This window comes from Callorhinchus milii, unplaced genomic scaffold (assembly GCF_018977255.1).
Source record: "Callorhinchus milii isolate IMCB2004 unplaced genomic scaffold, IMCB_Cmil_1.0 Scaffold7, whole genome shotgun sequence".
Classification (NCBI taxonomy): domain Eukaryota; kingdom Metazoa; phylum Chordata; class Chondrichthyes; order Chimaeriformes; family Callorhinchidae; genus Callorhinchus; species Callorhinchus milii.
The window spans coordinates 24383095-24455183 of NW_024704748.1; the positions used below are offsets into that span (position 1 = coordinate 24383095).

General features: G+C 38.6%; 2 protein-coding genes across 2 annotated transcripts in view; one reads left to right on the forward strand and one right to left on the reverse strand.

Annotated features, from left to right (window-relative positions):
* The first annotated feature begins 10962 nt into the window (after window positions 1-10962).
* Window positions 10963-53748, forward strand: cpxm2 (carboxypeptidase X (M14 family), member 2). Its single transcript, XM_007903937.2, has 14 exons — window positions 10963-11273; window positions 12123-12224; window positions 24351-24460; window positions 27633-27772; window positions 37635-37719; window positions 38497-38647; window positions 39787-39875; window positions 41296-41419; window positions 42175-42371; window positions 43071-43250; window positions 44438-44735; window positions 46309-46448; window positions 50736-50835; window positions 52183-53748. Exons 1-14 carry the CDS (start codon window positions 11012-11014, stop codon window positions 52434-52436), a joined length of 2232 nt encoding a protein of 743 aa, XP_007902128.1. The 5' UTR covers window positions 10963-11011; the 3' UTR covers window positions 52437-53748.
* Window positions 53749-69777: 16029 nt separating this feature from the next.
* The window catches only part of gpr26 (G protein-coupled receptor 26), a 9794-nt gene continuing 7482 nt past the window's right edge, over window positions 69778-72089 (reverse strand). The window contains exon 3 of the mRNA XM_007903974.1: window positions 69778-70009. Coding sequence (XP_007902165.1) covers window positions 69778-70009 — 232 coding nt within the window. The remainder of the gene's footprint in view (window positions 70010-72089) is intronic.

Here is a 72089-nt window from a genome sequence, read left to right on the forward strand (position 1 = left end):
GTCCGCTGTGATGGATCAGTTGTTTTAAACTGTACACTGACTACCTCTGTATTTTTTTTGAATATTATTGATTGCTTAACAAGGTCAAATACTGCAAAAGGAAAATGAGCAGTCCTGCATTACTCCCCCATAAATGTATTTCCAGTGCCGATTCCCCCCTCATTATTCTCCTGTGGAGTTCAAAGGCTGGAGTGAGAGGTTGCAGAAAGCAGTTTATGACACAATTTGACCCCAAAAAACTGTTGCCTCGTGAATCTACATTTACAAGAAGTGCCTGAGGGATAGGACAGTGTTTCAGACTTCCTTATAAATATTACTCCATAGCTCAAGCAAGATACCCTCATGTGCTTCACTTTCTTGCCTTTATTATTGTTTCGAGCAGGACTGGCAGAATGTTCAGCCGTGTATATAATTTGTGTTGCAGACCTGGACTTTGTGAACCCGATTTAGTAACAACATGACTGGGGAGGAGACTCTTGGAAATTCGCCAGCTCCTTCTACGCCTCATTATTATCTCTCTCACTGCAAGGCAATCTTGGTTGATTCTGCTTTCAATCAGACCAATGTTCTGCTGAGCAGGTCTGGAAGAATTCACTCTGCACCCATTCCATGTTGCTCAGAGTTTGAGTTGTGAATCAAAGAACATTAACAAGTAGTGTCAGTTTAGTTTAGAAACAACAGTGAACCAGGAGCGGAGCAAAACTTTACAATTCTTATTGGAAGAGATGATGAGGTCCAAGGTTCTGCTGGTGAGCATTCAATGCAGAAAGTGTTCATTCAAGATGAACACTTAATCTTAGGGGATTTTTTCTCTAATCAGCTCCACAGTATCTGCTGGTTACGGAGATTGGCAGTCCAATAATAATGAGGCATGATTAGCAGCAGTTAGTATCTTAACAAGTCGGAAATGAATCCAATAACTCTCCAGAATTAGGTAAACAGAGTTCAGCCCTCCAGGGGAGAGAGTGGGCATTCCATTCCAGACACAGAGGATTTTCCACATGTAGGTGACGCATGGTGATGGGTTTCTGTGTGTCAGACACACGGCTGACCAAAAAAATCTAAGAGGAAAGCTTGCTCTCTACATTTAGTAGTTACAATCAGAGCAGCTTAAAAAAAACCTTATACAGTTTTGCAATAATTGTTGCTCACGGAAAGTACGTGAGTAATTTTGTGGCATTGTAAAGTGTTAAAATGCTGTATTTGGAGTTTTTAATCTATTGTTTAGTTGAAGTCAACACTTGGGGTTAAAACACTACCTTGCTCAATATTGCCAACCACCATTCCTTCCCACATGTAAAAGAAAGGAGAAAAGCGTACATTAGGAGTGGAAATGTTAACAAGTGTTATGGAGACGACTGCCCCAATAAGTGGAATGTTTAAATGTAGCCAGAAAATCTCAATTGAAAAATAAGAAACGCGATAATCAACGTTACAGAACGTTAGCTAATTTTTGTTAGTTCAGTTCCTATCATTTAGATTAGGTCTGATTCTCATTCCGAGCACATACTTAATACATTTTGAAGCATAAGTGGTCAATGGTTTCTGTAGCATTGTCACACGCTAGTAGTTCTAACAAATAGTGAGTACGTTTTAAACTGACATCCTTTGGTCACACTTCCCTGATTTCTTGAGTTGGCTAAATTGCACAGAGTTGTCAGTTTTTTGCAATGTTAAGAGATAATGCTCCCACAGGAATCAAACCACATGACTGCCAAATACATTTTGTAAATCCCTTGTTGGTACGGAGTTAGACACATGGTTAATGGCAGATCCTCAAAGACAGACATAATCCATGGAGCCAACTGTACTCCCTTGTTAAGCTTTTTCTGAACTGTGTCCAAAGAATATTCTGAACTATTTTCCCTTCGACTGTTATTCAATAATTTATGTTCAGTGCTTTTTCCCTCAACAAAACTATTTGCAACTTAAAATGTTAAAAGGATTCCAGGACATCACAGTACGTTCTCTAAAGCACTTTGAGATGTGTTGAAGACGAGATAAGGCATTATATCAAATGCAATGACTTATTATTTTTACTATTGAATGGAATAAATAACGTTTCTGTTCCTTGGAATAAATGTATAACCCATACTTCTGGACTATGTTGAATGAATGTGAGCCAATTTGTACCACAATTTAAAAAGAGTTAAACAGATAAGGTGATCTGTACATTAAGGTAGCCATGAACCAAATGGACTTTTTACTATGATTAATTTCTACAACAACTTGCATTTTATTGTGCCCTTCATGCAGGATAGTGTCTCAAAGTGGTGTAATTTCGGTTTGTAGACCAAGCAGTAGCTGTGATTTAAACCCAGGTAGAAACAAGTACTTTTAAGCCAGTAATATTGTGGCAGATGGTTGCCTTTATATCTTAAGTTACATTATTTTGAAATACAGTAGTGGCTATAAAGAAAAGAAAATATTGCCATTAATCCTGGAGATTCAAACACTAATGCAGTTCCTGGTGACTAGACAGGAAAAATACTCCAGAGAAGAGATTGTAAGGCAGGATTTCCTCCTCTGAAAGTTAGCCTACTTTGTTGTGTGGTGGATGTTTTTGGTGGGTGTTTAATGCTGAGTGTTCTTGTTCCTATGTCATTTAAAGTTGAAATTCAACACACTGTCATTTACTTGAATGTTGAGGATAGAAGGATCTTGAAATTGTCCCAATTCTATGAACCCTCGCCATTCCTGTGACTTTATCTATGTTTAATTAACAATCTGGAACCGGTTGCTGGAAAGTGTGGTTGAGGCCAGGACTGGATTCATTTAAAAAGCAGCTTAGTGCTGTGATGGGAGGAGAATGGGGGGGTGTTTTGGAGGGATGGAATCAGATGAGGTGAAGGGCCTTCTTCAATCAAACTAATCTTGTGATCATGTGATGTTCCATATTCGTAAATCTGAGAATGCAGCACTTAGTCTCTGAATGTAAGGATTTGGAAGGAAGATTTACATGCTACTTTGTAATTTGGAAGCTTAATATGAGTACTTTCTATCCGCTTATTAGTTTACTGGCAGGACATGTAACTTTTCTTGTAACAATGCTAGTCACCATCATTATTGTCTGATGTAGGGAGCTTTCAAGATTATGCCAATTGCATTTTTTCCGTATGTGCAAAATATGGTTGTAGTTTCAAAAATTAAAGAAAAACAATACATCTGAAGAGGAATATTACAACAATTGTGTTTCTGTTCAAAATTCATCATCCATGAAAATCTCAGGCCTAGGGAAAACTGATGAAATGGGATTAACATTTGGATGAGTGGATTCCAGCATATCTGAATCCAACGGCATGTTCCTGCTGATGTGGATCATAAACTTGAATCCAGAGCTACAAATTTCTTGGGTTTTATTTTGTCTTCTTATTAAAAAAGAAGAAAAAATTCCAGTAGAAACTTGGCATTGTCATAATACATTACTGTTGGCTTTCACATACTGTACTTAAATATACAATGTATAGCTATAGATTCTGGCATGAAACACGGATTGGAATAATTGGGTTTCATAGGAATGCGATTCTTTTCTATGGTCATTTTGATAAACATTTGTAGAACAAATATCTCTACGTTATAAATTTATAATATGTGGCGGTAAAATCCAATTTTCAAACGAGCAAAATGGCTGTTTGTATTTTTAAGAACGTTTAAAGGACTTTCTTTCTATTTGTACAGTAAAACTATCAACTGTGCCTATGGTCAGAATAGAATGCAAATAGAAATTCTAAACTCAACTCTCAATTCAACAATATCTAGGAATGTTGGCAAGGATACGGTACGGAAGAAACTTTCCTTGAAATATTTTGAGTGTGTCCAATCCCCACCTCTTATTGAGGCGAAGCGGTTAAATGTATCAAAAACATTACTGGTATCAAGATGTTTTAATGGTTCAACATATGGCATTTTGAGACTAACATTTTACTTCTTATGGGACAGAGGAAAATGAGAAGACTTCTCTTACCACAGAGAAGTTGTGCTTGACCAGAGAACTTCTGAATCCTTGCCATTTGTGGTGTGGCTCAGTACCCTATGCAACATAATACTAATGGAAACACACAAGTATTCACAACAATGGGCACAGAATCAATTTGAGCACATTTGATGATCGTTTCTGGATTTCTCTGTGGGTGCATTTTTAGACTACATTACAGCAGCTGGGAAATTGATGGCGGAGTCCCCAGAGAAACAGGTGTTAAATTTGAATAGAGCAATTATTATGATACAAATAGAGTATACAAGTAAGCTGGGCATTCCAGTGTCTATTAACATGCAGATTATTGTTTTTCCATAAACTTCTGTGTTGCATATTTGTTTTTATCATATTGTATACATAAATATGTAGCTTATCCTAAAATTGTTTATCTCACACAAACAAATAGACACAAACAACTGAAACGTGATTTAATTTATCATAATGGTCTTTTGTTGGTTTAAAAAACTATAATAATGTAATAACAATAATATTAATAATAAACTACAATAATATCATAGAATCATAGAAGCGTACAGCACAAAAAGAGGCCATTCGGCCCATCGAGTCTGTCCCGGCTCTTTGAATAGAGCAATGTAATGTCACTCCCACTCCCAGCCCTTTCCCCATAACCCTGCAAACCAGTCCTCCTCAAATACCCGTCCACCGTGTTTTTAAAAGTAGTTATCGAATCGGCCTTGACCGCCCTTTCAGGCAGTGAATTCCAGATTCGACAACTCGCTGCGTGAAAAAATTTCTTCTCACCTCCCCTCTGCTTCTTTTAGAGACTATTTTAAATCTGTGACCTCGAGTCACCGACACACCCACCAGTGGAAAGTTTTTTTCATTTTCATTGTAGTAAGCAGTGATCGGAAATCCCAATGTTTCTCATAGAATTTTTCAAAGAACCAAAAAGATTTTTTTTAAATGCCAAATTTCCCTTTCTGATAATTTGGTTTTACAATTTTAAAACTCATCACATAGTTATTTATGTGTGTTCCAGGAGTGGGGCTGTGTCAATTCCACCAAATAGATTGCTGCAATAAAATGTAAATTGCTTGTAAAATGAAAACCAGTGGTGCAGAAATACAGAAATGGAATTGAGTATAGCATATTTTTAAATTGGCATTGATTTTCCTACACACTCAAAAGTCCTAGAAAATAATTAATACTAAAGGGTCAGCATATGATATGGGTTGAATTTGTCCTTGTGTTGGATAAGAGCTCTCTCAGTGGTATGAATGGCCTTCAGTCCACCCATACATAGACTGATTTTGCAAGGCAATAATGCTTTAAGTTTTTGGAGTGTAAGTAATAATAAAAATATGTAATCTTTGCATTTCATACAGCTCCTTTCACAGAGGGATGGCATCTCAAAAATGCTTCACAGAATTTACTGTAAATTGTAGTGGCCATGTATTTTATAGGTGAATTTCTACAATATAGAAAATCTTATTTTACATTTTATTTGCCTTTTTTAAAAAAAATTGTTGGTTAAAATGAAATGCCTTAGTTAAATGTTTTTGATTAGCTGGGTGAAGCACATGAAAACCCATCACCATGCTTGGAGTCTCCAAACCTAGTTATCTAGTTCCATATATGGTTTCCTGGTGATGTCAATTCAGAATAACATACTCAGAATACTTTCTCACAGTTCTGTAATACACAGTTGACTCACTAACAAATGTTCGCCAGTATGCTGTGCTTCTCTTGGTCTCTATGATCTTCATATAATTACACACTAATGATTGGTAAATTGTTTTAAATATCATCCAATTCTGCCTCTAAGTCGTAATATATATCTAACTGGTACGACCTCAACCAGTCAAGGACAGAGCCGTGAAGGTTGAGGTGAGAGGAGAGGCGGTGGATGAGGATAGAGTGGTCGACGGTGTTGAAGGCAGCAGAGAGGTCAAGGAGGACGAGGAGTCAGAGGGAGCCCTGGTTGCAGATGGGCAGAAAATCATTTGTCACTTTGACCAGCGCTTTGGGACATCCTCCCAATGTCAAAGGCGCTCTATAAATGTAATTTTGTTGTTGTTGTTGTTTCTGAGCTGTGGGCGACTTTCTACCCCACATCTGTGCCATGATCCACTCTGCCTTCCCCTACCTACCGAAACGTTGTCCGGCTCTGCCACTGTCTCATACCGCAGGCTGCCGAAACCCTCATACAAACATTCAATACCTCGAGGCTTGACTATGCAAACTCCTTGCTTCTTGGCCTCCCCAACTCCTCCCTTCATAGGCTTCAAATCATCCAGAACTCTGCAGCCCGTGTCCTCTCTCGCACCGTGACCCTATCAGCCCCATCCTCGCCCAACTCCACTGGCTTCCCATCACACAGAGGATACAGTTCAAAGCCCTCCATGAAGTCGCTTCCCCCTACCTCTGCGATCTCTTAACCCCCTACCACCCTGTTCGCTCCCTACACTCAGCGGGCTAAGGCCTGCTTCACGTCCCCCGCCTCACTCGCCCCACTATTGGTGGGTGGGCCTTCAACCACTCTGCCCCCACCCTCTGGAACTCCATCCCACAGTCCCTTCACCTCGCCCCCCCCCCCCCACCCCTTACCTGCTTCAAGACCCATCTGAATACCCTCCTCTTCGACCGTGCTTTCTATCACCCTGATGCCCCCCCCTGCCCTCCCGCCTCCCTGATCCCGACCCCAAGCTCGGGTCCGAAACTCTGTCCAGTGCCTTGGGACGTCCTCCCGACGCGAAAGGCGCTTTACAAATGTAATGCTGTTGTTGTTGTGGTTAACTACAGTACTGGTTGCCTTCTGGTGAGATTTAGAAGAAAAAAAAATCCATAACAGCTGACTTTAAGTATTTTATTCCATTCAGCTGATATCTTCCAGATTTCAAGCCCAGATTGCTACATTTTAGAGTTCTTATTGACAGACAGCAGCTGCTTTGCCAACTGAGAGGCATTCTAACAGCAAATAAGGAATGTCACCAAAGCAAACACAACAAACTTTTAGTCAATCTGATCAATTAAATGCCTGCATGCAAGGCAATAACAAGGTAATTTGCTAAGTATTGAACTCTCTAAACGTTCACCTCGGGTTCGATGTCTGCTGTGAGCAGCTTCTGTGCAGTCACAATCCTTATTTAAGAGCTGGAAGGAAGCCAGATACAATCCGATAGTATAAATGCTGTACCCCTTTGGTCAATAAAGGAACATTGGATGTTTGCTTTGTCTATTTTAGTATCTTGATGAAACCATCGGCCTTTCAGACAAGGACTGACTTCTTGGGTTTGATGAACATGTTCTCCCTCATTCTGTCCTCCAGAGCTCCTTTAATTAAAAGGTCAATTCCTTCAGCAATATCCTTCTCTTCGGTTGTTCCTCAGCAAAGGAATGAACCAATTATTTGTCAAAGAAATCTGTTGAAGGGTGTGTGGATTAAGTAGTGTATTTCTTTTGTATTCCATCCCAGTCCTGGTCATTCTATGAAGCACTTTGAGACATCTCGAAGACCTGATAAGGCACAAGGAATAATATTATTATTTCCATGAATTCTGATAATCTCACTTCCATGCTACCCAGTCAAAATAAAACAGACATCACTGAAAGGGCATGTGTATTTTCGCCCATAAAATAGTCAATCCACTTTACAATATATTCTATGAACCACCTTGAGACGTCACAACAACATGATAAGGCGCTATATCAAATGCAAGGATTATTATTATGAAACACCTTTCAAGACCAGGGGGAAATTATAATTACTTACGAATCCAGAATGTTCATTTAAGTTGAGTTTCATCTGCTGAGACGGATTAAATTTTAATTTAGTTTTACACCCCCAACAGCAGAGAATGCTAAGGTGCTGAAAACATACAATTACATCAACAAAATTAAACTTCCTGTCAAAGTAAAGGTATTTGTAATAAATATGCAGAAGATATCAATATTTTGAGCTGGATTTAGAGGCTGTACTCTTTAATTAAAATGTAAATTAGCTGAACTTTTTAGCATATCAAATGTTTTTTGAAATGAATATAATTTGACTCAAAATGAACATCTGTACCATGAAAAGCATACGTAGGTTTTCTGATTCACATGTTAATTAGTTAATAGTAACTATTAACCAATTAATAATTAATTGTTTTACGACAGGGCGAAATGTTGGGCAAGTTCCATTACTCCATACTCCTCTGTTTACCTAGCAGTACATAGGAACCCAGTTGTTAGTCGATTGGCGGATCGCTTTTCCGGGGGTAATAATTCCTTCAAAAAAACAAATTAATAATAGTAAATTGGTCAGTTCAATCCACGACTGTTTGTGGTACTCTGCTGTGTGTATTTGGCTGCCGCTTTTTGCCCACAAAGTATACAGTCAATTCACTTCACAGTATATTACAGACCTTTCTTTTCGACCGTGCCTTTGGTCACCTTCTCCCCCTCTCCCTGACTCGGTCCCAGGATCTGTTACTGTAAAGCGCTCTGAGACGCCGTCCGGCGTGGAGGACGCTATATAAATCCAAGTTGTTGTTGTTGTATATTCTGTTAAGCACTTTGAGACGTCTCGAAGACGCAATAAGGCGCTATATCAAATGCAAGTATTATTAGTTTTATAATACTCTCATCTCCGTAGTCTACCTCATTGGTGACCTGCTGCTCCTGCAATACACAGTAGCACTTTTCCTGGAGTGCGTTGTATTCAACACAAAGAGCTTAACACTTCTGATGTTATCCTGCTGATGACTCCTAGATGGTACACCAACAAGAACAACGCGCATTTACACAGCGCTCTTCATGTAGAATAACATCTTGGAACGCTTTATGTAAGCTGGGATGGTTTATGAGTCATGGATGACTGAGAGCTATGAAAATTAATATTGATATATGATTACAATGTATTTCTAATTGATATTAATTAAGTTTTTTTAAGGAATTTGCCTGCCAATGTTATTTGTTTCTCATGAAGAAACAAATGTTTTTCATCCGGCCCACTTTTCCAACATGAAACGTTTGCTTTACCTAAATTACCTCATCATCTGTGAATCTCTTTATTAATTCCCAGTGAATTTTATGACTTTCCATTAATCATTGCAACTAGAGTCTATAATTTATCTTCCTGTCACTTGGTTCATCCAGTAACTGACATATACTGCTCCGCCTAAAACTTTTCAAAGTGGTTCTCATGTACTTTCATGATTGTTGGTGCAGTTTTACCACCTCTATTGGCATTCTTACAGTTCAGTTATTCAGAATGGAAATATGAATCCAGGCAAGGAACTAAAGTTAACCAATCTACAGGATTTCCAGGTTCCTATAAAACAAACAAAATGACCGCAAAGAATCCTTGTATCCATTTGTTTCTCCTTTTGTGCATGTTATATTTCTCAGGCTCCCGACTAAAGGGCTAATGTGATAAGATTGAGGGAATATAGTTGTGAGGATGGGCTAGAAAAATTTGGAAATATTTTTGCTGGGACAAAATAAAGTTAGGAGAGGTTCCCATGGAGTTCTTCAACATTTTGGAGGGTTTTGAGAGTATAAATGGTTAATAGGGAGGTTAAAATAAATATTTGTGTCCAGAAAGTTATTAGAACCAACAAATATTGAAGCAGAAAACATAGATTTAAAAGGATAATCAATAAACAATAAGATGGATATGGGAGAGAATTTCAGATTAGAATAGTTCTTGTGCTGGTGTAGGCTCTGTAGACTAAATCATTTCCTTCTGTGCTGTCAGTTCTATGATTTGCTTGTATCCACTTTGAAATAATAATAATCCTTGCATTTGATATCGCGCCTTATCACATCTTTGATATAAGCGCTTCATAGAATATGCTGTGAAGGGAATTGACTGTACATTTTGTGGGCAAAGTGTATATTTTGGGCTGAGGAGATGCTCAATGTTATTGGTTTTAGAAACTGTGGCATTCACCTCCTCATTGACTCTTTAAAAAGTGCCAAATTAGGCATCAGATCACGTATAAAACATGGTTGATTGTTTAGGAGATTCATCACAGTAAGAAATAATTCTGTCTGACAGTGATGGTGTGAAAGATTAATGGCCCAGCCACATTGGCTCTGTTCAAACCTGCCCCAACATCTGAAACTTGTCTGGAAGGGAGAAGGTGTGTTTCAGATCGTTTCAAGACCATTCACAAATGGGCACTCGGCCCCTCTTGCAAACTTGTCTCTGCAATCGTTTGGAGTTTTACCGATTGAACAATCACGCTTTCTTTTTAAACCGTCTTCTGTAGAAAACGCCCCGAAGGGAGGTTGCTTTAAGAGTCTGCAGCTGGAGATTAAATCTTTGCTACTAATTTGGAAGACTCAACGCACAGGAATGCTGAAAGCGAGGAATAAAATAAAGTTTTATTGTGTTTTCTCCCCCTTCCACTCCTGCGTTTGATCCGTCTCGGGAGCCAAGCTGGCAGTCAATTCAAAAATGGTGCCTCTCCTATGAGCATTAGTCAGTGTTTTGAAACATACAAACACACACAGAAGCATCTATTGCAATTGTTTTATTAGAAGTCTGAGATTGGAGCTGGGCTCACACTGCCAAACCCAACAAAGTTCCAGTGTTTCCTAAGGAGATATGGTTCTGATTACTTTGCATTTATGGAAATGAAGCATTGCCTCTGCATTTGGCCAAAAACTCCAGCAAGCAAAGCAATAAGATCCTGGAGTCTAAATCACCTGCCAACATCCTGCAATGTTTCTCTCTCTCTCTCTCTCTCTCTGTGTGTGTGTGTGTGTGTGACTGACGCAAATGGAATCACATGGACCTCCTGATGTTTGGTAGAGTGTAAAGTTTGGGCAAAAATTCTGAAAGAAAATCACTGGCTGCCAACACGACAGCTGAACGCTGTTAATTTACGAGTGTTGTAAGATCAAACTGCCTTGTGTGTGTGTGTGTGTGTGTGTGTTTCTTTTTTTTAAAAACAAAACAAAAAAGAAATATATATTCTGGTGAGAGTCAGAGAGGGGAGGAGGGGAGGAGAGAGAGAGAGAGAGAGAGGGGGGTGTGTGTGTGTGTGGGGTGGGATCTGAACCTGGATATTTTTATTTTAAACTATGTTTCCTCTAAACAGTGGCTCTGGCTTTGTGGTTCTGGGGCTGTACGTGTGGGGGTTAGTGCTTTTGTCGGGTGGTGTTTGTGGGGACAACCTGGAGGACGAGGAGCATTATCTGCAGGAGATGATGGGCAGAGAGCACCAGCGCTCCACCACACAGCCCGAGGAGCGACTCTCAGCCACTGCGGTGGGAGAGGGGCACAGGGAGAGGAAAGCCAAGAAGGTGTTCCAGGCAAAGAAGGACACATCGGTGGGAAAGACAAGTAAGCATTCAAATTAAAATACCAACTGCTGCTGCTGCTCTGCTGCATTTTGCATCTGCTCTTCTTTTGAGTTGTCTTCTCGAGCACTATGTGCTGCTGCAGTGCAGAGTTTGTTCCCCCCTCTCCCACCCACCCCCCACAGCTTTTATTGCAAAAAAAAAAGGGGGAGTATAAAAGCATTAGATTAAACATTGCTTTTGGTGGTGGTGGTGGTGGTGGAGGGGATTATTTTGGACCTACTTTACACCCCCCCACCCACCACCCACTCACCCACCCACCCATCCCCTAAGAGAACACAGCAGAAATATATTATAGTAATAATAATAATCTAATAATAATAATAACAACATATTGGATTCGTATCACGCTGAAAAGAAGCAAAGCGGGAACTTGAAAGTTTCGCAACAGCCTGGAGGTGTTCAGGAGTTATTCTGGAAGAAAGCAAGCGAGTGGTTTCCACCTTTATAGACTCATGCGTTCTCCAGCGGTGGTTGATAAATAAAATATACAGTCACTCCGCTTTGCAGTATATTATTTGAAGCGCTTTGAGACCTCCCGACGACATGATAAGGCGCTATACCAAATTCAAGGATTATTATTGTTATTATTTGACCATTCGGAGACCAAAAAAAAGTGGAAAGTAACCTAAATGCACTTTTAACACAAAGCAAATATATATTGTTGTTTTGTTACAGAATACCTATCATGTGCAATATAAAGTTACATTTGTATACTGCCTTTCATGTTGGGACGACATCCCAAGGTGCTGCCCAACTACCTTTTAAAGTTGTAAACCGCGCTGAAACTGGTCAGGCGAGGCTGCCTATGTCTTGTCTTTTTTTCTTCCAGTTAAAAATGGAAACAAAAAAACAGAGAAAGGGAAAAAGTCTAACGGAAAAACGTCAAATGGAAGTCAAGAAAAGAACAAAGTGACTGAAGAAATGATCGAAAGTAAGTAATACAGAGAACTGAATTATAAATCATCAAGTTGTTTGCCTTACTTGCTAAAATTGAATCTCCCTGGATTAATATTCTCACATGCATTACAGTCTGAGACTTAGTACAAATGTATAACACACATTTTGTAAAAATTGGTGTTGATTCAATTTGTCCCCGGAGAGCCAGAGAGAACGTATGAATCCACCCTTTCCACCATTAGTGGATCTGTGTTGAGGTTTAATGGTACGTGGAGAATCCACCACTAGTGAGTAGGGGATATCATCGTTCGTTTGTCATTCAAGCTCAAGGGTTATGCGGGCAGCATCATTTAATAGTTTACGTTTCAGTCACACCTTGAAAAAACAAAAGTCAAACTTGGGTAAGACTTGTATGGCGACATTATCAATAAGGCTGTGATAACTGAATAAATCCCGGTATTATTCCTGCAACAATCTGTCTATTCAACTTAATGTCGAAGATAGGAACAATCCACTCATGAATATTGTGCTGCGTCAAAAGGATTTACTAAACACTGGACTCCAGCACTGTCAGTTATTCCTGGTTTCTGGAATAGAATACTACAACAAACTCATGTTGAATGCAGATGTTATTTTACACAATGGATTACAAGCTTATTTAGTTTGGCACGGAAAGGATACACACAAAACAATCTGTCTTGATCTGAAATCCTCTTCACCATTCCCAACTCCTAAGTATTATCCATAAAAGAGGCTATCACCCACCCAGTTATACCTACAAAACAATGAATTCTATTACAGATACTCTCAGAGATTACATACACATACATTCTCTTCCTCGCCACCAAAAAATTGTGTTGTGCACAACCTCTTTGACCCCAGTGACCAGTGATGAGAGGGAATAGTGGTGTGTGCGTTCTGGAAAGATGACACCAGATGGACCGAAGGGTCTTCTTCATCTAAACCAATCTTCTGATCTTGTGAAGCCTTCATTGTACGCCTCAAGAGATGAACATGTGATGATGCGTTCCATTCAAATTTACCTTTCTGCCCAAACATTGTGAAAACATTTGTGTATCTATTTGTCTTAAAGTACAGTAAGTGTAGTGTTAGGTTAATGTTTTTCAATATAAACCATGCTGAATTGAAACAAGATTCAGTATGAATCTGTTCTACTGCTGTTTCTGTCTTGACATTGGTAACTGTTTGGATATAGTGCAAACTAGGAGCAACTGGCCTCAACACTGCTCTGCCCTTGTGTGGCTTTAAACCTGGTGTGACCTCGGTTTAACAAGAAAGTATTGCCAACAGTACTTGGAGCATTAACATAGAGCGAATCTAAATGATGAAAAACTGTTTGGAATAAGCCACATTCACATCAACAAACAGTCAACTGTTTCAAACAAAGTATTAAGTTGACTTTACAATCAAGATATGGTGCACAATTTCCTGCCCCATAACGTGAGCCCGTATTACCTGAAAGTGTTTTCTTTGTTAAGTTTAAGTCTTAAGTCTAAGCATAAGGGATGGACTAGTTCCCAAATCAACCCAAACCAAAATAATGTAACTAGAGTAGATTTAACATTACAGCATGTAAATTAACCTACCTACAAGCAAGCATTTATCAAAAACTTAAGAGTTTTCAAATTCTCATTGGTATCTGTACAATGAATCATATTCTGAAATCTCTGTTATTTATTAGTAGTACAAGAAAAAAACAAGAGTGATACATATTTTTGATCAGTGGCTACATTTGTTCAATGGTACGGCACTGAGCAGTACAGATCAGGAAGGCTCCAGGTTCAAATTTTTGGTCTGTGCTAAGATTGCTAACGAGCACAGTATTCCTCAAAATATGTTGAGCAAAACTTGAGGCCATCTGCGGACAGGAAGGTGGTGGCAATGCTCTCATATATTTTATACTGCGCCGTATTGCCCACCAGGTAGCTTGCAGGGAGTTCCTGGTAGCTACATCCACCTAGTGAGGGCTCAGACCCATGCTGTCGGATGTCAAATGACCAATTGGTGACTATCCTCCTCGGGGGGAGAGGTCAGCGGGGGCTCCTTGGACCTGAACTGGCTCCAAGGTGACAAGTTTGGCAACAGAATGTTGGAATCAAGCAAACCTTCTGTGACGGTCTCGGTTATCCAGTTCCTGATCCAGGTGGATCTGCAGTACTCCAGGGCATTGCTTGTGACAACATAGCCAGGAGGGCTCATTGGTAGGACTTGGAAAGGCAGACCAGTCACTGGGGGCAGGGACTGTTCCCACTTAGCTCCAGTTAACCCGGCAAACCGAAGCCCTAACGGGTAGGGTGGTCCGAGCTGGACAAGCAGCGGGAAGTCTTGCTCGTCAGTAAGGAGAGCTCATCAGTTAGATTAGAATATCTGCTTTTACATGTTCTGAGAATATTTTATATTAACTCTGCCTATTTGTATGCGGTACTTAGAGTGATGACAGATTTATCATCACAGCTCCAAACCAATGCTGCTTGGTACAAGTAAAGACAAGCTGAAAAGTTCAAAATGGCAATGTAAGAGAAACATTTAGAATTGCAAAAATAACTTACTTAAGACAGTGAGGATCAAACTGCTGTTTGAAATAATCCTGAATAATAATCCTTGCGTTTGACATAGGCCTTTCCCATCAGGTGGACGTTTCAAAACGTTTCATAAGATTTACCATCGAGTGTAGTGACTGTGTATTTTGGAGGCAATTTTAGCAGCTAGTTTGCACACTGCAATACCTCCAAACAGCCACGAAATAAAATATAATTGAATCTATTGATATTCATCATTCAACTTGCCTCACACTGCCTTTGTATGCACAGTGAGACATGCTAGCCAGTAAATTAGATTTTACATACTTCACAATTAAATGTTTTAAAGTAAGTAGATAAAATGTGCATGAATTGATAGAAGTCAATTTGGTAAGTTTTTTTTGACAATTGGCTGGGTATGATTTATTTATTATTTCAGTGTTAGGACAGCTGGCCAATACTGTCATATTAATTTGTAAGTGGATACATAGCAGAAGTTTTAATAATAGTGATAAGTTATCAAACTAAAGGATGATCATCTTCTACTAATATTCTTTTGGATTTCTTTTTAAATCACGTCAACCAAAATCACCCTTGCTAGGATTTCATGGTTGTAGTTTTCTGTTTGATCAAATTCTTTGCATTGCACATCGAGGTAAATAGAAAGATTATTATTATTATTTTTATTGTGTTGCCTCAATTTTTAATTCCACCAGATCTTGCTTCAACACGAATCACTTAGGTTTACTGACAGGGATTATTATATGCACATTTTAAACTCCAATGGCACATTGACATATAATTAAGAACATTCAGAGATCGTGCACTGTGATGAACTCGTACGCTTCGGTGAAAGATTAAAATAAATCCAAGATCACTGTACGTTCAGAAGCACTGCATGTTCCTGCAAGTACTCTGGTTATGTTATTAAAATGTTGTTGTCAGCTAATAGGATTCCCTCACACATGCGGTGAAACTCTGATAACTTGTCACCCCAAGGGAAATAGCTCAAATGACTACTTATCAGAATTGACTAGTTATCCAAATTACAGTTTCTCAAAAGTACAAACTACTCCAATAAGCGAGATATTGAGTGAGCGACTTGTTATGTGGGTGCATGATTTATCCCAAAGGCGAATTGTCAGACTTTCGCTGTATTAAATTGTCCAAGGAGCAAAGCGATTTTGTTTAACTTGTGCTTAAATGGTAATTTCACCCCTGTAATTTAAAATATAGTTGGAAGCTATTTTATGTTTAATGAAAAAGTTTCCTTCATCCTTTTTAATAGCCAGCGTTCATACAAAACTGGTGCCAACCAATCTGAAGGATATTTATGTTAGATATAGGAGGTGTTATGAATTCTTTAACAAAAAAATAAAAATTGCTCAGTATTATTTATAGAATGTGACCTGTCAATTGCATTTTTTTTTTTTGCTTTTTCCCCATTGTTCTGGTGTAAATGATATGACATTAAAACATTCAGCGTCCAAATTGATCTATCAAGTTATAAAAAGCGAAAGCTTTGATAAAGATTCTCATATTGATAATGGTAAGATAACGTGGGCTGCATTTTGTGTGAGCCCTTTCCTCTGTATGAAAGATTAATAATGATGCATATTTGACATATATGATGAAAATGTTGTATTTCAATTTCTTACCGAAGGAATATGATGGCTGACTTCCTTATTTTGATGCCTATTTTGTATAATTCATTTTGCAGCATGACTGGTTTTCAGTGACAGCATTTGAAGCTAAAACAGTCTCTGAGTGACAATAAATTCTCTGGCTCAGTGCTATTTTCTTTCTGTTCTAAGATATAACTGAATCATCACATCTTACCTACTTGATAGAGACAATCAACTCCAGTGATATTCATCATTTGACTTGACCTCTTTCTGTCATTGTATGCCCGTTAGACAGTGCATTATATTTTAATGACAGAATATACTATGTTTCAGTTGCAATTCTTAGAGGCATTTATTAGAAACCATGAAATGTGATACAAATCTATTAGCACTGTTTAAATGCAAAAATGGATGCAACATAGCACAAATACATGCAATAAACTTGATGCAGTTGTTAAAAGGTCTTGCATTATAACAGAATATATTGCGTATCAGCTGTGCTTTCTGTAAATCTTAATTCAAAATCACGGCTTATTGTCTTCAGATGTTTACACGAGCCCATCGAGGAAGATGACGGTTCAGATGAAGAGAACCTTAAATATTCATGAGACAGGTTGAGAGCTAACACATTGATGTGAAGTTTGATGTTGAAATAGTTGATAGTATTTGATATTCATTACTGAGTTTGCACCACATGTGCACTGCCTCAGTTGAGGATTATGAGCCACACATTCAACTAGAAACAATTTGTTCCCTTACCTCCTTAACATAGCTGGAACCACGAACCTTCAATTATAGTCTATGTTGAGGAGCGTGAATAACTCCTGCCAATAACATTAAAAATAGAAGCAAAGGACTGAAGGATAAATGGGATAAAATAGCAACTTACATGTTCCTGGACACTTAAAGTAATAGAATACCCTCCCCTTATGGCTAGATTCATAAAGACATTATTCATAAAGATATTTATGGCACTATTACCATATACACCAGAAAAAGCCCAGTTTCAAACCTCACTCTGTGAATTAGTTGGTTTTACCAGGGTCGTGGGAAAGCTGTGACAACTGGGCTTCAGGTATTCAAAGCTTTTGAGAACAATCAATCAGGATTCCTATACTGATTCCAATGTGTTTTGCTGGAACATGCACTTGCTTATCAGTAAGGACAGGATTGAGCTCATTTGCGCTGACATGCAGATTTGCATGTCCTGTAGCTCAGTGGTTAGAGCACTCGCTTCGCAAGCGAGAGACCTGAGTTCAATTCCAGGCAGAGGGCGAAACCTTGGGCAAGTTTCCTTACTCCACACAGAGCCTAATAATAATCCCTCCAAAACCAAAAACAATTGGTCATTTTCAATCCACGACTGTTTGTGGGACATTGCTGCGCGCAATTGGCTGCCGCGTTCGCCCACAAATATACAGTCAATTCACTTTACAGTGTGTTCTATGAAGCGCTTTGGTACATCCTCCCGATGTGAAAAGTGCTATATCAAATGCAAAGATTATTATTATTATTGCGGAGTCTGCCAAGACTTATTGTTTGAGCTCACAAATGTAACATGAACACGTGTGTCATCCCTTAAAGAAGGGAGGGCAGAAAAAAAATGGTAAGAGCGGTTAAAGAAAGTGAATAGAAGTCAGTAAGAAGATACAACAGAAGCAAGACCGTCTTGGATACATTCCAAGGTGTGTCTCTGATGAATTTGAAGTGGTCAGAAATATAATGGGTTCAAGCTTCAGTCTCGGATTTGAGCATCTTATGTGGGCAGAACCTTCACTGTAGCATGGTGAAATATTACATTATTGTAAGTGCTATCTCTTGGTGAGACATTAAAACTGACGACCTGTCAAAGATTCACAGTTCTACAAAATGTGACTTGGAAAACTAAGAGGAAATATACAAATGTTATATCTGAGCTCAAAGCCTAATGATTAGGTTGAGGTGCACATACCTTCCAAAGGCACTTATCTTACAATAGATCCATTTTTATTAGAGTGTACAAGTGAAAAATTGCAGGGCCATTTCTAGCAATCAATCTTACTTGCCTTGGACAGGAAATGTCAGTGTCGCTGTTATTATCCGACTGGGAATACTTTTCAAGGGGATCTGAAAAATACGGTTGAACTTTGCCAATGCTGGCAAGTTAGTTTGCATATTCAGATGTGCACTGTTTATTTATACTCTGTTGGGTTTGTCAGTTCCTTTTGGAAGAGACACTTCTGTTTGAAACCATGTTTCCGATGAATAGAACCATATGGTTCAGTTGTACTTAACTGCTTGAACATGTACCCCTTCGTCTTAAATTCCTAATTTCCTGCCACATAGCTGCTGCAATTGTCAGCATGCCTGTACAGCATGTCCATACATAGGGAATAGGCAGCAGTGTAAGTTTCAAACTTTTGACATGATATATTTTCAGTCTTTGCTTTTTTGTTAGACCCAGGGATTCTTGGAGGAAGGTATTAAGACTGCCTTCGCTAGAAATCACTTCTACTTGTTTAACTCGACACACTCTGGCATCTTTTATATTTACTTGTACCATTGAGAATAGACAGATCTGTAGAATCGGTAGGTTTTGGAAATAGACATCAATTATCAGGACATTTATCATAATGACGCTTGCATTTGATATTGTGCCTACATCATCGTAAATGTGCTTCATGGGGAATTGCGGTCAAGTGTTTTTGTAGGCAAATGGAACAACCAATTTGCAGAAAAAGCTATGAGTCAATAACCAGAAGAAACTTTGTTTTGATTTTGAATAGTGTCACGGGATCTTTATATCCATCTGAACAAGCAGATGGAATTTTGCTTTAACATCTCAGGATAGCACCTCCAATAATGTCAGCCTAAATAATAATAATAATAATTCTTGCATATGATGTAACGCTTTTCACGTCTTCAAGATGTCTCAAAGCGCTTCACAGAATATACTGTAAAGTGAATTGACTGTACATTTTGTGAGCGAAAAGCAGCAGCCAATTGCGCACAGCAGTGTCCCACAAGCAGTCGTGCATTGAGTGACCAATTTTTGTTATTGTTTTTGTTTTCTGGAGGGATTATTATCAGGTATGTGGAGTAAGGAAACTCCACATACCTGATAAAGCACCAAAGTATGAGCTCAAAGTTCTGACATTGGCCTTGAACACATAACCTTCTGCCCCAAGGCAAGACTGGTACTTGCTGAATCAGTCTGACTCTAAACCAGCCATATAAAGATGTGTGACTGGGAGAGGGTTCTAATTCATTCCCGTTGTTTTGAGGCATTGTTGAGTGTTTGGACCAAACTAACAGCGGTTAAATTTCAGATATTGAGTAATTCCATCCCCTGTAATTCTGTAAAAACATTTTCAATTGGACATTTATAAATGAGACCAGAAAGCTAAAACTGGAAGGTTGCCTGTAGCATTTTTCACTGAATTAAAGGATTCGATCAACCATATGAAAACATGAGAGATTTGGTTAGTTACTCAACAGCAGATTCCTGTGTCCTGCTGCTCTGACCAGGCATTGCTTTCCAAGGGCACCCTGGGCACTTATAACAAGTATAATTTTTCACCATAAGGGCAACACAATTTATTTCTCTCTGTGGAGCTTGCTGGATTCACTGCAGATTGTCTATAGCATGTTTCAGCAGATAATAATAATAATAATAATCCTTGAATTTGATATAGTGCCTTATCTCGTCTTCGAGAAGTCTCAAAGAGCTTCACAGAATATACTGTTAGGTGAATTGACTGTATATTTTGTGGGTGAAACACAGCAGCCAATTGCGCACAGCGGTGTCCCACAAATAGTCATAGATTGAGTGACTAAATTATTATTTTTTTGGATCATTGATTCTGGGCCAGGCTCAGTATAGCTCTTATACTGGGATTTACACAGTGTGTTCAGTGATTAGAGTAACACTTCTACCTGCACTGCGACACCACTCCTATCTCTGCGCTTTATAGTGCAGAATTTTTTGTTTCCTTTTGGTTTGGACAGCCTGCATCGTGCCTATAGGTGAGCCTGTCATAAAAACAGATTCTAACTAAACAATGGTAGCTTACGCTACTCTTGAATGTTAGTTGCTTTTATTCGTAAACCTTTTTATAACCACGAAAACATCAAAACTTGCGTTTTCGTAGCACCCTTCACGTGGGGTAGCGTCTCAGAGCGCTGTATAACTGCTGAACTAGTTTATTAGGAGCTCCAGCAGAGGTGTAGGGCATCCATTAGGCTTGGGCCATCATCATACCACACGTGTAATGTGTGGTTTCATCACTCTCTAACATGACGAGTGCTCTGGGACCCTACCCTGCATGAAGGGTGCTATGTAACTGCAAGTTATTGTTGATGTAGATATTCTGACTGTTCATTCCTCTGCCAAGGGACCGTCTATTGACTTTCAGGAATACTAATGTCGTGTGACAAAGCCAGAGAATGCAGCCAGGCTCAGCAAGCACCTCAACCAAGTTAGTGGCTTTGCGCGGTTGTGATCATGCCAGTGCTGATGAAGCTCTCATTGTTGGCTGAGCCGCAGCCGAAACAGCACAACACTCGCTAGAATTTGGCATTGATCGGCATAGAATTGGCAGACTCACTGTTGCGGCAGGACACTCTTCAGAGCGCATTCAAATGGAACCAGTTGTGAAGTATCTTGAGGAGGTTGCCAGCAGGTTAACACAGCGGGACAAAAATCACAGCACTGACCAACACTGTGCAAGTCGCGACTTTAATTTTTCCATCTGCTGACAGTCCTCAATCGCTAGCATTGTTCATGTGGGACAGGACGGAAGTACTGCATGAGCAAAAGAGTCAGCGTCAGCAGGCATTAATCTTCCTGTCACTGACAGTGTTGCCTGCCTTCATTAAGGACCCGTCTCAGGATGCAATGGATAAGATTTCAGGAGGCAACAATGTGACTTCATTAATTATGCAGCACTGCTGCTGACATTTGTGCCAAAACTCATGTTGTGGAACTGGTGTTAGACTGAACGTTCACTGGACACTGACCAGTGCAGTGCTCACAGCATCAGAGTGATGATGTGAGGTGTGGTTAACAGTGCTTCCTTATGTTGTTGTGGGTGTAGAGGGGGGCGAACTCTGCTTAAGCGAATGTCTGAAGTCCTGCGTATCAGTCTCTGGCTGTGGTGAGCTTTCTACCAACTGAGAAGCGCTGACAGAACCAATTAGGCCTTCGTCTTTGATGTAGATATACACATACTTTGAAGGTGCAGCTGGCTGCCTGAGCTTTAACACACAACCTTTAGTCATGTGAAGTGGAAATGAGTTGAGTCCATTCTTTGGATGTTTTCTACTGATGAGAATACAGGTGTAAACTGGGATCACTGTACTGCCGTTTGGTGCTTCCAAAGCCAAAGAAGATAACAGCGCTGGTGCATAAAGTTAGAGCTAATGAAACTCTTGACTCTTATTTAATCAAAGAGCTCCTTCTGCTGGATTAATCTCATAAACACCTTCATTTTAGGAATTCCTACCAGCCAGCCTACCTCAAATAAACGTGCATGAATGTTTGCTTTAACCAGTGATATTGGTTTGACTACAGGTCACTGTGTTCCAGACTGCAAGGTATTAAGCAATTAAAAACAGATCTCCCTATCTAAACATCAATTGCTTTTCAACGAAATCTCACACTGTTTCAAACTTTCCAAGTTGGTAATCGTAATTTATTAAAATAAGAACATCATCCGACTCTGACAGCTCTGTATGAAACACAAACAAGTATGAGGTGAAATATTGCTCTCATTTCTGAATGTGGTAAAATGTAAATGTTTAATATTGTTGATGAATTATGACCATAGGTAGCCCAGTAATCTTCCTTTCTGTGTGCAAGGTAAACTCTATGAATCAATTTGAAGTCAACAGAACGTATTAAGCAGGAACAGAAGTGACGAGGCTAAGAAGTACTTTGTCACTGTCAAATTAAAAACAAATATTCCTTTGTTTTCTCCCCCACACACACTGTGCTGGCAGGTTTTACCATAGATACCATCAACATCCATTTATATGCATTCTCTGGGCTGCAACAAAAATGTAATGCTGGTATGGAACATAATGAAGATACTGAAATAATGTTGTTTTGGGCACTGATAAATACTTTAAGGAATGGTTAGATAATGTATTGCCCTTCTCACAGGTATGCTGCTGAAAGTTTATGTTCATATTAATCAGAATTAAGAATATTTCCTGGCAGGAAATATTTCTGCAACGTAATTCTCTTATTAACATAAACAAAGTAGATTAACCTGGAGATGCTGTACAATCTTACACATCAGATTTATATCCATCATACTACTTGCTGTTTGTTAATCCCAAATTAAATTTGAGATTAATAATAATAATCCTTACATTTGATATAGCACCTTTCATGTTGAAAGGACGTCCCAAAATGTTTCACAGGATATAACAACTGTGCATTTTTGGTTGAACAAGCCAAACCTTTTTGTGCACAGCAGTGCCTGACAAACAGCCATGAAGTGAATGATCAATTTTTACTTGGGGCATTGCTGGCCAGGACACCAAGAGAAACTCCCTTCACTTTTTGAATAGTGCCATGGGATCTTTAATGTCCACCTGAATCTTGGTTTAACATTCCAACAATACAGCCCTGCCTTAGCGTGTCAAGCTTACACGCCATAATTTCAACAACAACAACAACAACAAGATTGCATTTCTAGAGCGCCTTTCACGTCGGGAGGACGTCCCAAGGCGCTGCACAGTTGGGTCAGGACCCGAGCAGTGGGGGAAATGGTCAGGGTGAGGGGAGGGAAGGAGCGAGGAGGGGGTAGAGAGTCGAGAGGGGAGCTGAAGGCTCGGTCAAAGAGAAAGGTCTTGAGACCGGCCTTGAAGGAGGAAAGGGAGGAAGCGGCGAAGGCACTGGGGGATGGAGTTCCAGAGCCTCGGGGCTGAGAGGCTGAAGGGCGGTTGGGGCGGGGGATGTGGAACAGACCGGAGCCAGAGGAACGGAGGGTACGGGCAGGTAAGTAGGGGGAATAGTAGATCGGAGAGGTAGGAGGGAGCGAGGCCGTGAATGGCCTTGTAGGTGAGGATGAAGATCTTGAATTCGATCCTCTGGGGATGGGGAGCCAGTGGAGGCGAGCGAGGGTGGGAGTGATGTGGTCGCGTAGCCTGGTGCGGGACAGTACACGCATTCAAGTTCTAACGCGGGGCTTTAACCCACAACCTTCTCTATTCAGAGGCGAGAGCGCTACCATCCGATCCAGGCTGCTGCTTAATATAAAACCAAGATAGTTGTGGTCTTTTTAATTGTAAGTGTTTTGTTTGTTCAGTTAATACAATAAACACCAGCTCTGGTGAGCTGCATTCAGCCCTAACCTAAAAGATTAGGAAGTTAATGGTGAGTAAATACGGTTGTCCTGCTCAAACTAAGCGAAGGAAATAATGTAATGAAAACATGAATAGAGCTTTGGGGATTCGAGAAGCATTTGGACCTCCTCTCAGCAATAAAATGCAATGTTGGTTGATTTAGAGATGGGGGAAATCATAATATTTTCAATAAAACTTGAACAATCATCTGCACTCGTGAATGATTGCTGGAGTTGTAGATGGACAGGTTAGTGACATTGTGTGGATCCACAGCCCAGCACGAATGACAGCCTTCAGTAAAGAGCTCGGAGACCCCGTTGGCAATGAAGGGCGCTGTATAAATGCAAGTTGTTGTTGTAAAATAAGGGTAAGGAATGAAAATCGAGAGGATGCACACAGCAGCTAATGGTTCAAAAGATAAAACACAGTAAGCTTTATTTAAACTCGCAATTGAATTTTAAAAAATAGGATCGAACAAAGATTGCTGCTGGTTTTATTTACCTTTCAAAATGCACCCACAGATCAATTAGATATCTCAAATAGATGGAAGCAATGAATATTCCTTTGGAATCGGAAGTATTGGTAAGTTGCAGGGAAAACTTGTGTTTGAGCATGTGTTACTGATATATTACTGTGTTTAATTAAGGTCCTTTTTTTCAACAGAATGTCCTCCTGTAGGCTTGGAGACTTTGCGAATCGACGATTTTCAGCTTCATGCATCTACAACTCAACGTTATGGCTTGGGGGCCCACAGAGGCCGACTGAATATCCAGGTACATACTTAAAACGAACATTATTTTTTGTGTTGGGTGAAATCCCTCAGTCTTCTTTAGCACTCATTACATAATAAATCTAGGAAAATTCATTAAAGGTACGTGGAGTACACAGATTTAATCCTGCCATGGCATTCTTCTTAATAGTTCAAAATAATTGTAATTACAGGGCTTTAACGGAGCTTTTTGAGCACTCATTTTAATTGAGAAGGTATGTTGAGGTGCTATTTCACAAAGGAATGCCTTCCAATATATTTAGAATTGATTCTGCACAATTATTATGAACAGTGGCAGGCTATTTCCTTTGCCATTTTTTCTAGCCACTTTTTCTCTGCATTCTCTTCTGAAGGCACTGACTCTCCATGTGGTATATTGCCATATCTGGCATCACATTCATATGACTATTATTCTTGTGTGAGTCTCGACAGTGATTGTTAGCAGGCGAGGAGTTATGGGGAGCATCCCAGCACATTTTGCCATAGAGGGTGAAAAAATCCGATTTTCCTCTCCCTTACACACAGATGTGTAGAGGTCAATTGTATCAACTTTAATGCTGTCTATGCTGAGATCAGCTAACTCAACAAATACAAAACTATAGCCTTCAGGTTTATATGGATCAGTGCTAAACCAGTGGTGATCTAATCTTCCTGATCTGGTTATAGATTATTCTTGGAGTGTTGTGCTGACAATAAGCAGCGACATGGAAAAGACTTGACTGAGAAAATGCCATTAACAGGCCCTAAACATCATGAACTGACAGTTTTCAATGCCGCGGAACAGAGATGTTGCGAGGGAATCTCCAATTCCCCACGTCATCCTTGTATATCCATTCCATTAAATGTCTCTCATGGCGCTCTTAAATCTTACTTTAACCATTACTTTACAGAAATGGTTAAAGAGAAGGAAATCTTGTTTATCCTTTTGCTGTACACTCTGCTCTGCACTGTGTGAGTTCGGTGATGGGAAGTGGCAGAGCAAGTCTTAACTCTTTCCTACTCTGTTAGTACAGTTGAAACAAATCATCTTTCTTTTGGTTCACCATAAATACATTTTTGATTCTTGGTACAGCATTGAACATGAGTGGCTGTAGCACACAGTGAAAGCTTGCCTATACTTACTAATATTTCTGGAGAAGTACAGCAGGCCTTCAATATCAAAGCGGAAAGGTTCAGTGAGATGTTATTGTTAAGCGTTTTTGATCTTTCAGACCTTGGGACAGTGTGTAACTTTGTGAGATACTTTTCTCTCTTTGGCAAGATCGAAGAGGAACCATTGCAAGTCGTTTTGTCTGTCTGTGTTCATCTCAGAAAATGAAAGCATGATTGATGAATTGGATAAGTTACCTTTGTTGTCAGTGATCCAGAATATGATTGGGATATTGACTTTGGCCTCTGAGTCAATTCACAATAAACAGTGATGTTTAAAATCAGCAGAACACAGTGCCACAGTAGCAGGTAGAGTAGCAGATGTTGCTACAAATGTCAAAATAGATTTGGTCAATTTAGTTAACATTTGAAATTTATTACATTAAATGAACCCTTGCGTGTCAGAGACAGACCAACCCAATGCTGTTCTGAAGGGGATCGACCGTGAAGTCAGGCCTACAGCATTGAACATCTGGATAATGGCTTTGACTACCATTTAGTGCACTACTCTGAATTTTGTAAGAAGATGATATTTTGATAAATGCTCATAAACTTTGTGTAGCAGGGGAAGGGGACAGACTATAACTAATTAAGCGTATAATAATTCACTAGGTGCATTGCATCAACAGAGTGATTCCTGGTTTCAAATATAGCAAATGGCAATTTGCTTTTTAATAGTTCTGCAGAAATAAACTAAACTGCATGATTTTCCGACAATCATCTAAAAATATAACCTATTGAAAGTGTTAGGCAAACAATAGCTTCTATTTTCCTCAGAGATAAATGGGTACAATTGCTTTTTTTCCTATGTGTGAGAGAGATGAAGGAAAACAAATAGCACTTTTATCAGAAGCTTACAACAGTAACAGAATGTCAGTATACTGGAAGACATCTCTGTTGTGGATTCTCTTTCACAAAGCAGGCATTGCAACTTAAAAAACATGCATGGAATTTGTGTGGTAAGGGAGAAAACAGATGACCTTTTAATTTTTTCTATCGAAAAACATTCGAATAATTATTTTTACACACAAAAAAATCAGTCGGCCCATAATGTTAACTTCATGTGAACCACTCAATATTAGATTTCTCAAGAACGTTGAGCCCACTGCATGTTATTGTCCTTTTAGTTGCGAATTGGCATGAATGCAGCTGAATGGAAATGTAACTACAGGTGGATTACACTTTATTGCGTTTTGGATAATTTAATGTAAGATGGAGCGAAAGGGAGTGGAAGTTGAACTCAGGACTTGTACTTTCCAGTCACTTTCAACTGCTTGCTGACCATGACATAATGATAGAGGGTTGAAAACAGTCCAATATAAAGTCTTGTCATTTGTCTTGTAGAATCAGATTCCGTGCTTCAGTGTGGGTTAAAAAAACTCAGGCACAAGGTAATTGTATTTCATTTTATTGCACAAATCAGAGGCTTTTCAATCAGTTGCAGATCATGATATTATCAGCATCTCCTCCCACTCAACATCAGCGATTCCCACTCAGGTTACAGATTCTTACAGGTGATTGCAGATAAGCTTCTCTGAGTTGTCATATTTCGAAGCTGTATTTCCTTTCTCTTTAGTTTTTTAATTTGAGCGCATTAATTTAAATTTGGAACATTAGTAGATTGTAATTGCCCAGTGCTAAAATTAAAAATATGCACATACATTAATTATGGCACAGGTAATTATAGGTTTTACCTTGCCATTCTGGGGGGGAGGAGGGCTGGCGGGGAAACTGTCCAAAAAATTGACCAATTAATTCTTAGGAAACATAATTTTATGACAAAAGAGAAAATGAGAACAATGAATGTTTGACTAGCAGCATAACATGCTCTGTCCATCTATCTATAGCTAAGTGTGGAAGATACTTACCACTTGATTCAAGTCACGAGAAAAATTTGTCTGCTATTATTGTTAACTTAAAAAGTTTGTCTGCTATTATTGTTATTCTTGACAGTCAGCGGTAAAAGGGTGTTTAAGAAAATCAGGAGATTAACTACTGTACTTAGACTGTGAATTATCATATCACAGGCCGGCATCTTTGAAGATGATTTCTATGACGGAGGTTGGTGTGCTGGTCGGAATGATCATTCGCAGTGGTTTGAACTGGATGCCAGAAGACTGACTAAGTTCACTGGAGTTGTAACACAAGGCAGAAACTCGCTCTGGTCGTGAGTATTACCCCCAAATCTTGACTTAAAAGTTTAGGCATATGAAAGAGAGGGGCTTGAAGGGGTATATAGATAGTATACCCACAGGGTGGAGGTATTGAATTGATCTTGTTCTGTAGAATCAAATGTGTATGAAATAAGCTTAATGAGATTTACTGAACACTCCATGAAGATCAACCAATTCAGACAATGCTATTATACGATAAAGTTCATTGCTTTCTTCCCTTATTGAAATAATTTGTTCCAGAACGCACCATAAAAATTGAGCTTTTATAATGGGCTAATAGTGCTTTTTATTACTTGAAATTAATTGACATGGACAATGACTGAATACAAATTAAAGTGTAAGCTGCTGCTTTGTTTAGTAGATCCATTAAATTTGTCTTTACACTATTCCCAAGCCAACAGCAGCAGTGTTTGTGAGAAAAAACACAATTTTTTAACAATGCCTTATCACATCAAACATCTAACTATTTACTGTTAAAAGTACCAAAACTGAATGAAAATCAAGATGAAATAAAAGAGATTATTAGTCTCCAAAGTCCGAGCAAGTTGGTATCTTTTTTATATAATATTTTTGACATCTATTGCTCTTGAATGTTTCAATGCGTTACTTTGAAATGCAAATGCAATGTGAATAATAAATAAGTACTGTGGAATATTTAAGAGGTAGCATTTATTCACTATTTAGCAAAATAGCAAAACATATTAGAAGGGTTTCACCACTTTAAACTGTTTGCCGTTGGCTTCTGACAGCATGCAGAAATATTTTCACAAAAATAGGCTGATCGGAGGCTGGAAGTCCTGCTGTTCTTAAAACCTCAAGCATATTTTGCTGCAGAATCTTCATTAACTTTCAGGCTGGCTCACCACCAGGCTATTAATACTGCCAATCAGTAAGGGAAATGAAGCAAAATTAGATCAGAAATATCTAAAAAAAACTGTTGTAATACTGTGTTTCACACAGTTTAAGCCAAGCATTGCTTTTGGATTCATCTAATATCTTTATTAGAATGATACCGTTGGACACAAAGTTAAGGATTTAAATTTTTAGGCAGCAAAAAGGCAAGAATGCCCAAATGCTAGTAATAATATCAGTATTGAAAGACTTAACATTTGAATTAATTTCCTTAGAACAAAGTTAAGCACCTCTGAGTGTCATGCCGAAGCTGAATAAAGTACACATTAAATCTCTATTCAAACAATTAAGTTGTACTGAAGATGTACCCCATTGACTGTGATTTTTGTTATCTTTCCCCTCCCCATCTCCTTTGGCCCTCACCCCCATTGGCTCCCACGCCTAATTTGAGTGCTCAGCCGGCACTGTCAAGTGCTTTGAGATGTCCTCCCAACATAAAAGGCGCAATGTACATTGTATTGTACTGTAATCATTTTATTTTCTTTGTTTAGTTGATGGAATAATTATTAACTGTCACTGGGTGGGAAGTGGGGGAATATAGTATGTAATGTGATAATTGTCCTGGCCTCGAGTGATGGATTGATGGTTCCTCTACATGTCAATTAATGCGAGGAATGCCTTCTGAAACACTGCAAACTTTTATCCCATTGTAGCAGTTTATAAGAAAAGTGAGATCTGTTAAGGTCAAATTTCTCCTTCAGAAGTTTCTCTGCTGAATAGGTACAGTAGCATCTAAAGCATGCCCCAATATAGATTGGACTGAACAGGTAGATTTCAGATTAGCTAGATTTTACTGAATTCCACTATAGCATTTGCAGGAAGACACTCACTGCACCTGAAAATATACACCGATCCCTGAGTTGTGCACCAATTAAAATTATAGGTCATGTTATTCTTCCATGATTCCTGATCACCTACAGACAGTTTAGCTCAGCTCAGCTAGTTTTATAGCATGCTAGTTACCAGAGAGGTAGTGGAACTTGTAAGCAAGTCTCTGCAATTGATCAAGAATAGATTAGCTCATTAAAATTATTGGGAGCTTCAAGACCAAGTCCCAATATTGTCAGATTTTGTTTGTATTCAGCTCAGCTCTATTTTGCTCCTGGTGAAAACTAAACAGGAGCCAGCTGGGAATGGATCTGTGGTTTTACGTATTTGACATTGGGTTAGAATAAAGGGTGGTTCACATGTTTGGACTCACTAAAAGTGATTCAGTAGCTAACCGAGAACCCATCTGGTTTCTGGTTGTACCTTACACTAACTCCCTGTGAAGAGTCATTCCCTGTTATTGATTCTGAATTGGTCACAGAGTAAATCCTGTTGTGATCTGCCATTCAAATCGAGCCAATCACCTGTTTAGAGTTGCTCACGCACAATATAAGGGCTCATTAAAATGCCACATTACCTCCTGACCTGCTTGCTGCTTTGCTAATGCAAGTGCAAGTCTGAGCTGCAAACACTGAGCTCTACAGACTTGGAGGTCTCAAGTTCAGTGTGTACTTATCTGCTGGGCTGCTAGTGGGCAAGGGAAGGGGTATTATTTCACTAGGCTGCAAATGCCTCTGTGGTTGAATAACCTGTTGACATTAATTATCTGGTCTCAAGCATGATTACTTGTACAGTACTCAGTACCCATAGAACCCATATCCCAACCTTAGTATCAGTCAATGAGAGGTTTGTAGGGACGGAAAATAACTTGGTTTGCATTGTGTAAACTGCAGCTGAACAAAGCACACAGATCTTGCCTGACACCATTTAAATGTACAATAACAACAATTTGGATTTATAAAGCACCCTCCATGCCGGATGGCGTCTCAGAGTGCTTTACAATAACGGATCCCGGGGCCGAGCCTGAGGGAGGTGGGGGGAAGGTGACCAAAGGCGCGGTCGAAATGAAAGGTCTTCAGCAGAGACCTGAAAATAGGAAGGGAGGGAGTAAGGTGAAGGGAGTGAGGAAGGGAGTTCTAGAGCCTCGGGGCACAGTGGCTGAAGCCACAGGTGTCGAGGGTGGAGCGGAGGACTCGGGGGACGAGGCAGTGGGTACTGTTTTGAGGAGAGAGGAGGTCAGAGAGGTCGGGAGGTGCAGAGGAGTACAGGGACTTGAAATCGATCCTCTCTGGGATAGGCAGCCAGTGCAGTCTGGCAAGGATTGGGGTGATCGGAGAGTGGAGTTTTGTGCGGGTGGCAGAGTTTTGAATGATTTGGATTTTATGGATGGTGGTGGATGGGAGACCGGCGAGGAGGGCGTTAGAGTAGTCCAGCCGAGAGGTGACAAAGGCATGGACTAGAGTTTCAGCGGCTTTTAGGGAGAGGTATTGGCGGAGACGGGCGATGCGTAGGAGGTGGAAGAAAGCGGTGCTGGTGAGGGACATTGTATCAATGTACAAATGATAAGGAAAGGTTTTTAAGCGAAATAAAAAACTTTCCTGTAGCTGTGGAGTCCTGTAGCTCAGTAGTTAGAGCACTCGCTTTGCAAGTGAGAGACCTGAGTTCAATTCCAGGCAGAGGGCGAAACCTTGGGCAAGTTTCCTTACTCCACACAGAGCCTAATAATAGTCCCTCCAAAACAAAACAATAATAAATTGGTCATTTTCAATCTACGACTGTTTGTGGGACATTGCTGTGCGCAATTGGCTGCTGCGTTCGCCCACAAATATACAGTCAATTCACTTTACAGTGTGTTCTGTGAAGCGCTTTGGGACGTCCTCCCGACGTGAAAAGCGCTATATCAAATGCAAGGATTATTATTATTATTAAATATCTTTTGAAAAGAAAGATCAGTTGCCTTCACCCTGATCACCACTGTACAACTGAATGGAGGACATGATCAACATGTAATGAACGTTTGTCACAGGTGATAACTGTAACACACACTAACTAAAACCAGAAGCATTTGTGAACGTTTTATCTTTGAAATGTGGCTGCCTTTCATTTTTTCCTTCTGTTGCGTTTGTGAACTGACTGTTGAAATCTTCTGACGCTAAGGTAATTATTTGGGGAGGACAAGTTTGCAGGGCTATGGGGAGAGCTCGGGGGAGTGGGATTGAATTGGATAGCTCTTTTCAAAGTACTGGCACCGACACAATCAGCCGTATGGCCTCCTTCAGTGCTGTATGATTCTATGATGATAAGTGGAATGTTAGGGGAATATGTGAGCGAGATGTATCCGTTTCATTTAATCTTGATCTGAACAATCAATGGCGCAGGTGCTAATTAAAATTACCGCAAGATGAATGACTCATGAGTTCATTTGAAAAAGTCAGCCAATTCATTAGATATCTCCAGCAGGAGGGTGTTTTGCTTTCCCTCTAGATTATTCAGTGATTCAGTGAACCTTCTTCAGAGAATAATTAATTCATTGATTTGTTAAAGCATTTTCAAATAGAAATTGTTTCTTTTCCAGCCAACTCCAGTAAACATGCAAGGATGAGTCAAAGCTCTTCGGCTCAACGTGTAGCACGTTTCACCTGGCAAAACAATCTTTATTTTGATCTCTGGGTTTTTTTCGTTGTATTTTCACAGCTTTCAGAAATCATCATCAAGCTAAGCTTTCGAATATTCATAAATGGAAGTCACAATAGAGCTTCAATGTTAGATAATATTATTTATTTTTGATTAATATCACTTATCATGTCCTTGAACATCTCAAAGTGCTTCATGGTATTTATTGTCAAGAATAGTGATTGTACTTTTAGACAAACGAGTCAGTCAACTTGCACAGAGTTCTTTCAGTATCTGTAACACATAATCTTCCATTTCCATAAATCCTGGTTCCCTCCACTCCTCATTCAGCCAGTAGTGTGGAACAGTTTAGCCTATAAACCTCTCTCCTGGGATCCACTAATGCTTCAATGACTGAGCAATGGTCACTTTCTGATTACATAATAATAATAATCCTTGCATTTGATATAGCGCCTTTCATGTCGGGAGGATGTTCAAACAGCTTCACGGGATATACTGTAAAGTGTAGTGACTGTCAGTGGATGTTACTCTGGGTGCAGGTCAAGAGCTTTTTTTAATCAATGTGATAATCATCACATTATTAACTGCAGTATTTGTATGACTCTTTCTATAAGATGCATGTTCATAGAATTGTAGAATCATAAAATTATACAGGACCGAAGGAGGCCGTTTGGCCCATCGTGTCAGTGCTGAATTTTTTAAAAGATCTATCCAAATCAATCCCACTCCCCCGCTCTCTCCCCATAGCCCTGCAAACTTGTCCTCCCCAAATAGTTATCAACTTCTCTCGTAAAAGTTGTTTTCGAATCGGCTTCCACCATCCTTTCAGGCAATGTATTCCAGATCCGAACAACTCGGATATCGTTTAAGCATACGAATGGTTGGCAATTTCTTCCATGAGTGCGACTGTTAAAACGTGTCACTGTCACTTTCTGCAGGAAGCGCATTACTGCAATAATCAAACTGAACGTTTTTGTCACCTTCTGATAGCTTTATGCCAATATTTTAATAATTAGGGCTCTGCATCAGTCACCCAAAACAAGAAACTATTAATCAATCAAACTTTGCTCCTCTCTCAGCTAGCTTTAAGCCAAGATTAACAAATGATTCCACGTACTGAGAGCTGACAGATCAGTTTCATTAAAACCTAATGTTACAAGTTTTCATTCCTGACTTATTGAACTGTTCGTTCACATTAGATAACAGTTGGATCTTGCCTGTCAATCAGAGTGGTTCTGTGTTTTACACCAAAGCAAGCTTGGCTATGCTACCAGTGAACATCTAAATTGCTCCCATCAAGAGGTTAACATAATGTCCTTCAAAAAGAATGAATTAAACTCTCACCTAGGGACTTCAACAAGAGCAGGGGCAGTGTGTTGCCTACTAAGTGACAGATTGATCCCTGTTGTGAGTCATCCATCAACCCACAGAAATCGATGAGCTCCCAGCCATAGTTAATATTTCCCTGACCAAGTGGACATCATTCAGTGACAACAATAAATTCTGGATGATACTCCTTAGCCTTATTAGTTGGTTCATCATGACAGATGGAATATGGCTTTAGTGCTCTCTTGAGGTTAGGAGAAGCTGCGTTCAAAGGCACTGATTGTGTCAAACGTGTCTTGGTTGCTCATGACAAGTTGGAAGCTAACCAGGGATTTTGTTGCCTCTCATCATAAGCTCACTTGCCATCAAAGCGAAGTGTGCCTTTGCTTTAAAGTTTTGAGCAATCAAAACTTTCTTTTTATTTTAAAGCCTTTCAGTGCTCCAGTCTCACTATTGAAACTTTCCAGTCGGACAGTTAAGAATTTATTGTTAAAATATAATTTTTTTATTAAGGCCTTGTGATGAAGAGATGTCCTGCTCTTGACTGACGAGACAGAATCCTGTTCCGTATCCTGGCTACTAATCTTAAGCGAGCCACTGGGAGATGATTAACAGTGGTCGTGGATGACTCTCCCATTTAATTCCCCTCCCCTCTCTATTTCTCGGTCTGGGGATGTGCTTGGGCTGTGGCTGATCTCTCACCACTTGTCCCAGCACTCATGACCATTAGTATTCCAACCAGTGGCGCCCCTTCCCCACCCTCCCCCCCCCCAGACTTTGAGCAAGCCTGTGAAAGCGTCACAATAATTATTTATGGAAAGATTTCAAAATATAATATATGTTTCTCATGAGCTGTTAATGAACAAAATCTCTCCCGAGAATACGATCTTCCATTTTGCACCACGCACCACACACTCCTTCCTGTTCGCAACAATTCAACAATCTGTAACAGAAATAGAATCAGGGCATTTAACAGGAACTAACTACCTAGAGCGAGCGACCTGTTCACTAAATCTACCAGAATAACTGGATTTTAGTCACACTCACCACATATTCATTCATTTATTTGTGAAATGTGTCTTTTTAACAGATGTGCATATTTAGTCCTACACTTGATTTAGGTTGTGGCACATTGCTCAAGTCTGCACAGAACTGTTTTGATGACGTTTTGAAGTTATTTGGTGGAGGTTTTAATGGCTGGTACCTTTTGGAACTCGCAACTTGTCCAACTTGTGGAAAATGATGGTGAGAAGTTGAACCCGATGTAGAATGGAGATCTTTGACTTTTCAAAATAAAGATGTAGAAATGTGCATTGTTTAATAATCTAAATTACAATTTGGTTAGTAACTTTTTAATAATCTCTTGTATATTTAGAAATGTTGTATGTTAGTGTTGTAAATGACAAATGCAAGGATTATTTTCTTATAATTGATGTCAGACTGAGTGGGTGAAGGGACGTAAAATAAGCAAGTGTCTCTTAGTTCTAACAGCTAACAAATGGCTGTTGTTGATTGGGGTTGAACTTGCGGCAGTTCGCAGCGAAACCTGTTGTTAATGGCTCAGAGTAGCAAATGGCGATTCTTTCCAGTAACTGGAAGTATGTCATTCCGATAGGAATCCTGTTCTGGAAGGAGATCAGAATTCCTATAGCTTTGCGTGGCGTATTTCCAGTTATCGGAAGGAATCACCAGTTTTAACACAGAGTCTTTACCATGAACTCCTGTTGTAATTCATAGCAATTTGTACCGTATTGTGCCATTTGCTACAGTGGGCAGATGAAGCAAAAATATTGTCCACAGAAGAAACTAGAGGGGCTACAAAAATGGTTTAGGATGTTGTCAAGTAATGAGCTGAGCCATGCGGACTATGACATATGTTACCGTTAATTTATTGCCTTTCATGGCTTGTATGATTGTTGGCTTTTTCCTGTTGAAATGATTCCATTCTGGATGCAGACTCTCGGAAGAGTCTTGTCCCTGATATATTTCTGGTCCCTTTGAATGTTTGAATACAGTTATTAATAAGTTGTGATTTCATGTGAATTACATGGCAGGCAATCACTTCCAAAATTGCCATCACTTGACTATATATAGAGAGTGCTAAAGCCCCCTCCAAAATTTTAAAATACAAAATGCTAAACTACTGACTTTTTTAGGTTATTTCAGATTTTGCTGGAATTCTGGGACACTGCCAGTTCCATTATTCAAGATGATTCTTAAAACACATTTGTGCATTTTCGCAGTGACTCAGTCAGTCAGACAAGTATAAAAGGTGTCTGTGATGATAGCTACAGTTTTAGGTTGAATACTTATATTCAAAACACATTTTCTGATGGTACCGAAACACTACTTTATTCAACCCTTAAGTGTTTAATGCAGAAACAACTTTATTGTGCTTCCTAAATAAGGTTCAGTAGAATTTATTGTGGTGGTGTTTTATTTTTCCACCCGGCTACTGCGTCCAAACAGGGTGCTGAACGCCAGATGATTCCGAACATTGATTTTTGTAATGACGCTACCAATGTTCAGTCCACATGTACCTCGTTTTGACAGACACAGGACAGATATCCATTTACTTCCTTGCTTATCTTCCAAAATTCAGCCTCTATTATTGCACAAAAAACAACTGAGGGTTTGTGGCAGCTGGGAGTGTTGGGCAAGCTTGAACTTACGACCTCTAAATTGTGAGAGTGGATTCTCACTGTTATATACCAAAGGGCTGGTGGAAGTAGATTTTTCAAAACCTTTGATTTTTTTTTTTTTTGAAACACGTCCAAAATTTTCCAACAATTTTTACATGAGTTATAACAAGTCTTCCAAGCTGACAGTCACGCTTTGGTTTAAATTGATTAACAATGTCTTTCTTGGTGGGTAAGCTTATGTGCGATGTCCGTGTTTTAAATAGTTTCCACTGAATAGCACCAATATATCTGAGTGTTGTTTCGTAGGCACAGCACAATAATTAAGGATGCCAGAGCCACGTACTTCACTTTGTTCACGAATAATTATGTCATGGTTGCTCAGAGTTGAACTTAGACCTGGCTTTTGAACAGATGCAAAATCGCAGTCTATTGTGAAAATGAATTGAACCCACCAGGTATGGCAGGGGAAGGAAAAGTAATTACAATTACAATGGCTGACTTTTCTATCCAATACTGCAAAATAATCGAGCAATATGTTAGTAAACTAATCCCATTATTTCTCATAACTTTGAGCCCCTTCATTGCAGGCCCCCCCTTGATCAATGTGCTCTGACCTTAGCTCTCATTCAGAAGGAAAAAGGGCACTTTATATTGCACATGCTACAGAGCAATTTATTATTACATTTGTTATTCAGAATTTCATCTGATGTACTGGCTAGAAGGGATGGAATTGATTCCGAGTGAATCAGTGAACCTATATATATAGTAAGAGGCCGAGGCAGGAAGTAATTCTCACAAAATATAGCTTTATTCCTTTGCCGAAGAAAACCATCCCCGACCTTCCTGCCGGCACTTAATATTTCTTTTAACAAGGTGGCAAGCATTCTCATTAAAATCACCTCAATCTGAAATGTGGACAATTGGTTGCTAGTTTCCCGTCGTGTTAAGTGCACTTTCCAATGAGCCAGGCTGATCCCATTTTAACCCAGTGATTTGGATTCAGACCCTGCATTATAACAAGATGAGTCATAAAAANTGACTTAGTCTGCAATTCCTGGTCATCAAGTGACCAATGGTGTCATTTCTTTTCGCCCACAAAGTACAGTCGATCCATTCTACAGTATATTCTGTGAACCGTTTTGAGACGTCTCAATAATGTGTTAAGGTGCTATATCAAATGCAAGGATTATTACTATTTATTACTTCTTGTCCACTGAGTGTACACACAGTATTGATAGCATAAACGGTAGATCCAGTTTAATTGAATTTCTATCTTCAGCTTGAACTGTGCCTTGGAAAGACGACAGTAAGTTAATGGGGGTTGTGAAGCAATTTGAATTTCCAGTGTTTTTTTATTAAGGGTGATTCTCATATATTATATTTTAAGTTCTATCTAAAATAAATTTCTTTGCGTTACGCATATACTGTATTGGGTAAATATCTATCACTGAACAAAAGAAGACAGGTAAAGGTGCTATGGGAAAACTGTTCATCATATGTTTCTACTTCGTAGAAGTGACTGGGTGACATCTTACAGTGTTATGCTGAGCAACGACAGCCACACCTGGATTGCCATAAAAAATGGAACTGAAGAAATGGTAAGTTCCCAAATACATCCTGTGATTGGAGATAAGCAAATGAAAGTAAGCATTATATATAATCATTTTGTTATCAATTTGTTTGTGAAGCATTTTGTTTTTATTAATACATAAAAGGGTAGGTACCATCAATGAAATGTCAAAGGCAATCAGGCTCTCCTAGAAACTGTCCTGACATAGCATAGGGATGTCGATAACAACTGTGGGTGAATTAGATATTGATGTAGTTTATCCCTGGGCATAAGGGATGAACTGTCCTTTCTGAAGAGGTCTAGACAATTAATAGCTGCCACAACCACAAATAAGTAAAGTACCATTCACATCGTATTGTTTGCCTTCGCTAAAGGTTTGTTTCAATTAATAGAAATCGATGTAGAGGAACTATAGGAGTTATTCTTCATTGCTGAAACATTTACTCACGTTGTTGTTAAGTTCATATCATGGGACTTGCAATTTTACAAATTCCTACTGCTCTTCAGCAGCTCAGACTAGCTTCTCCCAGTGCTACAGGCAACCAGACAAGATCAACGTTACAAATTCCTGTCGTAGTTATTATGGAAGCACATTGATTATTCATTCAAGAGGAGATCTGATGCATACTTGAGGAAGAAGTGAATGGTGGGGGAGGTGTCTGGAAGAGAACTAGAGAGAGGGGATTGAAATGGATGAAGACTTACTTGGAGTACATTATCACTGGCATGGACTAGTTGAGCCAAATGACTTATTTCGGTGTTGTACAGTCTATACAATTCTATGTAATTTATTGGCTCTCTGTAGATTTTTCAAGGGAATCAAGAGAAAGAGATCCCAGTGCTCAATGAGTTCACTACTCCTGTGGTTGCACGCTATATACGGATTAAGCCTTATAGTTGGTTCCAAAATGGCAACATTTGTATGCGATTGGAGATTTTGGGCTGCCCAATGCCAGGTAAGAATTGTTGGTGGTGTTTTTCTTTTCCACTCGTAACCTTTTAGAGGGCTGATAATAACCTAGCTAGATCTCTGTGATACTGGAGAGATTGAGCTGTGGCTGACTGTCCTCATCAAGCCAACTTGCTTGCCTGACTGCACAGCCCTAGGCAAAGAGAAAGGATTTCTCTGGAACTTGTGCAGGATGGTTACAGAATGCAATCATTAGAAAGAAACGCAAGCTTACAGAACACCCAAATCTGCTGAGGGTGACAAGTACAGCTGAACTGCATTGATGAATCCCAGTCGGCAAAGCAAGTGCATCCATCACCACCACTTGCCTGTTTGCAGGAGAGATCAGCTGTGTTTATAGTCCCTCCTGAGAAGAGGCGCAGGTGGGCAATATCACTCTCCATCATTCTGTGTCGAGAAGTGGAGTTGTTTGCAGTTCTCAAGAGAACACGGCCTGTGGCTACCCATTGGTAGACACATGACGTGCAAGCTAGAGCCAGTCAAGTTGTCCAGTTACTGAGGTCAGATCAGTACACCTTCCACAACTATGGAGAGAAATTAAGCACTGTACAGTACAAGTATTTCCTGTGTTCTAAGATAGAGGCTAGTGCTGCATTGAAAAGCTCCGGGACACTACCCCGCACGAAGGGCGCTATATAAATGCAAGTTGTTGTTGTTGTATTGCTGTTGGAGGGGATGTGATATCACAGCACTACAGAGAAAACGGTAAATTTTTGGGGGTATTAATTTCAAGTAGCAACCGTAAAATGCAGGAGTCAAACTGCAGTTCCTAACACAAGGAACTAGGTTAAAATACATTTAGAAATCCCTCCCACCCACACACGCATACACACAATTCTGAAAGATGTTAGCAGTAAAATTCGATTTCAAAAGACCTTTGGATTTCTGTTTAGTGATGATCATTTTTAAGCACCAAAAAGGTCCTTCTGACCTTACTCACTGATTTCTGGTGGAACTCAGTCGGAGTTAGGGCACTATTTGGTAAATAATCCTGAAGATGCAATTTTCTGTGCCCGCACAGGTTAGGGGAAAACCTGACAAATCCTTGAGCCTGGTGTCATAACAAGCATCATTTCTTGGCTTAGCTATCTGCAATCTAAATTCCCTTTCTTTTTAACCTTTCAGATCCTAATAACTATTACCACAGACGAAATGAAGTCACAACAACAGACAATCTAGATTTCAGGCATCACACCTACAAAGAAATGAGGCAGGTAGGAGTATAACCTTTAATAAAGAGGAAGACGCTTAAAAACTGAATATGTATATGCTTGAGAATAGTATTGGAGGATAAAGGGTTATGTGCAGACTGAGCTGTACAAATGCTCAGTGGGATGCAGTGATTTCTGTGATGCTTTCCTCTCCATTATCTCATCTTTTAGAAGCCTCTGCACCACAAAATGCTCACCAGCTGAGAACAAGGCTTACTGGTAAAACTCTTTCAGTGCTTCTTGAAGCACTAAAGAGAGGTATTGTTGTGTACTTTATTGTACTGTAAAGTTCAAGTTCCACACATTAATCAGCTTGTTTCTGGGGTTCAAATGTAGGAAAATCTTCGATGATTTATAGACTCATCAGTGGCTGTGAGAGATTTGCTTTATCAGTTGAACATTCAGTATCCACTTATCACAGCATTTTTGCCACATGAAAAGTTCAAACTGACTGTCGCCTGGTTAAGAAGAGAGTGTACATGGCACACCTGATTAATTGCAGTGTTTTACAAAACTTGCTGTGGTCAGTGATTCAATTCATGTGTAGTCAGTCACCAAGTAGCATAACTTAACCTTAAATTAAACTGTTCACTATCTATTATCGAGTTTTTGACCAGTGTAGGTCTGGAAAAGCAATCTAGAGCATCCGGTCGACAGTGAAATAGTAATAGGAAGCACATGCAAGTCCATGGATGGGATAGAATTTGCCAAGGAAGGATATGAAAGAGTTCTAGGGCTGCTCGTATTTAGGACACGTGTTACATAATTATATTCTTAAGTCGAGTGTTTATGCTTTCAGATCAGTGAATGATATTAGCTTTACAAACTGCGCCTTTGATGTATTTGTACTTGTTATTTGTATTCTATGAATGAAATACAATGGAGGCATTTGATGATAAATGTTTGTATGGCTCATTATTTGCTGCACAATCAAAATTGACAGGTGAGGAGGTTAAATTCCTTACACCACTGTGGTTCCTGTATATGTATGTAAGATAGCATTATTTCATTATATTTCAGAACATCTCTCAGGAGATTGCAACCCGACATGTGGTATAATTGTGCATCATTAACTCTGAAACTGGTGTATTGATGCTGACGATTCTGAAACACAAATTTCCACAATTGAAGACAAAACAATTTATTCAGTTGATTAAGCATGAAAATCGCAGTTTAGCACGGATTTCAGTTGACTAATGATTGACGAAGGGACTAATGATTGTTCAGTGCTCACCAGTCTAAACTTGCGAAGGTTTGTGTATTCAGTCGTCCTTGGGTGTATGTTGCTTTAGAAAATACCTAAATGAGCGTTTGGGGAGCTTGAAGGAAAGACATTCAACTGGAAAATGAAGGTGCTAACACTTTCAATTCTGCTTTCAATTCGCATAGAGCTTCTAATTGATTTGTACCTTTTGTTGAATAGTTGATGAAGATAGTCAATGAACAGTGTCCAAACATCACTAGAATTTACAACATCGGGAAAAGCTACCAGGGACTGAAGCTGTACACCATTGAGATCTCCGACAACCCAGGAGTGCATGAAGTTGGTAAGATTCACGTTCCAATCCAATTTGAGTTTATTCCTCGTTCTTCCAATTACTTTCTGAGAATTCCATTGATTTTCCATATTTCTTTTAACAATTTACAGTTTAAACCTAACCCTATGTTGATAAATAGTATAGATTGTCTTCCAACCCAAATTACACATTTAAATCCAAGTTGCATTTGCATTAAAAACAAGTTCTGCACTGTGCACATCCATAATGTTATATGTCTTGTTCAGTATCAGGCCATGATTGTGTAGTGATTAACAAGCACTATTCCTTGAATAATACACAAATAGGTACTTCAAAAACAATCTAAACTGAACAGTTCTCTGCAATCGCCTTATAGTCTTAGCTAGATATGGTCTTCCTACTTGCACATTAATTCTATAATCATGTTTTATGTGAAATATTGCTATCCCTGTTCATCAAATCAACCTGTTGCTCTGCAATCTGCAGTTAAATGTCTCCATTTAACCATCAAAGGAGGTGTCTATGGGCGCAATGTAAGAAACAAGTTCTACAGTGGAATTTAAAAATAGATAGAGAGGGGTGGAGGCTGGAGAGGTAGAGGAAGGGAGTTGCAGAGTTGAGGAGTTTATGGTTGAAGGCATGGCCACCAATGGTGGCGCGGAGGGTGTGGGGGGAATGTTAAATATTAAAGATTGTGAAGTAGTGGACTTAAATGATATGCGACAAGTGACGTGCCTCTGGCTTACATCTGGTTCGATATAATGTTTGTTTCTGGTTTGAATCAGGTGAGCCTGAATTCCATTACTCTGCTGGGGCTCATGGAAATGAGGTACTTGGTCGCGAGCTGCTTCTTCTGCTGATGCAGTTCATGTGTCAGGAATACCTCGCAGGAAATCCAAGGATCAAACACCTTGTGGAGGAGACCAGGATCCACCTAATGCCTTCAGTAAACCCCGATGGTTACGAAAGAGCTTTTGAAGTGGTAATTTCTTCATTAGACCTCCGCAGTTTCTTTCACTCCCTCCAGACATTTAAGCGAACTAAATATCGTTGAAAAATTGCTTCCTTTAAACAACAGTCTATTTTTAAAGCTTTTGGTTTGCCTTTTTTATCTTGTTGTTGAAAGCGCAAATTAATAATAATAAAATAATAATCCTTGCATTTGCCTTATCACGTCATTGAGACATCTCAAAGCGCTTCACAGAATATAGGGTAAAATGTAGTGACTGCGGCAGCCAATGCGCACAGCAGTGTCCCACAAACAGTCGTGAAATTGAGTGACCAAATTATCATTATTACCCCTAATTATTATTAATCTACTAAAGCAGTGTAGTACTTCAAAATTAAAACTTCAGTTGACCTTTCCTACTTTAAATGTTTTGAGTAGTTCAAAACAAATCCTATTCACATTTTGGGAATACATAGAATCATAGAATTATACAGCACAGAAGGAGGTCATTTGACCCATCGTGTCTGTGCGGGCTCTTTGAAAGGAGCTGTCCAATTCAATCCTATACCCCCGCTCTCTCTCCATAGCCCTGGAAACTTGTCCTCCCCATCAATGTGTATGTGGGTCCTGAAGACAATGTACTTTACTTTAAATGACAGTATTGATGAGATATGCAGTACTCCTGGTTGGGGAGATTAATATGATTGTGTTCTTGATTTGGACTTCTTCTAGGGTTCAGAGTTAGCAGGCTGGTCTCTAGGACGGTGGACTCATGATGGCATTGATATCAATCACAATTTTCCTGATCTTAATTCTATTCTTTGGGAGGCCGAGGATCGCAAGAGAGCATCCAAGAAAGAAAAAAATCATCACATCCCCATTCCTGAATGGTACCTGTTTGAAAACGCCACTGTGAGTTGGCAATCGTATACAAAGAGAGCAAAATCAATAATTAATATTCTACATGCAGGGATTAATTATACAGTCAGATATCGAAGATCGTGTTATAGCAGCCTGTGCATAGCATAGCAGCTGGAGATAATAGCTGTGATGGGTGGATGGTGGAGTGGGACCTCTTGAGGGATGGAATTGGATGGACCAAAAAGCCTTCTTCATCCAGACCCAATCTTGTGATCATATGAGATGAATGTCTAGTTAGCTGTAAATAGGTTAGGCTTCATGTTAGTCATACTTCACATTGATCCTACTGGGTATCATAGAGATAGAATTCTTTATATTATGCCCTTAGAGTACCAGACTTCTGACTATTTCTAGGCTTGTTACAAAGGTTCCATGACAGAGATGCAGCAAAATGCTTTTTTGTTCAAATAACGCATAACCCATCAAACTAATAAGCAGAACAACATAGAATGCCACAGCATCAAGGGCATTCAACTCAACTAGTTTCTATTGGTATTTATTCTCCATATGAACCTGTACCTCTTTTAATCCCATCTCCCATCTCTATTTGCTTTCATTCTTTCTATGAGTAATGGATCTGCACAGTGAAAGTATGATAAAGTGATATTTATTTCCCTATATTTTATAGGGCAGATTAAATATATCTTGTTTTTCACCAGTGATCCGTAAACCTGGTTAAATAACAAACGTCTTTCATTTCAGTCCTTTTCTAGCTGAATATCGAGATCTCTACTTAAGCAATAAAATTACTCGACCTCATCTGTTCAGGGCTGGATACAATTTTTTCTTATTTTGCATTTAAAATCTAAGCCTGCCTTTTCTATTCTGCCTCCACAGACCTGACCGCTATGCCTGAGCTGGGAAGCACAACTTTCAAATTTGCTGGGCTGAAAATAGACTCTTATACATATCTATTTCATATCTGAGCAAGTTCACTGAGAGCTTACTCACAGCAAGAGACCAGACTTACACATCAAATTAATACAAATGGAGGTTGTGTGTGTGTGGGAGTAGACTTTAACTTGCATAAGGATTTGGAAGCCCTTTGTCCAATGCAGTTAAATATTATGGCATTGTCAAACTATATTCAGTGAGAAATATATTTCTTTTTTCATATGTAATTGAGAATAATATTGGAATGAAAATTGCTTGGGGCTCCAACTTGAATTTGTTCGCAGGTAGCGGTCGAGACACGAGCAGTGATCGCTTGGATGGAGAAGTTCCCATTTGTGTTGGGTGGAAATATACAAGGAGGTGAATTGGTGGTAACTTATCCGTACGACATGGCGAGGTCCAGCACAAAGGTCCACGAGTACACAGCGACACCGGATGACCATGTCTTCCGTTGGCTTGCATTCTCCTATGCTTCCACTCACCGTCTGATGACGGATGCAAATCGAAGAGTGTGCCACACGGATGATTTCAGTAAGGATGATGGGACTATAAATGGAGCATCGTGGCACACGGTCGCAGGAAGTAAGTGTGTATGAAACATAACTGTATATGGGACAGTGGTGCGACCAATTGTCTTTGCAGTATCACCAGAACCCCTTATCCATACCTCCAGATTGAATGTCCTAACACCCTACTCACTTTGCCTCTCTGACTCACTCTCCACAAACCCCAGATTGCACTGACCCCTGCTCCCTATGTTGTCTCCCACACCGTGTTTTTATGTTCAGAACTGTCCCAAAGAAGTGCAACAAGTCTTTATATTGTAATAATGTTTAGCAGGATCAAGGGTTTCCAACTAATACATTTATAAGACATCCAAATGTTGACTCCCTTGAAGATAGGAGAGAGGAAAGTAAAGAAAAGAGTGAAACACAAAGAAAGTAATCATTTGCTCGAGGCTATTAACTGAAGAGCTGATTGTGAGCTGATTGTTTCTATACACTTTCAGCTCCTGTTCTGTGACATTCAGAAAAGATCAATATTGCAGTAACAAAACTCCTCAAAAATCATTACTAAAAAAAACTATTAAAATAACTAGTATTAGAATAATTAATACACAGTATAAAAAAAGTGTTGGGGGTGGGGGTGCAGCATTGTCAGAGGTACCATCCTTAGGATGAGACATTAAATAAATCTATTTAGGGGGGGATTTAAAGATCTGAAGATCACAAGATTGCATTGGATAAAGGATAGATCTCATCTTTCCAGAATACCCACCATTATAGCATCAAACTGTTTCTTAAATGAGTCCAATGTCCTGGCTCATTCATCCTGACAATGTTTCATTAATTATTCTCTAAGTAACAAAAAAGCTTTCTGATATTTGAAACAAGAAGGCAGCTTTTTTCCAGCTGATCTGGACAACAATACTCTAGAATCTAGAATGATTTGATAATTCATGTCATTGCTGTTTGTGGGACTTGTTGTGGGTTAGAATGCCTGTCACGTTTTCCTCCAAATATACAGTTGCTTTACTTGACAGCAATTACCTATGGAGCTCTTTTGAGATGTTTTAAGATTATTGGCTCTATATCAAATGCAAAGATTATTATGAATTTAACTAAGGTAAATGCCAAAAGCACAATTTGGGATATAACAAAACATTTAAAATTGTTTGCTTGTGCACATCCTGTGGTCCCTTTTTCTCTTCTCTTTTCCCTATCCATCCTTTGTCTTATTTCTATCTGAACCTTTTTTCTTCCTACTGGTCGGTCTACCTCTATAGTAACCTCTTCTCCTAATTACTTTTATCTTTAAAATTTGTCTCTTATCTTTCATCTTCTTTCTTCCAGCTCTCAATACGTGTTTCAAAAGGTGGGAGCAATGTTCTCTTATTTTTTTGCAGGTCATTTTATAGTCAACATAAAGTAAAAGGCAGAGACGGAAGAATGACTAAATTGCCTTATAGATGCTTGTCATAATTTCAGCTTCTATTTTTTCAGCTTCAGTGTTAATATTAGCATTGTGAAATAGTAATATATAATTGCAAAAGATCCTTAGGTTGGTAACTAAATGAAGAATAAGCAATAATTATTTTATTTGAGAAGACTAGAATAATTTGACAGATTTTTAATAAGAATTTTATTATTTTAAGGTATGAATGATTTCAGCTATCTGCACACAAACTGCTTGGAAATATCTATGCACGTGGGCTGTGATAAATTCCCCCATGAAAGTGAACTCCCAGAGCAGTGGGAAAACAACCGAGAATCTCTCCTTGTCTTTATGGAGCAGGTATGTGCCGAGAGAATATTCATTCTGTGGAAATTATCCTCTCTACGTGTAACTCTACATTAAGATACGGATATCAAGGGATATGCGACAAAGCCGAGTAATTGGAGTGGAGGTATAGATCAGGCATGATCTAATAGAATGGCGGAACTGGCTTGAAGGGTTCAATGGCATACTCCTGTTCCTATATAACTCCTAGAGAGGGACTGGTTACTCAAGGTTGTGAGATGAATGCTGCACGAGTTCATAGCAAATTAGAAGAAAGTGCCAGACTATCCTTAGACTTGTTACATTAGACCACTTTCTGAAGCCCGTCCCTTTGAACCCACAATGCTATTACGGCTTTGGATGAATTAGACGCAGTGTGAAATAAAAGATGAATAGGTATCTTTGGATACTTCAAAAAGAGAATTCTCTCACATTTGAAGTAAGTTTTTATTTGAATTATCTGTCAGTTTGTTAAGCTTCATCCAAGTGGAGGATTCTGTTGCCATTCTGATTTACAACTGTTGCCATTCTGATTTAGAAACACAATACCACAAGAGGACTGCAACAATAAGTCCCTTTAGATCTTATTGAAACTATCATTAAATGCTGTATGAATCATTTTAATTTGACTGGGCAAATGCACCCATGATATCCACAGTCATTCCACTTTACAGTATACCTTATAAGGATAAGGGTTGTTATTAATATTATGATATGATTTTGATTAATTTTTTTCCCTTTTTTTAATCTTTTTGCATTCACTTATCTCACCCCTTGCGGTGTTACTTTGAAATTGTGCCCTTCGTCACATGCCCCAACACCAGGTCTGATCTGACTTTTGATGTTCCTTCTCAGCTGTGCAGGATATTGCAAGCATTCTTCTTTATTTTGCATTTAACGAGCTCTTTTCTGCCGCTGCCTGTAGTATACCTGACTCAGGGCTTCTTGAAACTGATACCGGTTAACTGAGATCAATTGACATTCTACCATTAATGCCACTTGTCTGGATGAGCACAAAAATCCTCCCTGTCCAGAAACACAAGTCTGCAATTTTCATATTGGTATTCATCGACTAATGCCTACTGAAGAGATTGACATATTTAAGCAATAACTTGTGTAACTGACTAAGAGTGGAGGTTTGTACCAGTCTTTTTGTGCAGGATCAGACCTCACAGGAAAAGATATGATTTATGGCAAGGTTGCAAAGAAACAAGGTGAATGTGCCAGATCAATAAACCATTGCTTTCAGACTATTCCTTGTCTCCAGCAAAATCAAAAGCGTGAGAATAAAAGTCTTGGCAGTCAATATGGCTGGGGACTTTCCTGTTGAATACTTCCCCTGTGGAATAATAAAAATGCAAGCCATACTTTTCTACCTTGACACTTATCACTGTTTCATAAGTTTAGAGCAATTTAAAGGGGAAGGGAACTTTCATGAATTTCAGCCTGAAATGTCACCCTGTCTTAGTCTCCCTTAAAAAAAAAAATAATTTGGGGCCTCAATCCATGACTGTTTGTGGGACACTGCTGTGTACAATTGGCTGCTGCGATTTGCCCACAAATTATACAGTCAATTCACTTTACAGTGCATCCTGTGAAGTGTTTTGAGCCGTCTCGAAGACATGATAAGCGTGCTATAGCAAATGCAAAGATTATTATTGTTTATTATAAGCCAATTTGGTCTTAACTTTAAGATCTCAAAGACTTGTAGAAAGTTCTTCAATTCAGCCATAATTTGGAAGCTGTATTTTAAGAACTGCAAAAAACAGCTTCAAAATTAAGACTGAAACAACTTCTGAATTAAGACTGGGTTTTAGTATTTTCCACAACTCTGGACTATCAGCACCATCGTAAAACATAATATATTTGATGTAGCATCTTTCACGTTGGGATGATGTCTCAAATAGATGGTTTTACAGGTTAAGAATAGGTCGAATTTCAGGGTTTCTGGGATCCAAACCAGTGCGTTGTTAATCCTTTTTGCCTCCATTGCCTGGTTTATATTGCTGGAACTGATAGTAAAGAACGATTTACACTTTCCGCTCCCAATTGCCTTCATCCTTGACTGACAGCCCTGAGTTTAACATGTTCAGTTGCACATCAGTGAAGGAGCTGACTTAATTTGCATTGCTTACATTTGTACTTTGATGCTTCTTAAAGTCGTCTCAGCTCCAGTGGTCTTTAGTATGAATCACATTAACATAGTACCTGACTGAAACTGGATTCTCCAATGGCAAATCACTGTATAACTGGGGTGTAAATTACACTTTGTACAGTATTGTACAATTTGTAAATAATGTCACAGACGGAACCAGGTCTTAAATGTCCCCACTCCTACACCATGATGGGTGGTCCAGAAGGTAATCCCTTAAGTGATAAGTAATTCCTTATAATACCTTCAAGGACTATAGTTCATCAGGTTATAAACACACATTACTTTATCTTGCATACTCGTGTCCTGTATATGAATTAGTATGTTTACATACAGTGGATAGGATGATGCACTTCTCATCATTATAGCTATACTCTGATATAAACTTATTTCGCTCACAAAATATACAGCCAATTCACTTTACAGTATATTCTGTGAAGCGTTTTGAGACGTCTGAAAGACATATTAAGGTGCCATATCAAATGCGAGGATCATTATTATTATCAAGAATAATGCTGCCTTCGCTGCGTAAGATATAAGAGGTAAAAAAAATGTGATGATTCCGAGAACGTTCAACGTTGCATCTCATCAGTTAAGGGAATCTTTGAAGAAACTTCACAATTTCTATTATGTTCTATTATGGAAGATTGTCACCCCGCTTCCCCTGGTTGATTCTGTTGAGGAGCAAATTTAAACATTCTGATTACGCCACATCACTGATCCCTCCACTTGAGTGTTGCGAAACTTTGAATGATTGGTCTCTATGTTTGAATTACAGTCAGATAAATAGTGGCTTGTATACCTAAATTAGTGATTCCTGTGTGACTCAGCTGCAGCTCATGGCAAGGAACACGAAGCAGAACTCAATTGGAGTTAATGATGCTCAGAAGACTCTATTTACAGATAAGGAGCAACACTTAATTCAAGCTTCGAGTCTGCAATTATTCTGTGGTTTTCATGGCGGGAAAGCTGAAGCCTATCATGCCTGAAAGCCTTTCGGCCATTATAATGATTAACCAGAAACTGTTCAGGAAAAAGCTGAATTCATGGTTTGTTCAGGAAATCTGTCGAGCTGTGCATCAGAATGACCCCTTAATGCTTTGGAAATTAAACCAGGGAAATGTTGAGATTCGTATTCCACTTGGTTCTTGTCTCAACCAGAAACTAGGTTTGATTATGCAGCAAAAGAGTTGTGATTTTGTGATACTTCTACCCTTCGGAACTCCATCCCGTAGTCCCTTTGCCTTGCTCCCTTCCTTGCCTCCTTCGAGACATGTCTCAAGACCCTCCTCTTCGACTGCGCCTTTAGCCACCCTCCTACCTCTACCCTCCCTGCTCTCCACCCTTCCTGATCCCAACCCCCTGCTCGGGTCCAAATCCCTAACTGTCCAGGGCCTTGGGACATCCTCCCGACTGAAAAGCACTATACAAATGTAATTTTGTATTGTATTTAATTAGGAAGTCGAGATGTTCATTGGTGCTCCAATACAAATTTACGTTTGGAATAAAATATAATTTCCCAGCTAATCCCCATCCCCCTCATCCATCACCTATGCTGCTCGGGCTCCCACTCCATCTCTGTGAAATATTCTGAGCAGCTTAACTTTTCTTTAGAGAATAAGTGAGTGTACGATTGATTATTCCTGCTGGTTGGTAAATTGGTAACCCAGGGACAAAGCTCAGGATTATCACTAGAATTACAGGAACAGTCAGAGGAAATGTATTCATGCAGAAGGTTATATCAGAACATGGATGCTTTGCCACAAGTGATCATTGAAGCCAACATTTTAAAGGGAATTAGATAAGTATTTGCAGAGAAATCGTATGAAAGGATTTGGGGAAACAATAGGGAATTGGGATTAGAGTAACTGGCTCCAGTAAAGGGTCTGGCACCAATATTATCCAGATGGCCTCCTTCTGTGCTGTAATTTGTATGTTTCTGGAACTTGTTAACGCGTCTGGTTTGAACCTGTAAGCCCTAAGGCCACAAATAGTTTAGGAACCATTCCTTCTGAGGTATCCATATCTTTCCAGTTGGTAATTTACATGGATCATGAACCTTTTAGTGCTTCTCCTATATTACATTGCGAATAGCATAGTTTTGCATTTGCACTGTCCAGTCTCACCCTGTTTTTGTTAACCTTGATCAGGCTCAGAGGGGTATCAAAGGGATTGTACAAGACACACAAGGAAGAGGAATTGCAAATGCAGAGATATCCGTCGAAGGCATAAATCATGATGTTACAACAGGTGAGAAAAATGGATCTTTTATTGATGAAGTTAAATTGAATGCGGTCAATCTCATATTACTATTTGCAGTAAGGAATTGAAACTTTTTGACTTGCAAATCTAACAATATATTGGGAAGAGATGAGGCACTCACCAATCTGAGCATCAGTATATAGAGGAGTAAAAATATAAGGTCAGCATTTCTTAGTGTAATAACATCCTTGTGGAAGATTTACAGTAACCTTGATAACCTGACAGTGGAGATTGCACGTGAAACCGATAAAGGTGAGATGATAAATGCATCAGCAAATAGAGTAAAGTGAAATTTCAGAAACTTTGCAAAATAATAACTGCCTGTAATAATGAGCAACAAAAATGGCAAAGAGGAACCTCATCCAATTAGCAGTTATAAATGTTTTTCAGCTCTAGAGCTTACTGGACTTGTTTAAGTTCTTTGATCTAGCTTTTTAATGTTTTTGGACAATGTTTTTAACAGAGAGTATATAAAGCATGGCTGTTGAGAGTACCTTGAGGTATAGCTTTGCGGCACAGCAATTCACATCGCTGCAGTGTAAAATGCTGGCATGTGTGTATAGAATGAGAACTCCAGTCAGAAGTGAATGCTTAAATGTACTTGGGTGGAATAGTGGGATCAAGTTGTAATATCATTAAAATGTCACTTGTGCATCTGACATTCTGATAATATTACAAATCGAACATATGCCACCGGAGGTGCCCAGTAGTGCAACTGCAGAACTCTCCTCATCCACAAATCAATGTAATTAAACTGTTGGCAGAGATGCCACTTTGCTCCCCAGAGTATAGTGACCTGGATTGGAAAGTTGGCTGTTTGATTTTTAATGCTATAGAAGTGTCTGCTGTGCAAGTGGCTCTTTAATACTATTAACCTTGAAATCTTTGAATGGAGCACAAAGGGAGTAAGCCCAACACTTGGTTGACTTTGTGCTCTCTGAATTTTTAGCCTTAGTCTTAGGTGGACAAACGTGGGAAACCCACCCGTGTTCCCTATAAAAAGCTTACAAAGCTTTACCTTTTCAATCCATGACTGTTTGCGCAATTGGCTGCCGGGTTTCGCCCCCAATATACACAGTCAATTCACTTTACAGCATATTCTGTGAAGCGCTTTGAGACGTCTAGAAGATGTGATCAGACGTATCACGTATCAAATGCAAGGATTATTATTATTTACCAGTTAAATCCCATCATTTTGGGGAATTTAAACTCTGGCCTATGCCAATCTGCACCCGTGTTCTCTTTGGGAGTAGCAAGGAAGGTGTTTCGCAATGCAGATGTTTGTGTATGAAATGGCCAAAGCTATTGATTCTGTGGATGTTGTTTATTTTGCAGCGATTGACGGCGACTACTGGCGCCTCTTGAACCCTGGCGAGTACAGAGTTACCGCCAAGGCTGAAGGCTACTCAAGCGCCACAAGGAACTGTGAGGTGGGATACGACATGGGAGCCACGCCATGTAATTTTATTTTGGCCAGAACTAATCTGGCAAGAATTAGAGAGATAATGGAAAAGTTTGGCAAGCAGCCGATCAACCTGCCATTTAGACGGATTAGGCAGCGAGTTCGACAAAGGCGCCGGCAGACATGAAACTCCTATCTTTATATTAAAAAAAAAGCCCTTTCTAAGTGACCAGATTTGAACATTTCCAATTGCAATTATTGAGATGCATTGTACGTTATATCATGTAGTGGAGACAACATTCATTTCATTGTCCTAACGTGACATATTCAATTATCTTTCACGATATACAGCTCTTTTCTGCATGATGTAGTTAGAAAACTTATCACATTGTTGCACAGTTATATTGGTAACACTAGATTGTACTATAAAACCTTTGGAAATATCGGCCATAAATACTAACACATTGATATTGTTAACATATTTTCACGTTTAGAAACTGTCACAAACTTGTTGGAATGTTTAGTGTTGTTTAATTTTGAGAGCTGTCCAATAATAAACGCAATTGTATTGCTCTATTTTTAATGTCCTGTATCTGTACACCACTACAGGACTTTGCTATTAAGTTGTGAGTATCCATGCTTTGGTTTTCAATGTATCCATCCATTTCCAATTTTACAGAGTTTAATTTGACGCGGTCGAACAATAATGATTTAAAAAGTTAGACTGGCAGCAAAGGGATTGCTGTAACAAATCGCAATAACTTTTAACAGATAAGCAAGTGATCACAGATATTAAAAGTTGATAGTGCAAGGCTGACCTTCAAAGTTGCCAATTTAGAAATTGTTGTTTATTTGAAAATTTGTGATCATCTTTTATAATATTTAAAATACACGTGCAATGAGTGCTTGAAAGCTCGCACAATGTTTTATATTTTGTGTTTCACAAATAGAAATGCTGGACATTGGATTGACAAATGTGGAATCAGCTGAAGATTATTTTTATGCCAGTTCTGAATCCAGAATAGTTCTGTTTCCCTTCAAAATTGATGTAATTATTCCCAGATACAACTAATATGCTGTTTGCAAGCAAAGTACATTGATAGTTGAAAGATCAGTATATGCAAGAAGAAGAAATTGGCAATGTTTTGCCACTTCTTACTTTGATTCTTTTTAATATTGTTTACACCACCATTTCCTATTTGGCAAATAATCAAAGCTTAATTTAAACATTTACATTAAAATGGATGAGGTTCTGCATATGACCTTGGACAATAATTAGCATGTATAATCCTGTGCAAGTGTATTTATATATTGTGTGTTGATTGGATCTATGGAGAAATTGTAACATGGATTTCCATAACACAATGTTTTTCCTTAACCTTTAAAAAGTAACTATCTTGTTCATTCTGAAATCATTTGTCACTTTGTGCTAATTTTTTAACTTGCAGTCAATCTCAATTCTACATTTTCTAGCACTTTAATAAAGCATTATAACCTATAATTTTATCACATTTTGTCCACAGTGTATTGATTTTGAGGTAATAGTACAGATCATACAGTAATATAATATGTCGGTATTGCCACAGTTTTCTTCTGTTATTGACTGTCTAAAGTTGACCAGCATCAGGCAGCCAAATAATGAGAGGGCAAAACCTTCAGTGTGGTGCACCTGATGTGCTGTAACATTTGTTTCAAGTCCAATCAAACGTTTGAAAAGTAATCCCTGTCAAATCAGCTCGACTATGGAATGAAGTAGACTTCATGGAATCAGATGCAGAACTCTGACATCAAGAAATGGAGCCTTCTCTGCAAAGTGCAGTATTTAGTTCCTTGTAATGCACAAGGAAAAAGATTAAAAGATTTGTGGAGTCCTGTAGCTCAGTGGTTAGAGCACTCGCTTTGCAAGCGAGAGACCTGAGTTCAATCCCAGGCAGAGGGCGAAACCTTGGGCAAGTTTCCTTACTCCACACAGAGCCTAATAATCCTCCAAAACCAAAAACAATAATAAATTGGTCATTTTCAATCTACGACTGTTTGTGGGATATTGCTGTACGCAATTGGCTGCCGCGTTCGCCCACAAATATACAGTCAATTCACTTTACAGTGTGTTCTGTGCAGCGCTTTGGGACGTCCTCCCGACGTCCCAAGCGCTATATCAAATGCAAGGATTATTATTATTATTATTTATTAAATGCGGCCACTTTTAGAGATTCAGTAAGAACTCTGTCATACTCTCTTAATCGTGTTAGACCGTGCCTTCAATCATTTTCCTCTTCCCCCCCTACTCTTCTAGGTCCCCGACCCTCCTGAATCCAACACCCCAGCTTGGATGCAAACTCTTGACTATCTCGGGCCTTGGGATGTCCTCCAGACTTGAAAGGCACTCTTTAAATGCAGTTTCTTGTTGTATTCACAACAGCACGTCTTCAATATGGAATAAACATGCAATAAGATTGTTCATAAAAAATATTAAGTGTTTAAAGCTTAGGTTCACAATAACCATGTATGTGTATCCATTTAACATGCAGTTTCTTCTATGCATCCATTTCCAAGTTATTTTGAAGAATATATTTCTTCCTCTTGCATTCTGTTATAAACCAGAAAGACTTTTAGCTGTATGAAATTTTGGTGTGAAGTTACAGTGGCATCTAAGCAGTAATGACACTGATTTACAAAATTGTTTGTGTGAACAAAGTGCTGCCTTCAAGTGGAAGAAATAATTGCTGGGAAGTAGAAAAGCTAGTCTGAAGTGAAACTGAGGAAATACTCTCCACCAAAATAGCCACTACACATAACAATATGTCACACTTCCAAGATGTTTCGATATTATAAAGCAAAATTATAATTATAATCCTTTTGATATAATGCCGAGCTATAATGTTGAAATTTCTCAAAATATTCCTGGGGAATTGCTTTTAGCGCACTGATAGCAGGCAAATGCAGCAGGTCCCAAACACAATCATTGAATTGAATAAGTTGAACTGAATGACCTTTTTTTTTAATACTGTAGTGTAATAGAATCTTCAAGTCCACCTGAACAAGCAGATATGTCCTCGGTTTAATGTCCCATCCAAACGATTCTGCACTGCAGCATTCTCCCACTGCTACATCGGAGCATCAAAAGTCCTGACGTGAGAGTTGAATGTAAACTGCAAGTTCAATAGATGCTATATCTATGGGTATTTGTGGCCACTTTAATGAATTTTGTAATGGATTTCAAACATTTCTCCACTCATCTGTGCAGGAATCATACATTGAAAGAAATGCTTCTCAACTGCTTGCTTATAAGAAGTGGATTGTCATTTGCTCTTCAGATGAGTGAGAATAGAATCTTGGGCCGAATAACAACAATTTATCAATAATATTGATGATCAGTAAAGTGATGTGACACATAAATAGCTCTCATGCAAAACCTTCCTTTTAGTTTGATTTCGAGCTTCTTAACCTAAAAGAATACTGAAGAAAGTCAATATTAAGTTGTTTGTAATATTTTCCAGCTTTGGCCCATAAACTGTCTGATTTCCATTCGACTTTCATCCCACACAAGGAAAACCAATCTGCGATCCACAAACAGTCATTCTAATCCCAATTTCCTGCGACCAGCTTGTGTGAGGTAGCAGAGATATTAATACATATGCTTGTGAACTGACAGTTTCTAAAGCTGGTACACATCCAACAGATACTTGACATTGACATGAAGCTTGATATTTTCTCATGAAATCCTGTTGATGTATAGAGGATTTTTTTGGTCAGCCGAGTGTCTGGTACATGTGGAAATCCATCACCATGTATAGAGGATATAGTGCGAGTAGCAGTGCGATATGATAAATATTTCTTCCAAGTACGGCTCACTAAGTAATGAGTAATGGCCACCTCGAAGGTGGGATGTGTGCTGTATCAAGATGCTGTCCATAACAATAATAATTTTTGCATTTGCTATAGTGGCTTAACACGTTGTTGAGACGTCTCAAAGCACTTCACAGAATATACTGTAAAGTTAATTGATTATATATTTTGTGGAGGAAACCCGGCAGCCAATTGCGCACAGCAATGTCCCACAAACAGTCGTGGATTGAGTGATCAAATTATTATTATTGTTTTTGAAGAGATTATTACCCCAGGAAAAGCAATCTATCAATTGACTAAAAACTGGGTTCCTACTTGCTGCTAGGTAAACAGGTGTGTGGTGTGAGGAAACTTGCCTAAGGTTTCGTCCTGCCCAGGAATCAAACCCAGGTCCTCCAGCTTACAAGGTGAGTGCTCTAACCAATACATTACAGGACATTCCGCCTCTGACACTTGTAGGGTCCCAGCTGAAAATAACTTGAACTTGCTAAAAGTTCCCATAATTTTTTTGTAAACACTTATAAAAGCGTTTGAAGCTGCTTTGTTGTTTTATTTGAAACAGTGCCATCAGTTCATTCCAAAAGCAATCATGTGAAGTAGCAAAGGTGTTGGTTTTATCTGAACTGTTAAGAAATACAACTACTACTAGAATGTGGTTTAAACATAAACATTAGCAATAAAGTGATTGATTAGGAATTTCCCAGCGTGTGCTGGAGGAGGCATAATCTGACACTGCCTTACTCTTTTTTACAGTAAAAAGCTGCTCTTTCACTAAACTGACAGTCAAAAATGAACCGGGCATTCAGATAATATCAGGGAGTGCGAGGAGGGAGAGAAAGACATCCAAGTGCATTCCTAATCGACACTGTATGGGTTGAAAAATGTGTCATTTCATAACAGATGTGATGCCATTTTTCACCCCTATTAAAACATAACTGGCTCCTGAAATTCATCTTTGGATGAATTTGACATTTGTATTTTGTGTTCCTCTTTAAAATGTGGACTTGTACAAGGAAATATTTAAAATACGTCCCACTGATAGGAGGCAAAAGATCGACTGATTTTTTTGGGGGGAGAAAACAAACACTTTGATCATTTGAGAGGATTACTAATTTGATTTTGTAGCATTTTAGCTTTTGCAATAAAAGAAATTCCTTAAAACTCTCCTAACGTGTCCCATTAGATTATCTCTGGAAGCCTTTGGAAAAGTATTACCTCAGTGTCTTTCCTGACTGGTGTTAACTTGGAATATGATTAAAAACTAATGAAATTAATTACAGATATGGTAGACAGATGGATTATCCACATGTTCTTTCACTCAAATCTAGAATGCTAAAAGTGTGAAGTGAGTTGCTTCCTTGTGACAGCTAACAGAAAATAATGGTTAGCTTTTGAAAAGATAATTTAGCCGAGCATACTATTGACAACTGGCCGTAAGGTTTCTACAACTACATTTACAAAATAATCTTCCACACTTTCAAAATGTGTTCCCACGTGTGTCAGACCTCCAGAAAAACAAATAGATTATTGCAAACTGATTTATTTTTCAAAAAAAATAATAATTGATTTTACAATTAAAACCAGAGAAGGTGTTTCTGTGTCAAACACTTAGATTTGTATCCATTAAGTTAAATATACTATTAGAAAGTAAATGTATTGCTAATATTATGAACTTTCCAATAATATATGTTTAGCTATTTATTAATTGTTTATGAAGGTTTGCTGCAGTATTCTGATTACATTCTGGATCATTCAAGTATTTAATTCTGGAGTTAGACTTTGTTTGAGTGTTGATAGTGTATTAAATTCTAGTTAAGAAGTCTTTGACTTAAAGCAGACCTGTTAGTCCAGCTTCTATTCCTAGAAATAGTTTTGGGATTGTAACATCAATGACATTTGGAAAACTGAAGCTGTTTAGAAATAATATATGCAGTTTAAATATAGAGATTTGTAAGGTATCAATATTTTACAGCCCTATGTTGGTATTTGTTTTGCCCATATGACTATGATTACGGTGCAGCGATTTCAACATGAATACTTAAAAGCTTCTTGCGCCTTTTCATTTTAACATTCATCATTTTAAATAAACAAGTCCAAATTAGCATCCTTATTTCTCAACACCAAGCTAAAATGCATATTTTATATATGTGTCCAGTTCTTTGAAGGGATTTTTGAAGGCCTTATAACGCAGTTGATTGGAGCTGAATATGGTAGGACAGGTTTGTGTCAGTACTGTACTTAGAAGCTCAGAAAAGCTTCAACTCAAAACATGGCAGGTCACTGCATTGTCATAAGAAATTAGAAAGACTTTGGCTGGAATCACATTATTCAGTAATTTCTTTGATGGACCGAAATTAATTACAAGATATACAGATGTGCTCAATCTAACACACCCACACTGCAGATTGCCTGCCACCCACGAAAGTAGTGATAATTAAATGCACTGCCATCGCAGTTGGTGGCAGCATTGATTCCCTTCTTCTATCACAGGCAGATGCTTGTGAATAAATACTGACAATCCAATTTGCCATCAAGATTATCTTTAACTATTGCTTGCATCTTTGAGTTGCTATTGTTATGCAGTTAGCGTACTGCACCTTATTACCATATAAATACTGTTTGTTTCTCTACAACATTCAACCGATATTATTAAGCAGTAGCTCAAAGCCTTTTTTTTTAGCTGAAATAGTTTTTTGTATTTTATGATGTGCGATGTTTGGCAAGAGGCTTTTGCGTGTGATATGAAATAAATAGAAGTGATGAAAAACATAGAATTTTTAAGAAATTAAAATTTGGGTGAAATCTGTGCCATTTCGGAATAAATGTGATGTGAGAATTATCACATTGAATGCATCATGAAAAGCTGCAAATTTCACTCCAATATTGTATCAAATGAAATGCCTTGGAATTAAATATTGAAAATAGATTTCCATGTCCTCATTTCAAAAGTGACATACAACATCTTTATCTCTCATGATTATACCCAGACTGCTTATATAAGTATTAATTTTATTATTAATATGCTTGAATATAAACCAACATCTGCTCAATCTGCTCCTTTTTTCAGAATATTGTTTTTTGGGTCCTTTTGAAATACTTTCAAATTATATTTGTGTCTTTAAAACTGAGGCTTCAAACCTTCGATAGTTCTTCAAGAAAAAAAAGCAAGAAATTAAAGACCTCAGACAACTTCAACAGACTGGAAGGAAAGACAGACAAGAGAAGAATGTGTGGGTGGCTAATGATTACATCTGACAGAAGCAGCAGGGTGAGAGATGAGGACAGCAGATGGCTTTGTGCACAGAGAAATCAGAAATATACTGTACTGTGAGACCATGTCTGTACAGAACAGTATTAACAGATTTATGCATCTGCGCTAATGGAAAGCGCAAGCCCTTTATCCTGTTCTGAATATACATTATTGCCAGTGACAGCTATCTGTGCTGTGCTTAACTTTAAGATTATTACTTAGAATGACAACATCAAAGGAAATCAAAAGAGAGGTTCAGATGACAAAGGCTCATGGGCCCATTTGTTAAGCAACGGATCATGCTACACATTTTCTTTTAAGATATTTAAATATATTATAAACGTATATATATATTTATAACATCTCATTTTAATATCCCTTTTACTTCTAAATGTTTAAAGCAATGTAGGGGAATGAAGTAAACTCACGTTGCTGCGGCAAAACCGTTTATAATAGTTTCAGGTTGTATTTTTATCTGATGATCCTTCCTTACCAGCTTGCTAAACACACTAGATAGAGAACATCTATCTAGTATAATGCATTTTCTTTATAATGTTACACTGATAATTTTCCTTAACTATCAAGAGTACCCTGTACAACTGTACCAAGCACACGAGAGATGAGTGCTAACACTGTGCACTCCTTACTTTCACAGTATTCTGTTATTCGGTAAAACTTTTTATTTTGCTAGAGACTTCCTTTTTGAGAGTTTGTTTGCAGACAGTGTGATGGTATAGTTCATTTCTGTAACATATTGTGCCATTGAGTAGGAACACATGGCATTTTGACTATTTAAAATAATAATATATTAATCCTTGCATTTGATATAGCGCCCTATCGTGCCTTCTAGACATCTCAAAGCCCTTCACAGAATATACTGTAAAGTGAATTGACTGCATGTTTTGTGGGGGCGATATTTGGCTGTACCCTACGGATGTCCAGGTACTTGTTATGCACTTTGCTACAGGGCATAGATGATAAAGCTAAAGAGGTGATACTTAACCTGACTAAATCATTAGTTGAAAAAAAGTGTGGGAGATGATTCTGACATTTGACATTTGTTTTATTCTGTCCCTCAGTGACTTCTTTGATAATGGAATCTAATTTGCAGTATTTCTCAAGAAATGTGTAATTATCTAATTTCTAAAACATTCAATGTGGTTGACAAATGCATGACAAATCACTGTTGAATGTTTAAAATTATTAGATACTGTGTTAAAATTGTATATGTTCAAGTAAAAGATATGACAGTAAAATAGATGCCTTTCAGGATATACCATACAGTAGTTGTGTATTTGGTACACGTTGAGTTGCTGAGGACCTCATATGTTTACTTGCTGTCCAAATCCAAAATTGTATCTTATTTCCTTGAAACATCTCATCCCATTTCTCAATTTGTTCCTTTCCCCCACCCCTACTCCTATCTTAGAGAGACAATGTTGACAGTAGCTGCTGATATATAACATGAATGTCACAGTTATGGCTCATTGCAAAAAACACAGCAGGGTGGCCATTGAAAAAAAATACCATCCAACTAAGACACCTCAAAACGTTTACAAATGTGGTATTTGTAACAGGCATTGCAAATAGTCATTGCTTCCATTAATTAGAAGTACGTCACACCAATATGCCCCAGATTTAGATGGTGCAGATCTCCTGTGGGTCGGGTGATATACTTTCAGGTACTAGCAGGAGTCGCCGTTCACAGTTTAGCTTCTAATACTGTATATCAGCAGTGTCATTTTACATTCATAAGTTCTTAATATGACTGCTCTTCTTTACAGAATCATCTTACTTGACATAGAAGCCTTTTATTCATAGCTGATTGTCATATTTTTCAAAAGAAAATCCCTGTATGTAAATAAATTGTAAAGGTTTCTCTATCTGACTGAAATCTACCGTACAATCAAAAATGCACCAGCACACATCATATTTTCATGAAATCAAACTATTCAAATAGAAACCTCAGCTGTAATCGTTTTCAAATGATTGAAACGTGGCTTATTTTTTAATCTGTTATGAGTGAACACGGATAGAATGGGGATATTTTAAGTTGTGCATACAATAGTCTCTAGTCGACACTCAATGGGATCAGTGTGATAGTTGGACGAGCTAACAAATGCATGTATTTTGCTGGAATCAGGGAAGAAACAGTGTTCCAAACATATGTAATTTACACTCAGGTTGGATAGAGAACTCAGTATTTTATCATCTTGCTTTATTTCACCAACCATGGTCTACTTCCTAAGAAAGATCTGTCTGTGTCTGTTCTAGGCAATATCTTTCATTGTGTTATTTTTGGTACAGATTGCTGCATGCCTAGAGATATCATTCTTGGTCTATTTAATGTATTAGCAGTTTTCCTAAGGGCAAGATCTATGGCTGCACTTCAGATCAACATTCTTATTCAAGGATAGGTCAGAAGGTGACATAGGTTATTTTACATAGAATTTACAGCATGGAAACAGGCCAACTGGACAACACATGAATCTCCACCTGCTCTTTACTCCTTCCCATCCCCTTCTATTCCCTTCTCCCTCATGTATATATCTAACTTCCTCTTAATTGCATGTTTTCTATTTAGTTCAAGCAGCTCTTCGTGCAGCGAGTTCTCACTACCCTCGGAAATTTCTTCATAAAAAGGCTAGCTTCTTACCTGAAAGATCTTCTGCTATCTACACCATAGCTGAATTGTTCCAGTGTTATCTATTTTTACTGAGTGACCTATGTAGAATCTGAATAGATGTCAACCTAATGCAGGCACACTGACAAGGCCAATAATTCTGAATCTGCCTTCCAATCAGTTGTATTCTGTTTCAATTTTGGTAACCTATTCTCGTGGGCAATCATGTATAATGGAAGTCTTGATTGTAATTATATCCTTGTTTTAACATCAACAATTGTTGCCAGTTTGGTCTGAATACTTTAACAGAATTTAATAGATTCTGATTCTTTTTATCTCAGTTAACAGAGAGTGGAATAGCTAAAATCTGGACTAAATTTGAGTGATAGCCGTAATGCGTAATTATGTTTACAAGTTTAAATTTTACTTATGAAATACTAGACTTTTCTGAATCATTAAGATTAAACCTGGTGCGGTAGTTTTTGGATGAAATCTATAATGATGTGAAGGTGCATGAGTGGGAAGGAGATATCAGATAGTCTTATTGTTGTTTAAGGCATAAGTTATTTTCTGAAACCTTTTCAATCTTTGAAATGAAACTACAGTACTTAAACATTAAAAGACTCTGTATTACCTTTAACAAAGTTATTTCATTATGCAGGCTGCAAATTGCTCCATACTCTATATACCATAGTCATTTTCAGGATTTAGATTCATTTAAAATGAATCACGCTGCATGATTTGCAATGTAGGATGTATTTACTGCACTTGCAATGATAAGCTTTAACAACAACAACAACTTGGATTTATATAGCGCCCTCCACGCCGGATGGTGTCTCAGAACGCTTTACAGTAACGGATCCCGGGGCCGAGCCAGTGGGGGGAAGGTGGGGGGAGGGGGGGAGGGTGACCAAAGGCGCGGTCAACAAGAAAGGTCATCAGCAGAGACCTGAAAATAGGAAGGGAGGGAACGAGATGAAGGGAGTGAGGAAGGGAGTTCCAGAGCCTCGGGGCATAGTGGCTGAAGGCACGGCCGCCGAGGTTGGAACGGAGGACTCGGGGGACGAGGAGAAGGCCAGACCCGGAGCAACGAGGGCAACGGGCACCGTTTTGAGGAGAGAGGAGGTCAGAGAGGTAGGAGGTTGCAGAGGAGTGCAGGGACTTGAATACAAGGGTGAGGATCTTGAAATCGATCCTCTCTGGGATAGGCAGCCAGTGCAGTCTGGCAAGGATTGGGGTGATCGGGGAGCGGAGTTTCGTGCGGGTGAGAATGTGGGCGGCAGAGTTTTAAATGATTTGGATTTTATGGATGGTAATGGATGGGAGACCGGCGAGGAGGGAGTTAGAGTAGTCCAGCCGAGAGGTGACAAAGGCATGGACCAGGGTTTCAGCGGCTTTTGGGGAGAGGTATTGACGGAGACGGGCGATGCGTCGGAGGTGGAAGAAAGCGGTGCTGGTGAGGGACCGGATGTGGGGAACGAAGGATAATTGGGGGATAATTTAACTGATAAAATGTGGCAAGCTAATATGCAAAGGAATCGGGTTACTGCAGCAAAAGTCTTAATCCATTCACAGCGACTCTATATAGATCACGCTGAGTTTGTGCTTAATGTGTGAAAACTGCACTCAATAATTAGGAAGAAACTAAGCATGCCACAGACACATAAAACAAGCAAAAAAAACACTGTTATTCACATTAAGATTTAATAAATTCACATTTTGAAATTCAACAAACAATGCTATATATTAAAAATAGAATACAGTATCTGATATTTCTTTACAATACACAAAAGCACTTTCAACATCACAGATGTAACATACTTCTTGCTCATTTAATATGTTTAACACTTTCCAGCCCATGAATTTGTGCTAGTACAGATTTGGCCCTTATTTTGCTATTCATATGAATGCACTGCCACTTTGTACTGTTTGTCAACAATAGATTCAGCTGCTACAGTCCGAATCATGTAGGCTTTCAAATGCTTTGGTCAGCATGAGCAAGGTCCTTTTCAGCTGTGTGGGCTGAAAAATATTAAGCTGAGAATATAGCTTCAACGACACCACTTAAGAAGCACTGCGGTGGATAATCTGCATCACTTTACATAAACTTTTCACAAATAGAACTGTAATAGAATTCAGGACAAAATAATTGGCCAGTTGGTCAAACAGAAATTAAATTAAATCTGTACATTAGTGGCTTCTGCCTTCACCCTTTGATAGTAGCCGTGTGAATTCACGCATCTAACACAATGCATGGAATCCTACATGATTATTTAATGGAGAAGACTCTCAAATCTACTAGGGAAACGGGCCTAATGTTTTGACTTTGGTTAAAACTAAAAATCTAAATATTCATAACATTCCTATTAGACAGGTTATGAATAACCTGAAAATCCGCAGTTGGTAGTTAAAGCTCAATGCAGTCTTTTCAAACTCCACATTGAATTCCTTTTGCTGTGAATAATGCACAAATCTGAGCATAAACTCCAAAGGGTTTTTGTGTATCTTGATAGTACTTGATGGTTTCAACATGCGTTTTAAGAGGAACAAATGTAAATGAGATTCAGTCTTGTTGAGCACTAAAAGAGGGCTTCGAGGACAAAAAAGAGAAAGAAAAATTGGAATATTTTGTCATGTTTAACTTGACAATGTTGTGAATTAAGAATTGCTACTTGGTGTTCAAGATAGCCCAGAGACACAATAGGTTGATCCTAATAAAATATTGTCACACTGTGATGGTAGGACGTTGGTTTTCCTCACAAAATGAGTTCCCTGATGTAGCCTGCAATCTTACAAGGAGGTACTGAGTGCAAGTGTGGCCCTTTCCAACAGAAAGGAAAGAAATCTTTGCTACCAATCACAAAGTATCATTGATAGATGCTTAGAGGCAAGTTCCTTCCAGCTGTCTTTACTGGGGACTGGATAGCTTTGAGACAGAAGGAGTGAAAATGGTAAATGGGGAAAATAAGTCAAAAGGAACTTTGATGTAGTTCTATTTTAGCTTTCACTAACTCCAATGAAAGATTGTACAAAATGAAGGTATGTACTCAACCACAACAAATTGCATTTATATAGTGCCATAGGACATCCCAAGATGCTGAACAGTGAAGGGTTTACACCCAAGCTGGGTTTGGAGTCAGGTGGGGGGGGGGGGGGTGCAAGCAGGGGGTGGAGGGCAAGGTGGGAGTGGGTGGGAGGGTAGAGGTGGGATGATGACCGAAGGCACAGTCAAGGAAGAAGGTCTTGAGAATATAGGATTTTAATCCTTTGTTTTTTTCTGCAGATATTTTCTCTTCTGATAGGGTTGACACATGTAGAATACAGACCCTGACAGGTGTCTCCCCCACCCTCACCTCCACCCCAGGGCACTTCTATTGCTAGCTCATATGAGATCACCTCTATTTGCCCACATGCTATCATGGTCTGTATGGCTCAGTACAGTGACAACACACCGTGTGTGTGTGTTGTATTTACCCACTCAGCCATTGAGAGAATCCAATTCACAAATATCTAAAGACTGACAACAATATGTTCATGATGTAATCTCTTGTACAAAATGCCCCACTCTGTGTGCGCCAGGAATATATTTGTTATTAAGATTAATGTCACAGATAAAATAATTAATAATGAAATGAAAATCAATTGGCATATTTGCATCGATGGCTGTGCACAGCTGGTGCTATGATTTTCACATTAAGCAGTGGGTGAGTTTTCAGTTTATTGAGGCTCCAATCTGATTAAAAACATATATAATTAAACTAAGCTTTTTTTTAGAAAAAAACACAACCATACTATAGCAGGAAAATGCTGTCAGTCTGAAATACTGGATATGCCCCTTCATGTTTCTCATGACATTTCCTTTTCTGAACTGTCTTCTATCAATGAAGAATAATCATTAGTTGAAGGGCTCTTCTTGAACCTTGGCAGGTTGAAGTTTCACTAAACTGATGTGTTTCAGACAGGGGAAGCTTCACGGTCTTATCTTTGGTGTTCCAGGTGCTTCAAAGGAGGACTGTTTATTGGCAATCGGACTCCTGTCGTTTTTCCATTTAGTTGCTGAGCACACAGCAAAAACTCAAAATTTGCCTGTAAACAGGCCAGATGTTGGAGCACACAACAGTGGTTAATGAACAAGATCTGTGAGCATCTAAAGCTTGGTGGTACCAATCTGTCCTCACTTCAATGAAACATTAATCTGCTGAGTACGTTCATCTCACGATTATTCCTTATTGCAAGCCCATTACAATAAAAAGTCACATTGATAAAGTATCTTGTAGATTGTGAGGATATCCCAATGTACTTGAAAAGGAAAATCCTGCATGGCATGTTCAGATATAAGAAGAATATACTCCTGAAAGTACTGATCAGAGAAAAGAAAAAGGGAGATTCAAATAAAACCAAACTGATCAATTACTTCACAGCTGCTTGTGGGACATTGCTGTGTGAAAACTGGCTGCCGTATTTGTCTAGTTTACACAGTGATTGCACTTTAGAGTAAATCCACTTTGAGATGTTTTGTCGAAGTGATAAGGTGCTAAATATTATTATTATTAGATGAAATAGAATCCTCCCTGGCGGAAGTGAAGAATAAAGACTGGATCGTGGGTTTGAAATCAGGGAATGGGTGGAAGAAAGTTACAATTGACTAATTGATACCATCTATGGTAAGGCTGAAACCCATAGGTTAATTTTTCATTCTGACTGAAAAAAAACGGATTGTTTTTAAACTCAGAAAGTATCAGTGTTTCTATTTTTGTTCTTACTTTGCACTAAAAGCTCAGTCAACCTCCGGGTTTACATTTTGTAGATGCCATTGTGTGTGCAATAAAGTAATTGGCCATCCAATCTTCATTGCCTTTGGTTTAGTTTTAATGAGGGGGTAATTGCAGGGTGTTCTTCTGCAGTTCACTGCAGTTCCCTTGATTGCAGCTTCCGAAATCCTGTTTTAATTGGCGGACTTCTTTCCTAATGTTTTGATCCCTGATACCATCCATAATGAATATGTTTAAGGTTTACCACAGTAGATAAAAAAACAGTTTCACAAACTCATGGCCCGTGAGCAGAAAATAAAAAATTGTCATTTGCCAGTTCCAAACGATTGCGGGTGTGCAAACTGGCACCTGTGTGACCGGTGCCTGCAGCACTATGGAATCTGCCCATTGAATGCATATCATGACACTTGAAGCTCCAACACAACACTTGAAGCTGCTCTTCATTGAAGAGGCCATGTAATATAAAAGGGCCATTAGGGGATTCAAAGTTATTACTGTATTCATACTTCCTTCAATCCTTTGAGAGATGAACAAAGCCATTAACTATAATAGATTATCTATCATTTGATTTGGCAGTATCATGATGGCCATTTTATTAGATATTTTAAAAAGCATGGGAAAACTCTCTCATTTCAAAAGTAAATTACACCCTGACAGAATTGGCTTAGTTTGTAATACAGTAGTTATTTGCATTTACAAGAAAATACCAGCTACTTGAAAGGTAAATGTTCCAGTTTGTCTTGTTAATTCAACTGGGCTATGCTAAGAATGAATATTAGCAGACATGAGAAAACATGAAATTATGCCATCATCCTTTGGTAACTGATGATATTGTCTGCCTTGCAATATCCTAAGTATTAAGTGTAAAACATTTTTGTTTGTCCACCTGAATCTCAGTTCACACACTTTGCACTAAATGTAATTCAACTTTACTCAACTGCCAAAACAAGGCATTCACGTGGTTAGCACAAATGACGCGACGAATAACTTAAAGGTTAAGGTATTTTACCTTGTGGAAATGGGAATTCAAAGGCAATTCGTTTCTGGCAAAATTCGATTCCGCAAAGGTGTGGGGTGGGGTGCTTGGCATATTACCAGTATTCTGGGATACAGAGAAGACAATCCACTTTGCACAGGATTGACTGGTCCAGATCGTCTTCAAAAACAGAGCTTGACAAGAGAGTTCTATTAAGGGTTGGTGGCACATGACATGCAGAATGTGGGATCTTTGGAGATTGCTCCTCGCCTGAGCTCACTGTTACTAGGCTGGAAACTGGGATTTTACGTATTCAGTGACAGAGGGATTTATTATGGGCTTGCAACTAGCTATCCAATGTAGGCCACAAAGGGTAATACAACTCTCTATTTACATTTACATTCTTAAGTTCTCGGAAAACTGTTTAAATTAGTTTTGTTATATAAAAAAGATAGAAAGGAAACATTAGTAATGTACATAGAAGGGATATGATTAGCAATGTCAACCTTATGTAAGATTTTAACTCGAGGCTCCTTTTTTTGATCTGCTGCTCTAGCGACTGGATGCAATGTTTCAAGGAAAAGTCTTGACTGACCTGAGCATAACAAGCCAATTTAATTTGGTTTTTAAACTCAAAAATCGTGCATCACTGGAATAGTCATCATTCAGGGAGATTGATTTTGTTTGGTTCAATTCCAGCTGTAAAGTCTTGCAAATTTGTTTTTAGGGCATGAATAATACTCCCATTTTGAGCCAATTGGTATAATAAAATGTCATTGCTCAGTGTTGCTTTTCTACTTTATACTGATTGATGGACATGTCATAGTTATATGGTAATAGACATGTTGCTTTATACACTGGCAAAGTTATATAAAAATAATAGGAATAAATCTGGGACAGGAGTCAGATTCATCAAATGAAAATCATACAACTGGTAGGTTTCTTTCCGGGATGACTGACAGTGAAATCAAAAGCTTTAATTATGTTTTTGAAAACTTGTGGTTTATTTATTCTCCTATTAATCTGCCTCTCTGAGTTAAAAAAATCAAGGATATAATGCACACATTCGCTCCGCATACTTCAGCAATGTTCCCCAGAAGATCTTAAGATTGAAATTCATTTTGAAGTCAGTAGTATACAGCATGATGCTTTAGTTCAGTGGGATAACTCATTTGAAACTCATTTGCTAGAAAGAAAATAGCATGTTATTAACAATCAGGTCAATTTCTGGACTATAATAAAGATGACAACGATTATTATTGCAACCCAGTTACCAAACAAAATAATTTAAATTGACAACTCCATTATGCGTGAGATCCCACTGAATGCCACTGCTGAGATCATGAAATCAAAATAACTTGTTTCCTGTTGGCAAACTGATGGATTCAATGAGGATTCACTGTTTGAATTCATTCTTGGTGGATTCTCTGATCATCGGTAGCTTTACAGACTCTGGCATTGTACATTGTACTCTCGGTAAATGTATTGATCTCAGTGAAATGATTTTATAATGGGAAATCCACCAAATGTCCGTAACTCCAGAGATGACCAAAAAAAGCCTCCAAGAGATGACGTTTAAGGTTCTGATTTGTAAAAGAGCCATCAATATATTTTATTGTGACCTCTTCTGAAATCAGAAGTACTTGAAACTGAAAATTGTTTCTTTCTGTTTCCGTTGGTTGACTGTAACTATAAATATCTATATAGGCTAATTTTAGCTCTCATCAGTCTCAGTTGCAAATGCATTCACACTTTCAAATGCAGGATACAGCCACTCACTCACCCATAGATTTACAAGGAGTGAGCTTTTGCAGGACGCATCGAAATTACACACGATTCATTGAAGCACGTTTTAGGAAATGAGCAGAATTACAATTACAAAAGTGCAAAGGTGAACTGTGCTGCCTTTCCTTTGATCATTTAAACATTGCACCAAAATGTTGCCTGAAATTAGTAGAAAGCAGAATGAAGTCAAAAGTTCCATAAGACAGATAATTCCACCAAAACGTCCAAATCACGTGATTGTTAAAAATTGTTCTGTTTGCGAATGTTGTTTGACTTTTATTCTGCTGTTTGTAAAAAATTGCTGTTTTGTGTTTCACCTGTTAGTGCGGAGGAGTTCAAAGAACTTCTTTTAAGGAATCTATTAATAATGTCCATCCATGTCTTCTTATATTGATGACGTAGTAAGGAGTACACAAAGGGATCTGAGACAGCCTTGCTGTAAGCCAAGCATTTGGAAAGAATCCCCCAAAGTGGATTGATGGATACTGATGTAGACAATTCTACCAGCCTGCCAAAAAGCACAAGATGTTAGCAGAAATGTTTTCATGCGATTCATAAATTTACAGTTTTGCTCTTTCACAGATTTCTTCGAGAGAAGGCAAACAAGCTAATTTCAACGTTGCCTTCATTCTAATTATATCCTGCACTCACTGAATGGAGGTGAAAATGTTATGGAGTGAGATCCCCATAACATTTTTTGCCCACTTAAAATATATATGACTGCCCGATCCAATTGCTCAAATGTGCCAAGACTTGCCTTATGGCTCATGACTACAGTTTTTAAAAACAATGTAAAAAGCACCAAACTACCCTAACATTTATGCACAGCACGTAAATATTATTCTGCCTACATAATAGCATTTGCTCCAAAGTTTAAGACCTTGATAGCCAAACAATCTTCCTGAGACCCAATTACAATTGTGTAGCTTCTTCAGAATACGTGTGGTCACTTTTAATGTTGAAGATTTCAATTTTCATTTTATGCATTAATATTCTTTGACGAAGATGGTGAATTATATTGCACCATGCTATTAACCTTGGTGCCAGCACTGTCTCATCTTATTTAATGAACACTGAAAATCTTAGTGAAATTAACATTCAGTTGAACCAAACCATATTCAACTGTTAAAAAACTACATTTACTGCAAAGGATTAACTCAATACATGAAACAATAATGAAAATGCAGAATAAAATGATTATTCTTAACAGGTTTTTTGTGAATAATTTTCAACCTTGCTATAAAGAGTTAAGCAGCTTAGTCCTAGTAATTATTTAGATAATTATTTGAGGAGGACAAGTTTGCAGGGCTATGGGAGAGAGTGGGGGAGTGGTATTGAATTGGATAGCTCTTTTCAAAGAGCCAGCACAGACATGATGGGCCGAATGGCCTCTTTCTGTGTATAATTCTATGATTCTAGTGAACATAGTCCTAGTTTACAGTACAAATGTTTAACTAGGAGGCTTTGATTCAAATTAAAGTCTTTTGAAAATAGACTCAACAACAACAAGATTGCATTTATAGAGCACCTTTCACGTCGGGAGCACATCCCAAGACTCCTACTAAAGGATCAATATTGTCAGTTTTGTTCAAGTCAACTGATGTTGGAAGTCAAATTAACTGGAAGAAGAGTAGCATCAAGGGCTGTCAAAATGTATCTGCTGGCAAATGATTAAGGAGCGACATTAAAGACTGAGAAAGCTTCCTTATGTGTCCATCTTATCTCATCCCATCCCCTTCCCCACCATTTCACCAGCTATTGAGGTGCAGGAGTGTAGCTATATTTCAAGGGAGAAAATAATGAAGAAATATAAAGATAAAGGCCAAACAATAAAAGATATTCATTGCTAAAAGGGAGAAGCAAGCATCTTGTTGATATAGAGAACTACCTAGTCCTTTTAAATGAGTGAATGGAGAAGGAATGGGCACAATGTTGGTTTGTCTGGACCAGGTAGAGGTAATTGTATTGAAAAATGAGAAAGAAACGCAAAAGGGTTAGAAATAAAATAAAATGGAAATTGGAAGTGAATTATTTTATATACAAAATAGGAGAATATTCAACAAGATTTTCAGAATTGGAAGCGGGTAAATTGAGGAATGACAATTGAAGTAACAGGGATTTGGTTAGATGACGGTATTGAATGGAATTGTGATTAAAATGCCAGTGTGTACAATTCACAGACAAAATATGCAACGGAAAACAGGAGGAATGTGGCAATGTGAATGTGAGAAGATTTCACATCATCTTAAGCCTTCAAAATGAAAGAATTAAATGTATATGCTGTTATGGACCTCCTTGGAGGAGTAGACAGACTAGGGAATGTTCTTTCACTTAAGGAAATTTATGAAATGAACAGAGCATTAATGATCAGCCAGATGTTCACTGGGAAACAGTCATTGCAAAACCAAGGAAGAGTGCATTTTGCCTGAGTTTTTAAAGGAAGTGAGAATAAAAAGGCCATAGACAGAAAGTCAATTGATGGATTCATGAGAGTGACAGAAACCCGATAAGGAAAGACTATGAAGGATATGGATATGGAGAAAATAATTGAGTAAATGATTGTTCCAATAAATGTATTGCTAGGGCAG

What these genes read in the sequence shown, in the direction of transcription:
- cpxm2 (XM_007903937.2), top strand. Translation starts at nt 11,012, where the DNA reads ATGTTTCCTCTAAACAGTGGCTCTGGCTTTGTGGTTCTGGGGCTGTAC. An exon ending in CACATCGGTGGGAAAGACAA is followed by an intron (nt 11,274 to 12,122) that starts GTAAGCATTCAA and finishes TTTTTCTTCCAG; the next exon opens with TTAAAAATGGAAACAAAAAA. An exon ending in GGCAGAAACTCGCTCTGGTC is followed by an intron (nt 27,773 to 37,634) that starts GTGAGTATTACC and finishes TCTACTTCGTAG; the next exon opens with AAGTGACTGGGTGACATCTT.